We start from the raw sequence: 72,089 nt of genomic DNA, 5'->3' as shown, positions 1-72,089 counted from the left end.
CCAGTAGTTGGTACTTTTCCAACTGAACTAACTTCTGTAGAGGCGTTATAAGATCTTGGAGGAGGATGTAGTGGTGGCAACAATGCATTTGAGTTAACGGAAGCGTGAATATAAACAAGGCATAAATTCAAATCAGATAACATGTAAAAAAAGCATATCAAAGTGCATTCAAATACTACTTATTAAAAAGATAAGTAAAGTGAATATAGATGATACACTTTATATGCACAAAGAAGTATTCTGTAATTAAGGAGTAGATAAATTCACTGGATGTCCTCTCAGCTAGAGCTAATCCCATGAGACCCACTGTCTACACGTAGATATCCAAAGGTTGGAGTTTTATTGGAACATATCTGTCATTGTTTGACACTCACAACTATGAACAAGCCTATGTAAATCAGGTCATAATACTTAATAGATCAATATATTTAACTAAATATTGTGAATATCAGTTCACTGCTAAATCAACATCATCATTATCAAGTGTTATAATATTGAAGTGGGGTGCGCAAAAAAGAGCTGGATTTTAGTAAAAAATTGGTAAAAGAACGAATTGACACACTGGTACCAATCACTTGAACGAATTAGTAAAAGAAGACTGCAAATTTTAGAATCCTATTTTTCTAATTCTTGAGAAAAAAATATCTTACTGGTGTTGATCCTGATTCCTCCATAGTTGAATCAAAGAAATCAACTTAATCCTGCAAAAAAACAAAACAAGCAAAATCAAATCATTTTAGTAAACCCTAGATTAAATATAAATCATGTAAATCAAATAACCCAAGTTACATAAATATGATACCTCTTAAAAGAAATTAGATGTTCACTTGTTTATTTCGTCTGAAGAATGAAGATGATACCTTCTACTAGTAAACCCTAGCTAACACTGACAGGTTACAAACTCATATGAACAGATTTCGCCTGAAAAGAAGGAGGAGCAGGAGAAGAAGAATGAGGGGATGATTATATTCTACTAGAGTTTAGAGATCACGATTCACAATTCATGATTTGATTTTTGATTTTCGCCTGAAAAGAAGGAGGAGGAGAAGAAGAAGAATGAGGCGAAGAGATGTGAAGTGAAAATTAGGTCGACGAAATCAATGTATACTTGGGTTATAACTTAAGAAATATGAAGGGTGTGGATTGAATCTATCTGATATTAATCAACGGTCTATATTTATCGGTTATCCAATGGTTTTTGGTTCGGTTTTCAGGTCAACCCAAAACCAAACCAGTAATGTCGGTTTTTCAACTTTTTTTACCAAACCAATCCAAATCTTAATGGTCTGGTTCGGTTTCTTGCTTATTGGTCTGGTTCGGTCGGTTTCCAATGGTTAACCGACACCATGTTCAGCCCTAACCATATCAAAGGAAGAAAGAGTGGGGGAAGCTAGCTCCGACATGGGACAGACCCTACATTATACACGATATTGCGGTAAAAGCTTCATACTACTTAAGAAATATCAAAGGGGAAGTATTGCAACACCCTTGGAATGCAATGTACCTAAAGAGGTATTACCCGTAAGAGAATGGTTATCACTCAGGAGAAGAAGAGAAGGGGCAATATCCCACTATGTTCTATCTCTGATCAAAGGTATTACAAACCAAAATAACCAATGAAAGAAACTTTTTGCTAAGAAATAGTGCATGTTGATTAAATACAAAATGGGTTAGAAAAGACACCCTCCGTCAGAATTGACGATGAGGCAAGACACGGCATAACTGTGCATATGTCAATCTCGGATCCTAAGGGAAAATGAATCCCACTAAAAGGCAAATAATAAGAAATATATCCCACAAAGAGAGATACCTTGTTGAAGTAAAGCAGCAATCGCGCTGAACGCCTAGGGTTACAGGAAAATTATTACCCACGTAGGAGCCCTCGCCACCACGGTACCTTCTGGCCAAAGGATACTTGGGTAGGATGATGAATGTTCCACCAAAGGTTAAAAACACCTTAGCACCTTGTGATGACTCGAATGTGCAAATAATTAGACATAATACGTCTATATATGTATAATAACAAAAGTACTAAAATAAGTACTTCCAAAATAAAACTAACACATCTCAAAGTTGCAGAAGACGAAGGTTCAGAAAATAACGAAGCATTGTTTCAAGGAAAGGAGACAACAAAGGCCCCTCAGCTGGGGGCATAATACATCAAAGGAGTTCGGTTGAAAACAAGGTCAGCATAGCACAATCATGGGTAAGGAAGGCGAGGGAAGAAAATACCCTCAGCTTGGAGCTCAGCCTCCGCAAAAGCATTGTTAATATAGTCAATGGCAGAACGCTTGAACCGCGCCTCCATTTGGGAAGCTTGCGCCGCTAGGTCCGAAGCCGATTTCTGACGAAGCTCCCTAATCTGAGCGCTAAGATGATCATTAGCTTGATGAAGCGCCTTAGCTCTAAACTTAGCAGCAGCATCAAACTGGCGAGATATTTCCAGCTGAGATATCTGACCCTCAAGGAGGTTAATCTTGGCGTTAGCACCCACCAACTGCTCTTGGAGGCCTGCAGACATAAAGGGTATCAGCAACAAGAACAAGGAGCTAAAGATACAAAGGATGCTACGGAAAAAATAATTGTCCTCAGCTACCTTCGGCATGAATAAGGGACTCTTCCAAACTATGTTGAGCCTCAACAAGGTCTACCTCAGCCGCATCAAGGTCTTCCACAAGGGTATCCCTCTCTGTCCGAAGATCATCAACATCTATCCGGAGCGAAGCATTCTCAGAGGATAAAGCTTGGTACACATTCTCTAACTCTTCAAACCTTTTTACTAAGGATGTATGAGAGATGGAAGAAGGCACGGAGCTGGCATCAATAAGTTTGTTCTTAAGAGAACAAACCTCAAAAGTTAAAACATTATGCTCCGCAGTAACCTTAGCTAACGAACCACAAGCATCTTCAAAATCGGCATGATATTTCTTGCGAATAGTTTCTTGGGCAGAGAGACGCTTCTCGACTAAAGCAATACCCTCCTTTTGCTTTAAAATGAGACTCTCCTTCCATCAAAGGGCTTCGTCACACTCCTCACAAAGCGAAGCCATCTGCTTCACTAAGGCGGCATTATGGGCGGACTCAAGGGAAATTTGGGCCTCATAATGAACAGTTACGTTCATTAGCCTATCAGACTTCTTTTGATAATACCAAACATCAGAGGTTAACCTGTCCACTTGATCTCGGAGACATCTAAGTTCACTAGAGCTGCCGGCTGGAGAAGAAGAAACAAACCTATGGCTTTAGAAGACTCGGCAGCTAAGACAGCATCAGCAGATTTGCGACCATCTTCTGCAACTTTAGCAGTATTATTAACTCTCTCAAGAGCCAATTAACAAGCCTCCAGAGGCCTATGGGTTTTCCTCAATTCATCCTCCAACAAAGATATCTTAGCAGCAAAAGTAACATCACCCGACGAAGGTTGCTGAGCAACATCAAGAGCAGATTATTGGCGAGCACGTTCCAGCAGGACACCCAAATAATTGCACTTAGCTCTATAAACCTTGAACAAAGTATAGCTAACATCGATCTGTTTGCAAAGCTGCAAATTAAGGAGTATAAGGACAGAGGAAGGATCGAATTAAGGAGAAAAGCGGTAAGGTAAGAATCACTTACTGAGAATGCTGAGAGACGAGGGAGGAAGTTGGCGTAGATATCGATGAAAGCCTCCATCTCTTGAATGCTACCCCTACGGATCTCACCAAAGCTCTGACTGGAGCGGAGACAATCAGGTTCAAAGAACAAGTCCTTGGCAGCACGATACTGGGTAGATAACACGTCCAACTGTGAAGCTATCTCAAAGGAACTACCAAGGTGATGATGATCAACTCCGACAGAAAATGGACCCTTAGAATCCCGCAGGATAGCCTCAAGAATAGCATTATCATACCTACCTAAGCTCAAGCTCTCTGGTAACCTACCTTGGCTAGATTCAACAACAACACCCTCGTTTGTTTGCACACGATCAAGGGGCACGACTGCTGAGCCCTCACCACGATAAAGAGATGGCATGGTGGAAGAGCTAGGAACAGAAGAAGGAGCTTGGGAGCCGCCCAAATTCATGTCACCAGCAGAAAGAAGATTACCCAGTACGGTCCAATATGGTGACGAAGGTGGAGGTCCAACAGGTTTGCTAACAGGGGCAGTAGAGACAGACTGAGCACTCCCCAGTGAAGCAGGAGCAACATTGAAGGAAAAACTGGCTAGTGAAATCACAACCTTATTCTTCTGCTGAGAATCCGAGATACCAGCCCTCTCTGAAGGGGAAACAACCTTCGCAAACGAACCTCTAGATTGAAGAGAGGTAGCAGGAGACGAAGGCAGACTCTTAGAAACCACAACAGCAGCTCCGTCAGCAGCAGAAACAGTAGGCAAAGCTTTGTTAGGAGCAAAAAATGAAGGCATCTTCACAGACAGCGTAGGTGCAGAAGCTTGAACACTAACAGGCTCGACCAACTAAGTACCAATAAGAAGGTTCTCACCCTCAACAGAAGCAGCTCGGACTGGGCTATGGATCTCCTTGGAAAAATACTCCTCAATATCATCCAAATGAGGACTAAAACCAGTATCCTCGATATCCTCCATGTCTTCGTCACCTGGTCCCTCATCAGCAGCCTTCTGATCATCATCTAAAGCATCAAGATCAATCACGAACTTCAACTTACCCTTCATATGGGAATACTACAAAGAAACACATGCGTCAGCAAAGAATCGGGGGCAAGGTACCAAGGAATATACAAGCACAAAGGTATGATCCTTACCTCCACAGGCGTTTCGACCGCAACCTTCCTATTCCTAGTCCTCGTAGCCACAGAATTACCAGCAGAGCCTGGAGCACTCCCAGCAGAAGAAGCAGGGGAAGACTGTAAAAGAAAACAGTCAGAACGAAGGCGTCAAAGTAAACAAAGATATTAAAGTCGACAAAGATATAAAATCAGATAGAGATATCTAAGCAAGACGAAGACATTAACAACAAAGGTACCTCGTGAGAAGCAGCAGGATTAAAAATCTAAGGATGATACCCATCATACTTCTCAGGCAAAAAACGAGCTGAACGAGGAACTGAGGGATCCGCAGTGGTGAAACCATAAGCCCAAGGACCCACCACACAAAGAGAAGTGTGAGCCTAACGATCATCGTGATCAAGACGAATACGATCAGACTTTGGCAAAGGCAGTCTAGCAGAGTAGGGGATGGTAGTCAAACCACTCTTATCAATCTCCTCCAGCAAGCGAAGGCTATTACCTTCCCTGACCTTCCTAGCAGTAACATGGATGTGACGAAGACCAACACTCCAAGGAAGAAGATTACTCTTCTGAATAGCATCAGCATACGTAGCATTGAAGTTGGCAGGGGTATAATCCTCCCGCTTAGACCTCCCCTAAGCAAAGGGATCATAAGACTCCAGGGTTGTTTTGCCCTTGCTACGATACCAACTTTCACGAAGGGCATGCCAGTAATTACCGATGTACTGGTAAACTCCTCGAATTTGAGTCTTATTTGCCGGGTCATCCCTGGTGGATAAGACGTCATAATAGAAAGGATCATTTCTACTATACAGAGGAATAAGCATACATGCGTCCAGTTGGTCAACGCTAATCAGAAGATTGTTCTCATCATATGGAAAATCTCGAAAGAGAGACTCGGCGAGAACGTCATGGCCATTAACAAAAGAAATCTCAAACTTGTGAAGACGAAAGGACTTGGTAATCTCAGCAATAGACAAATGAGTGAAGCTATCTTTGTCGCGCAGTTGGATCCTCTGAAGCTCATAGTGAGGGGGAGGAGGCAGAAGATCCTCAACAACAAACTCTTCAGCCTCAGAGACCGCAACTTCCTCAGTAACCGTAGTCACCTCAGTACCAATAGGCCCCTCAGGGTCCTCATGAGGAGGAGATGGCGTAGAATCAGGATGATCCATTCGCGGAGGAGGATCAGTCGACGAAGACACCTTTGGTCCCTTACGCGTAGGTTTCTTTGGAAGCCCCATTATACCTAACACCATCAGGAAGAACATCTTCATCAGCAATGGCGGAAGAAGAATTACAGTTCACCCAAAAGCAAATCAGGGGCAAAAACTGGCAAGCTTTGGGCATGGGTTTCACTTAACCAACCAAAGGGGACAATTTAAACATGTCATGGGAGAAGAACAAAAACCTTTGATCACAAGATCAAAGTTGCAGGCGAAGAACTATCATACCGAAACCATCATCAAAAATCAAAATAGAACAAAACTCAAGTTCCCATACAGCGTAAACAAGCAAAAGAAAGAAGGAATTCTCACATGCAAGTATAATAAGCAACATCAATAAATCTCCTAGTCTGACAACGATACAACAGGGGCAAGCATGGAGAAAATCAAGACCAAAAACGAGTATCACTTACTTGTACGATCGACACAGTGGAGCCAAAGCACGCGGATAATCGAAGGAAAAAGGGGAGCAGTTAGCAGCAGAAGAGTATCTCAATAAAAGGGATAGAGAGCGACAATTCGAAGAAGAAGAGGAAAGGGAGTTAATAAAATTCCCTTCTCTTTGTTCCTCTCTTATAGGTGGCTGGAAAATCCAAAAAATTTAGATGTCCCAAAATTCAAGGGGAAGTTATTGCATGAAAGAACATGTAGGGACCACCCAATCGGGACGTGCAAAATTGGCGGCGTAACAGAAGTTTTCTTCCACTTCTACCAAACGGTAGAAGATGAAAGAAAAGGGGCAAACTGTGAATACCGATATTCTGTGGAGAACGTGTCACGATCTTAGTGGCTGCATACATATCTAACTGAGTAGACTTCGCTAAGCAGAGAAGCCTGAGTAACAAGGGATACCTCCACAGATCTACTTTATCTCATCCCAAGAAAGAAGGCATGAACGGTCAAGATAAGGAAGGAAAAACCCTAGTCTATATAGAGTCAGCTGGAGAGGGGACAGAGGTAGATGATGCATCCAATCAACATTAAATGCTCAAATCTCTTATCTACACGCATGAATCTAGGCACGTGGAGAGAGAAAGTGTGACAGAACCCGATTGGCGGAAGTTGGCGGTGAACGAAGGTACAACCTGTACTAAGGTTGGGTAGTTCCCGAAGGAACGTGGGCCAGCTGAGGTGGCGAAATACAACTGGAGAACTACGCGGTAGAAGAAGGTACCATTGGTACGAAAGGTATATCAACAGACGATGGACCCAAAGGAAGCAAAGATATACCTGGAGCAAGAGGGGCTATAAATACCAAGCCTCGCCAACAAACTAAAGGCATTCAATATCTAGGAGAGAAGATCTAGTCTTAAGCTTATACCTATGTAATGTTTAGAACTTAAGTATTTACTTCCACTTGAGTTCTCTCTATTACTTTGGAAGCATTTAAGATCTTTGTAACCACCACAACTTAATACAAAAACAAGCACTCATTACCCCGTGGACGTAGAAAAATGTCGAACCACGTAAATCACTTGTGTCTCATGATAACTTAGAATCTTTTACATTATACTTGTGTTCTTCGTTATTATTGTGATCTTAGATACCATTTATTACTTAGCACTATCAGTTCAACAGAGGTATCAATACTACTTAGTATCAGATCCTCAGAGTTGTATACATTACGTAGACTACGGGAAAACGAGTAGTCACATAACACCTAAAGTGTTTCCAAGCTTGCCGGTAAAAGGAAACACAATGGTAAATACGAAATTCCCTGGTGGAAGGTTCAGTCACTTGGAAAAAAGATAAGGCAAAGACGTCATGCGAAAAGACTGGTCTTTCCAAGAAGACATTGATGATGATCTAGAATCCGGAGCAAGACAAGCCGAAAAAACATGTGAATGAGAGGACATACTATCATGTCGGAAAAAATATAAGAAAACAACTCGCCGCCAAGGGGGACGGGGAGAGAAACGCTCAACACAGATGGAGACCTTCTGCAAAAAGGACTCTGAACTCTATAGGAGGGAAAGAAGAGAAAAATGAAACTCATATCCTTACCACAAAAAAGAATCCTTTTCAAAGAGAAGAAGAAGGTCAAAGACGCGGCAAACAAGACGATAAGAATCCAGGAAGAAAAGTACAAAAAAGAAGATATCTTCCCTCCCACAAAATATAAGAAACCAGGGTATAACCAACCGATGCTTCAAGTCCAACGGATAAAAGCGCGCTAAAAAGTGCAGACGCGTCGAAAAGGACGGGGCGGTTATGAAGTTTTCTTCCCATCATGCCCTCGGCATGTTGCAAAGAAAATGAGAAAAATGTGAGGGTAAGATACCCGATGGCCACGTGTCAACATCCTAAGGGGTGAATCCACAATAAGATGATGAGATAGGAGCATCGAATCATACTATAAAAAGATGAGTTTTTCTAAATCGAGACACCTGTTACAACGTTACATGAATGACGCGTGTAAGGAGTAGTCTAATCTTCTCAGACGGTCAAGTCTAAAGGGAAGAACCGCATTTAATGAAAGATAAGGGAAAAGACGTGGGAAGATCTACATCGTAATGGAGGACTCGGACGACCTATACTATAGCCCAGAAGTGATAGAGCACGAGGTTCTCCAAAGAAGGGCCACACGATCTGAAGGAGAGCGAGACAACTCGGAGGGAGAACCAAGCAGGCCATCACGAGGGATAGTACAGAACCAGTCTGAAGCAGCGAAGGCGATGTACGATAGCTCCACCAGCTCGGACGACCAAGCCTCCACGAGTCTAGTTTCCCTATAAATACCAGTTCATGTAGAAGGAGATGGACAACTTATGTATTATTAGATGGTCTTTCTATAGAGAATTCCTGAGAGAGATCTAGATAGAAAGAGAGTAAGGAATCTAAGTGAGATTTGTAGCTCTTTTAAGGATAAGACCTTATAATCAATAAAGAAAACATCTTCTTTCCCATGGACGTAGGTTTTCATGGCCGAACCACGTTATATGCTTGTGTTAATCTTTACTTTTCATGTTCTGCACATCCTGTTCATCTTGAATCTTGTATGTTTTAGTAGTTTTTAGTCTTAAATCTTACTTAGGTGTAGTCATCAGAAAAGATACAACTGCAAGTCTCACACGTAAGGATCACAGCCTACTAATGTCTAAATATTGCTACAGAGGTTTGAATAATTGCTCAGGTTTCCACATTCCACATTAATCAGTAAACATGCCCATCTCTCCTAGACGTCACCACCTGAGGTTCTGCAATGCAAACAATTCCTGTTAATGATCCAAGTGTCAAATGGAGTTTGGGAAATAATTACGTACAACAGATAATGAATAGGAGATGAACAAATTGCTCTTCAAAATCAAAAGAACACCTTTAAAAGACTAGTTACGATCCAAGTGTCAAAGATATTAATACTATACAACATATTTTATATCCAAATGACTAAAGAAGAGTCAATCAGTCTGACCAGAACATCACTGCTCTTAATACTATGTCATCATGTTCATCCAAAACAAAGGATTTCTCAATTACACATGCAAATTATTAACTAACGCCCTTAATTTATACTTTATTCGTTACCTTTTAATAGGTCGGTTTTTATAAATAAATATTTTAAAAAATAGGTCAGTTTTCTAATTGGAAAAGTCAAATGTTACTTTAATTTTTTGGGACCACTTTTCTTTTAACTTCTTTTGGTGACAAATGTTATGTTGACCATTTCACTTATTTCTTTGGCTAACAAGTATCATGGGGACCATTTCACTTCACTTCTTTTATTGACAAGTATCTAGAGGACCACTTTTAATAATTAGTTCTCTTAATTTTCTCAAAAAAAGAAACTGCCTATTAAAAAGTAACGGAGGGAGTAGATCTGGTCTACATAAACATTACAATTACACTAATCTACAAAGCCCAGACAACAAGCAATGAAAACTCAAATCCATAAACTAATAAAATTGAAAAAAGAAAAAATAAATAAATAGGAGAGTAAATTACTTTTAACCATTTTCTAGAGAGTAACCTATAAACAGCCCAAAATCAAACATCAAGAAATTTGTGCTGTTGTTCAGATTTTGTTTCGTATTGAATAGGATCAGGGCTCTAGAGACAGTGGATTTCACAAAACCAAAAACCCTGCACATCAAAGAAAAAAAAAATTAATAAAAAATAAAAAAAATTATAAGCCTATAATCAACCATATGCTAGAATGGTAAGTAATGAAAACTAAAAATCCTTTTGAAGAGTTTATCATAATGAACAGAAGCAAACCCTTCAGTTCTAAAATTGAACTAGCAGGGTTAAATTTTTTTAAGAGGAAAAATCATCGTGTGAATGAATCATCAACAACAACAACAGAATAGGGTTTCATCTTTTTCTACTTACTTCGGGCAGTTTCACTGGAATGCTGATGAGAGTATAAGTATTAATATTACTAAAATCTGTGAGAGATGGCAATATTGTTGAAGAAAGCATCAAAAAGAAAGAATTTGAAAGAAATTTTATAGATCTAGCAAAGGAAATAGTGAACAAAGAAGGTGTTTGGAGACGGCTGAACTCTGAAGATGTTATTTCAGGATACCTCATGTCTACATTTAAGAGATAGCTAAAATGATAATCCAACGGTTAGGAGATAATTGAGATTGATTTACATATCCATTAGGGTATTGTGTTTGTAGGCTTTGGGTAATTCCTATGGGTAAACTGGGCTTGCGACTATGGGAAAAGGCCGTCAGCCACTGCACATGTACCGCCCCAACAACGCAACCTTTGACGCACAACGACAAATGTTGAGCCATGCGGCCCAACATATGTTGCCAACGGCTACGTGGCCAACCGTTCTACTTCAAACGGCTAAAATTTTAAAATTTAAAATCCGATAAATTCAACTCATTTTTCAGCAGTTCATCTCACACCTTTCCACTTTCTACTGAAATTTATCTCACAAATTGAATTCAATATTCATCTAGTTTACAAAATGTTAGTAAACTTTTTGGAGGATGTGTCGAAATCTAAAAAATAAAATAAAATAAAATCGAAAGGGTGAAATAACTACCTCCAGCTCCCGCAACATAAAATGACGAATAAAATTGTTCGTATGGATTTCAAAATCCTAGATTAGTGGCAGGTCTGGACGTCACGTAATGTGTCACGGCATATAGAACGACTGACATTATATCATAGACTGAGAAGTGGTTGGTCACGTCGTTTCCGATCTGAGATAGAGTGGATAGATATCCTTCTCATAAGTTCTATTTTATAAATAACAAAAGAAAAAAGGACACCAAAAGAGTGGCCCTATTGTTAAGAAGATGGTGGTCTGTGACTAAAACGTTTCATTTCCTAGATTGTGGGATTTGTAATGTGAGCATGCGGCGATGCTTGCTTATCAGATAAGATTATGAAAATCACAAGATTTTCCTAAATACACCAACAAACACAATATTTTTGTTGGACTACTAATGTTGCAACTCGTTGCGACCATCTATGTACTATTTTACGTATCTTGAAGGTATCAAACACGGATGGTAGCTCATCAATGCCGGGACAAGCTACTAAATCCAATTCGTATTGCAAGACCAAAGACAAGCAAAGTCGAGTCCATATTAGGCTAAAGGGACTTTTGCAAGATATGCACAAGGCTTTGCATTACTGATGCTTACTTGAATCCTAAATACCACTATTTGACTTTTTATTTTCATCCAACAACAAAACAACTCAAATAATAAACATAAAAAACTAAGATCTAAAATAATTGTTCTTCACCGTCTCCATTGCCGACTACCGTCATCACTCTTAATTTGTGGTAGTAATTTGTGATTTTGTAGCAAAATTATGCCTCCAAATAAAGGTGAAAATTTTCTAGCAAAATAGATGCCCGAAAACGGTAAAATTAAACCTAATTGTATATATAAATTCATGTATGATTCTATACATAAATTCATGTTTAAATTCATGATTGTGTATATAATTTCTTCTATTGATTCACGTGCTTAGGGACCGGTTAATTGGTTCTCAAAGACTTATGACACAAATAGAAATAATTAAACATCTAATGACGTTCACTTTATAAGGATCAAAAAATATTGTAGTTATCCAATAATGAACGTTTGTAAAAGCATGTAGTCGGTTAGACACAACCCACTATTGTTTTGCATAGTCGCTCGTATCTGGACTACTATAACACCTACCAATTGTCCAAAAATTAGTGACTAGTTCAATAAAATTTAAAATAATTTATAAAAAAACAAATCAAATGTCCAATGTTTATCACTTATTTACCTCCAAATCTTATCCACTCAATATATTTTCAGTAGAACTGATATAATCTTGTTGGATGTTGGATTCATCTAAGGTTTGGATATTTTTCCCTAGATTTTCAAAAATGGAATCCTCCATTCTAATGGATAATGGATTAATCACCGATTAATTCGTTTATTTGTCGACAAATCAAATGATAAAACATAAAGAAGTATTGGGTTTTTGGTGTAAGAATTAAATAATAATTAAAGAGAATCTTAACCTAGGGTTAGTAGTTTTTTGTTTTGATGGTATTTTAATAAAAAGAGATTAATGAAGAAGACGACTGAATAAAATTTTTAATAGGAATAGCCAAATTTAACTTTACCTTTATATGAGGAAAATATGAAAAAAAAAAAGTGAAAATTAGAATTACTTTAGAAATTGTGAGACATGTGGTAAATAATAAAATTGTGGGTAGTAAATAGGTGAAACCACCAAAACCTCCTATATGTCTTATTGACATTTCAACCACTAAACTATGTGAAGGGGATGGATGTGTACCAAGTACCATGCACCTGCTTTCGCGAAAAACATCATTCGTAAAGCTTACATGAGTAAGGGACATATGGACATTGATACTTCCTTTGGGAAGCATCGCACCATAATGGTGTCGTGACATATATCATAAATGCTTCCACCAGTAAGCAACATGAATAATTGTTGCTGTCACAAGTAAAGAACTAACATCATGATGCCTTAGCATTTCGGTACTTTCTTCAGTAAGCAACACAGATAAATAGTGTCTCTTGGTAAGGAACATGCATATAGATACTGTGGTATCCTTGATGCTTCCGTAATACCTAAGTTGCCTCCCGGAGTAAGCTTTACATGATAAAAGGCTTTATTTTGCTCAATGTCGAATGTTTGAGCATACGTCATGTGAAATGTAGAGGTGTTACAACCTCTGTCTGCAAATGTTTTTATTGTCTTTAGAAAAAAGGTGCTTATCCTGAATATGACAATACAAAGAAGCTTTGGCAAACCCTCTCATAGCAACACCATCTCGATAATCTTCAAAAAATTTAAAGGGGAAATAACAATATATATTGTAAGGATCTGTTTCACCCACTGAAGATGATTGGGATATGAGTAAAGACCTTACACCAGTAAAATGTGAAGATATGTTGTCTTGAGACTCCGGGGTTGATGCAGCATGAGGGGTGGATGGTATTGAAGATCTTTCAAAACCATGGAAAAGTTTGAAAACCCTAACAAACCCAAAACTAGCGAGTAACGGCATCAAGGTAGGTATCAATCAAAAGAGCAAAGTCTGATAAAGTTGATAAAAAGGTTGAGAAAACAAATTTGTGAGAATAATCACACTGAAAATGCCGGTGAATGATTCCAGGTTTCAATTGCCGGAAAATTCACTTAGACACTCTCAAGAACTAAACAATATGTTTTCTTCTTAAAATTTAATTTTGTATTATTATTGGATAATGGATATTACAAGGAACTAGTTGGAATCCCAACAAGCTGTGTTCCAACAGTGTACTACTACATTAGTTGAACAGGTTATCGTGCTAGCTTACCAGCGGGCCTCGTGAGGAACCAACTAAGGGAGCCGAAGCGGATAGGGGAGCTGATTATGTGGCAAGGGGGGAAAGCTAACTCTACCTTCCATGTCAAATTCTACAATATTGCGCTATCGGGGACTCGAACCTGGGACCTCCTGAAGCGCATGAAACTTATGAGGAACAGGGATGACCAGCTGAGCTAGCTACACGTTCTAAAAATTTTGTTTCTTTTTTAAATTTTGCTTCTTTATTTTAAAAACATTATTTTTTCTTAAAAGAAAAGGTTAAAACATGAGGTTAAAAAAATTTATTAAAATTTTAAAAATAAATTTTTATCGTGCTGGTGTGTCAGCTAGAAAAGAAGTAGACCTGAGCATGCTTTCCAATAACTGTACGACTTTGAGACCTGCAGATATTTTGGTCTATAACTGATGTAGGACAGCTAGACCAAGTCACCCCCGTTTGAACATGATAGTCAAACCTTATTCTATTTCTAGTATTGTTCCCTAATTTATGATTTCCCTATTCTAAAACTGTTCTTTCCTTTTTCTAGTTTTACTACGTTTAGGAAATAGTGAAGCCTATATAAGAAGAGGCCTAGTCTTGTAGAATTTCTACACATTCAAGATTATTATCTTATTTTATTTATCAAAGATATTTTATTTAGTTATTGTTCTCTAGTTTTCTTATAGCTTTTGTGAATCTATTGATTTCACACTAGTTTTCACTATCTTTTGGATCCTTGATCCAGGTTATTACGCTTCCGCTACGTTAAGTGGTACCAGAGCCTCGATTGAGAGCCTCCACTAACATGGGTGATAAGAAGATTGAAGAGTTAAAGACTAGTTTGAAGAAAGACCTAGAAGCTGATGTGCAAGCAATGGGAATCAAACTAAAAACGGAGTTAGCCACTGAGTTAACCACAGTGATAGATGAACGTTTTGAAGATTTTAAAGAGTGGTTTTCTAACAAATTCATGGGACACGAAGGAAAGAAGGTAAACGAAGGAAAGAAGGTAATTGGAGAATTACCTAAAACCCAAGCTGAAATTTTCCATCTTCATACTTCTACACCTCTCAACTCCACCACTCATCTTCAAACCCCTCCAGTCACTTCCCAACCTTCTCACATCCATGATACTTCCAAAAATAAGTCATATTACCATCCATTATTCACTACCCCAACTTACTCTTCCTGTCCACCTTACACAACCCCACAATTTGAATTTTTTGAAGATTTCAGCTCTTACTCTACTCCCCATAACTTAAACAAATTTTCTACAAAGAAGCAAGCAGTTGATGTTGAAGACTATGAGCCATATTATTATCCTCTACCACCGCGCCATCAGAGGAACATGGGAAATCCACAAACCTATCTCCCCAAGGCTGATATAACTCTGTTTAATGGACTTCTACACATTTAAGATTTCTTAGATTGGCTGTGTACAATTGATCGTTTCCTTACTTATATGCGCATACCTGAAGATTAACAAGTAGAACTTGTTGCTTTCAAGCTTACAGGGCCAGCCTCCTCATGGTGGGATCATCTTCAACTAGAAAGATCCAACCAAGGAATGCGGCAAGTTCAATCCTAGCCAGCCATGAAGCAGCTATTGAAGAAGAGGTTTCTGCCTCCGGATTACATGTAGACCTTATTCATCACTTTACAAAACTGTCGTCAAGGAAACCATTCAGTACAAGAATATGTGACTGAATTTTCGCGTTTATTGTCTCGGAATCAGCTGAATGAGACGGTTGATCAAACAATTGGACGTTTCATCAACGGACTTGATTGGAATATACAAGAAAGGTTAGCTACTAAACAATATACTTCTCTTCATGTTGTCATTAATAATGCTCTAAAAATAGAATCTTTCATGGTTTCTCCACAACCATACCCAAAAACCTCATCCTTTAGCCCTAAAAAACCTCTATTTCAAAGTTTTCCCAATAGGCAACAACCATCTACATACCAATCTCGTATTTCTCCTACTACCACTACCACTACCACCCAACCATCTTCTTCCCAAACCCCACCTGCCACGAAGGCTCCGCCACCTCCACCCTAACCTAATAATGCCCAACCCATTAGGTCGAGACCTCCAAACACTTATGCCTACCCAACTGAAAACAAGTATTATAAGTGTAAGCAACCAGGGAACACATCAAATCAATGTAGAAGTAGGCATACATTAATGACCGAAGAAGAATCTGTTGTGTATGAGGAAGAAAATGAAGATGTTCATAGAAATATCGAAGATATATAAGCATATACGGAGGAAGGAGATGAAAGTGATTATGTCTCTTATGTTATTCGAAATTTATTGTCCATTCCTCGTGTTGATTATCCAACCCGTAATCGTCTATTCCGCACTCAGTGTCGTGTGCAAGACAAGATATGTGATATGATCATTGACAGTGGAAGTTGTCAAAATATTGTTTCCTCTAGTTTGGTGGAAAAGCTGCAATTATATACTCATCCACATCCAAAAACATACTCCATTGGTTGGATTGATGATAAAAACAAGAAGAATGTAGATTCTCAATGTTTCGTGTCATTTAAAATTGAAGCATATAACGAGACAGTGGTTTGTGATGTTGTGGATATTACTGCTTGCCACATATTACTTGGACGCCCATGGCTATATGATGTAGATGTCACTTATCGAGGTAAAGCTAATACGTATTCGTTCATGTACAATGGTAGCATAATCACATTGCAACCATATTACGCGAAACCTAATCCAAGTCTACAACAACAAGATACTACGATGTTGGTTTCCGCGGATATCTTAGCAGATGCACAGAATCAGGTATGATTTATGCCTTAGTTGTACAACCTTCTACTTCTGATCTTCCTAAAACTATTCCTACTCAAGTGAAGTCTTTACTAGATGAGTTTTCATGTGTTTTACCATATGATATGCCTGATTCTTTGCCACCTATGAGAAATATCCAACACCAAATAGATCTTATGCACGGTGCAAGTTTACCTAACCTTCCCCACTACCGTATGAGCCCTAAGGAGCACGATATACTTCGATGTCAAGTGGATGAATTGCTGTCTAAAGGTTTCATACAACCTAGTTTGATCCCTTGTGTTGTTCCCGCCCTCCTTGTGCCTAAAAAGGATGAAACTTGGCGTATGTGTATCGATAGTAGAGTTGTTAACAAGATCATAATCCGTTATCGTTTTCCAATTCCAAGATTAGATGATATGCTTGATATGCTCTCCGGTGCCAATATATTTTCGAAGATTGATCCTAAAAGTGGGTATCATCAAATCAAAATTCGACTTGGAGATGAATGGAAGACTGCATTTAAGACAAAGGATGGCCTCTTCGAGTGGCTTGTTATGCCATTTGGATTGTCTAATGCTCCAAGTACATTCATGAGTCTTATGAATAAAGTTCTACAACCCTTCATTGTTAAGTTTGTTGTGGTTTATTTCGATGATATCCTTATCTATTCGAAATCTGAAGAAGAACACCGTTCTCATTTGTTGGCTGTTTTCAATGCTCTCAAAGAGAATGAATTATTTATCAATCTAAAGAAGTGTCAATTTTTCACTTCTAAGGTTCTGTTTTTGGGTTACGTTGTTTCTGCTGATGGTATTCAAGTAAATGATTCTAAAATCACAGTTATTCGTGATTGGCCTACTCCTAAGACAGCCTCCGAAGCTCGAAGTTTTCATGGTCTAGCTTCCTTTTACCGTCGATTTATAAGAGATTTCGGCTCTATTGCATCCCCTTTTACTGACAGTTGGAAGGATAAAAGGTTCGTATGGACGGATGAAGCTGAATCAAGCTTTCAATTACTCAAAGAAAGGCTTACTTCTGCACTTATCCTTGCACTACCTGATTTCAACAAGCTTTTTGAAGTACATTCCGATGCTTCTATATTAGGAGTTGGTGCTGGTTTGTCACAAGAAGGTAAACCTATTGAATTTCTTAGTGAAAACTTACATAAGATCGTCAAAAGTGGTCTACTTATGAGTTAGAATTCTACGCGGTGATTCGTGCACTACAGAAATGGAGACATTATTTAATACACAAGGATTTTTTCTTGTATACTGATCACCAAGCCCTCAAGTATATTCAGAATCAATCACCATTCAACAGAATGCATGCTAGTTGGATTTCTACCTTACAAGAATATACTTTCTCTATTTAGCACAAGTCTGGTTTAAACAACAAAGTTGCTGATGCACTTAGCCGTCACAATAATCATAGTGCTCGCGAGTTGCTCCTTATTACCATCCGTGCTGAAGTGATTTCTTTTGACTCTCTTAAGGAATTATATCCTACCGATCCCGAATTTTTATTACTATGGCAGAAATGTTCTTCCAAGCAACAAGGTACGGGCAATTTTGCTTTACATAACGGGTTTCTTTTCAAAGGTAGTCGTTTATGCATTCCTTATGGTTCCATTCCTAAACACCTTATTAAGGAGTTACATAGTAGTGGTCTTTCTGGCCATTTCGGGCGAGATAAGACTATATCTTTAGTCGAAGCTCGTTATTTTTGGAATTCTCTCAAAAAGGATGTCCATGATTTTGTACGACGTTGTATGATTTGTCAACGAAGTAAGGGTCATGCACAATATACAGGATTATACATTCCTCTTCCAGTTCCAGATGCTCCTTGGGAAGATATATCAATGGATTTTGTGCTAGGTTTACCAAGAACCCAAAGAGCTCATGATTCTGTTTTTGTGGTTGTTGATCGCTTCTCAAAAATGGCACATTTTATTCCTAGCAAGAAGACTATGGATGCTGTGACTACGACAAATCTTTTCTTCCGTGAGATAGTCCGTGTACATGGTATTCCAAAGACCATTACTTCTGATCGAGACACTAAATTCTTAAGTTGGTTTTGGAAGACACTTTGGACTCGTCTCCAAACCAAACTATTGTTTAGTAGCACAGCTCACCCACAAACATATGGGCAAACTGAAGTAGTAAACCGATCATTAGGGAATCTTATTCGTTGTTTATCTGGATAAAAGCCACGACAGTGGGATTTATCTCTTGCTCAAGCTGAATTTGCCTACAATTCAGTTCCTAATCGATCCACAGGTTATGCACCTTTTCAAGTCGTTTATTCTAAGGTTCCTAACCGCACATTGTATCTTGTCTCTTTACCATCAGTACCTAGTTCCAATGTTGCAGCTGATTACATGATCGAGTCCCTACAAGTGCTACATGTAAGGTCAAGAAAAACTTGGAAGCTGCTAATGCCAAGTATAAGCTAGATGCTGATCGTCGACATCGTTTTCGGTCTTATGAAGTTGGTGATCTAGTTATGGTGTACTTAAGCAAGGATCGTTTTCCTACTGGCACCTACAACAAGACGAAGTACAAGAAGATTGGCCCCATTCGCATTCTCAAGAAGATCAACGACAATGCTTACGTTGTTGACCTCCCAGCTCATATGAATATCTCGTCCACGTTCAACGTTAAGGATATCTTTCCTTATTTTCCGGGCGATAAGGTTTCTCTTCCAACACCGAAATCGAGGACGAGTTCTTTTCAAGAAGGGGCCCGCCTGATGTAGGACATCTAGATCAAGTCACCCCCGTTTGAACATGATAGTCAAACCTTATTCTATTTCTAGTATTGTTCCCTAATTTATGGTTTCCCTATTCTAAAATTGTTCTAGAACTTAATAGTTTCCTAGTTTAGGAAATAGTGAAGCTTATATAAGAAGAGGCCTAGTCTTGTAGAATTTCTACACATTCAACATTATTATCTTATTTGAGTTATCAAAGATATTTTATTTAGTTATTGTTCTCTAGTATTCTTATAGCTTTTGTGAATCTATTGATTTCACACTAGTTTTCACTATCTTTTGGATCCTTGATCCAAGTTATTACGCTTCCGCTACGTTAATAACTGGGATAACATGCATCACACGTGCATGGATATAACGGGTGTATCTCCTTTTACTGGTGGTGGTGTACGCACTTTTTTCCCTGGCCAAGCAATCATCAATGTTGTAAATCGTAAATGCAGCAAATATCTGGAAAAGTGTGCTGCTCAAGGGCTTGGCTTCAGTGTTCTTGCTTTCACGGGAATTTGGTGGAAATACTATAAAATTTTTAAAAAGACTGCAGAATTATATGGCTAGTCATGATGCAAATGTCAGAGTAGGAGATTTCCTTTTCCATAGATTAGGGTTTGTTATTCAAAGAGGGATTGGAGCACATTTTGTTGCTTGGCTCCCTTCAAATTTTCTGCAAATTTCTCATAATTCTTTGTTACTTTTCCCATCCATTAATTACTTTTCTCATACTTCTTTGTTACTTTTCCACGGATTTCTCATACTTTTTAGTTTTTTTTTTCTTTTTTTTTTTACCTTAAAAAAAATGACAAATAGAAAACATATAAACATAGGTATTTTTTCAAAAAAACATAAAATAAATATATTTTAAAAATACAAGGGTAATTTAGAAATTATAAAAAAATATATGGATAAGCGGCTTTGAAAATTACTTGAAAATATTTGTATTTTGTTTTATTGTCATATTCCCAAATTAACCAATTGGGCGTTCAATTGCAAAGGCTATGACGGTGCTAGCATGCGCTGGTTTTTAGCAACAAGAGTGCTCTTAAGCTCAGGGAGGGTGCCTAATCAAAATTCCTTAGGAAGGAAAATCAAGCTTTGCTAATTTGCTATACAGTATACACAAAATGAAATGTGTAAATATCTCAGTCTATTATGTGGAACCATATTGAAATGTGTAAATATGTTATCATCACAGTTTTGATGTCCATTCGGGTTTCTTTTTTCCTGATGCATCGGGCATCACCGTACGTGTGCCATGCATCACCGTACATGTGCCAAATCGGTAAATGGGTATGGCAAAGTAAGTTTTCGTGCATTAAGTTCATGCAAATTAAAGTTAAATCATATCCAAAGAAAGAAGAAAGCCATATATTCGATGTTTATAAGGAAAGATTTGTAAAGATATATATGTATTTGTTTTCTTTCCTTTGGGGGAATGATAATACATTTATTGCTGTAATATTTCTTGTAAGCAATAGCTCTAATACTACCATACGTGAAACAATTTCCTTTAATACATTTATGTAAAAGAATCCTTTACTTTTAGTAATACATTTAATGTGCCTTAATGTATAGGATCTTTACTTTTAAAGCCAAATTCACATTATAAATGAAAATCTTCTCCGATCATTTTCTTACATTCAATAAAAGTTTCTTATCTTAACAATGGCTACAACAAGTTTACTTTCCAGCTCTTTTTTGATTGTTTTCTTAGCTATTGCATCCATTACCGTTACTTGCTATGCTCAAAATGAAGACAGAAAGGTTTGTTTTCATATATATTCCCTTTCGCTCTCGTTATTATTCGTCCCAGCAGTTTCATAATGATCACTATGTCTATTGCAGGTTTATATTGTGTACATGGGTGAGCTTCCAACTGAGAGTGTATATACCCCAATGTCTCACCACCAAACTATTCTTCAAGATGTTCTCGAGGGAAGGTAAGCAAGAACAAATATTCATAATCTGGTTTAGAATATCTTATACTATCTTGATCTGATCCTGCATGAATTCATATACTATTTCTGATTGATTGGTGAAACAAAATAAAGAGTTTGGTACCGATTCTAAGACGCATGTCGTTTTTGTGGCTTTGCAGTTCAGTCCAGGACACATTAGTTCACAGTTACAAAAGGAGTTTTAATGGATTTTCCGCAAAACTCACTGAAAAAGAAGTTCAAAAGCTATCTGGTAATTAATTTGTAACTTCTTTTATTCAGTTTACATGAAAGCATAGACCAATGGCGACATTAAATTATTAATGATTGTGTAGGTATGGAGGGAGTAGTATCGGTCTTTCCAAATCGAGTCTACCAACTTCAAACTACCAGGTCTTGGGACTTTATAGGCCTCCCTGAGAAAGTGAAACGAATGGCTAATGTTGAAAGTAATACCATAGTTGGTGTCATCGACAGTGGGATCTGGCCAGAGTCTGAAAGTTTCTCTGATGAAGGATTTGGTCCTCCTCCTAAGAAATGGAAGGGTGTCTGTGAGGGTGGTGACGATTTCCCCTGCAACAAGTAATTTTTGGATAATTTCATGCCTTGTTCTAATTTTCATCTACGCAATCTCAAACTATTTACACATCACTAATCTCAACATCTAATGATTTTATGCTGATTTGTTTATCTACAGCAAGCTCATTGGTGCCCGATTCCATGGAGACGTCGGAGAATCTGCTAGGGACACACAAGGCCATGGTACTCACACTTCATCAACTGCTGCTGGAAGTATTGTTAAGGGTGCTAGCTTCTATGATATCGCAAAAGGCAACGCCAGGGGAGCAGTTCCCTCGGCTAGGATCGCGGCTTACAAAGTTTGTGGCTCTGATGGTTGTCAATCAGATGCAATTTTGGCTGGATTTGATGATGCAATTGCTGATGGAGTGGACATTCTTTCAGTGTCACTGGGTGGTACTGATCCAGCTAGCTTTGACACCGACCCTGTTGCCATCGGGTCTTTCCATGCTATGAAGAAAGGGATACTCACTTCACATTCCGCCGGTAACAGTGGACCTGAACCACAGACAGTGACCAGTAACGCACCTTGGGTATTATCCGTGGCGGCAAGCAGTACTGATCGACGGGTCGTCAACAAAATTGTCTTAGGAAATGGAAAGACGCTTCAGGTAAGTTAAATGCAACCTACATATATTTGACTACCCAGGGTTCAGCGGTTTCTGGAACTGTCAGTTCACAGTGCCTTTTGATATGAAACAGGGTCTTGGTGTGAACGGTTTCAAGTTGAAGGGAACTAAATTCCCGCTTCTGTATGGGAATAATGTTTCAACCACATGTGAAACTTTCTCAGCAAGGTAAGTGACTTTCGTACTTCACGTCTAAATAACTTGAGTTTCAACAGTACAAACACTAATGGACCAAATTTCAGGAGTTGCGAGACTGGTTGTCTGGACAAAGACTTGGTTGAAGGGAAAATTGTCATTTGTGATTCAGCTAAGGCAGTAACCGAGGCTTTTACATCCGGAGCTCAAGGAACCATCCTGGTTTCAGATCCTTCATTTGCACGTTTCGATGTGTCTTCAGTTTATCCCTTGGCAGCTTCACTAATAAACACTACGAATGGTGACATTGTCAAGTCTTATTTCAAGTCTGCCCGGTAAGTATATGAATTTTGAAATGACTGACTTATGTCCATTTTGCAAGAATTATTAGTTTTAACGTCCTTTACTCTTTCCAACAGAAAGCCTGTTGCCACCATTTTACCAACCGAATCAGTAAAAGATTCTCACGCTCCTGTAGTAGTTTCGTTTTCGTCTCGGGGACCAAACTCAATCTCACCCGACATCGTCAAGGTAAAGGGAAAAGTTATATGCATCTATAGTAAAAATTCTGACTGACCTGGACAGGCCGGCGTAAACCTACGTTCGACCTTTTAGGAGATGTTCTCTAGCCGACCTGGTACTTTCTACTGGAAAAGGCTTTGGATTTGGATATGAATTAGTCTTTCATTGACATTGTTTCCATGCATTTTGTAAAACAGCCGGATGTTAGCGCACCAGGAGTGGATATATTGGCTGCATTCTCGCCTGTGGCTAATCCTTCAACCGTTGCCGGTGATACTAGGTCAGTGAAGTACAACATACTCTCTGGGACATCAATGGCATGCCCTCATGCAACGGGAGCAGCAGCTTACGTTAAAACATACCATCCTGATTGGTCTCCTTCTGCTATAAAGTCTGCTCTTATGACCACAGCTTTCGCTATGAACAATACAAAGAATTCTGAAGGTGAATTTGCTTATGGGTCTGGTCAAATTGATCCTGTGAAGGCTCTAAATCCTGGTCTAGTTTATGACGCACATGCAGATGACTACGTCAGATATTTATGTGGTTTGGGTTTCGACTCGTCTAAAGTAAAGCTCATCACAAGCAGTACTTGCCCCAGGGGATCAACTGCATCTGATTATTCTAGGAATCTAAATTATCCTTCATTTGGTGCTCATGTCGAAGCTGGCGAAACCATCAACTTAAAGTTTACAAGAACAGTGACCAATGTTGCCAAGACAGAATCAACGTACAAGGTGAAGGTTACATCGGATGATAGAATTACAGTGTCAGTTGAACCTAAGGTCCTTACTTTCGACTCACCCAACGAGAAGAAGAAGTTTGTTGTAACTGTAACTGGAGATGGATTGGGTTCAGATGAAATGGCAACTGCGTCACTGGTATGGTCTGATGAGGTTCACACTGTCAGAAGCCCAATTGTTGTCTATTCGCAGTCTATACTCTATCTAGGCTAGGAGTGAGTAAACTTCAGATTTCCATTTCCATTGTTGATATGTGAGCAAATTCTCTATTCACAGCTTGCAGGCTTTTCATCTGTGTGTTATTATTCATTGTAGTTGTAATTCCTCTATAAATATAAAGGTTTTACTAATAATTTTGTATTTTGCTGAATTCCTTGTGTAACAACTGTCTGCAAGATAGATATCAGGGGGGAAAAATATATCAAACATGGTTCAGACATTTCTATGTGCATCCCATAGACAGTGTCACATGGATGTCAAATCCACCAAGTGCTGATAAGTTACCTTGGCAAATGCTATAATGGTGCAAACATGCGTGCTACTAAGCGCAGGCAGGGTGCCTTAATCAAAATTCCTCTAGGGCTTCAATTTTTCTAGCTATGTGGTGGAAGATGGGATTCCTCATTCCTGTGTCTCTGCTGCTGCTGTAGATGACAAACTCTACTTTCTTTTAGCTCAATCTCCCTTTCTTCCTCTATTCTATTGATTCTGAGTGATGGGTTCTTACTTAATTTGATTTTCTATCAAATTTGAGCATATGGGGATGCGTGATTATCAGTTAAAACAATGGAAATCAACAGATCTTCCCAAATACACCTACAAACACAATCTTTGGAAAACCCCCTTCCTCCCAGCACAAAATTTAGTGCTACGAATTCTACAAAGAAGACAGTTCTCCAAGGAAATAATATCATAAAGTCAGCTGTAATGGTGAAAATGAAATCAATCAACTTGGAGGACCAGAGGTACTTTTAACCTAATAATCTTCTCTAATATCTACGGAGTATTAATTATGTAAATTTATAAGGTGGGTTTTCATAAAGTTATAATTTTTATGAGATTCCAAGCTTAATTTGTTTTTGAGAAATGAAGTTTTCTGTGACTTGATTTGTGGATTTGATAGATTGAATTCTGTTTATTAATCAGTTCTGTTAGCTCTAAAACTAATAGAATTAGCTAATCCTATTTCTATAGAGAATCTATTTGATTTTATTCCTGAGGATGCTCATGGCAGGCTACAAATTTTATATGCATAACTTGCAACCTATACCTAGATAGGGCCGAGGCCGGCAAATTGACTGTGTTGTAATGTTCATAGCCTATTCGAACGGATTTTTTGATTTCAATCTTATGTTAGTCCACACAAGATTGTAATATACTAGCAACTATTTCAACTTCCAAAGAGACTTTGTTAGCTGTTAAGTCATTTTCTCAGAAAACTCGTTCTGGTATGATGAAGTTAGCCATCAGGTCTTCTTAATTAGTCAATGACATGGTAAGAAGTATCATATACTAGGATAGATGGCAACGTGGGCAATATGGAATTGTTGAGGAATGTGCTGAATAATAGTTTAATTAGGAAACTACTAGAAGGTGTTGCGTTATGCAGGGAAGTTCTTAGAGCTCATAAGCAACCACAACTTCTTTCAGGTTTCGAGAATGGGATATTTAGTAGGTAAGGGACGTGAAAGTCCATAAACTTCTACATATATGATGAGTAAATTGAACTTTCCAAGCAACAGACCAGCTATTATTTTAATATGTAGTTTGCAGACTTCCATCAGAAGCAAAAGACCAGCATTTGGGATGGTTGACCTGAAAAAATGAACACGGTTGATCTGAATAAATGAACAAGCAATACATCTCACCGACTGAACTATTCAATCTTGCATCTTCTGTTATTAATTATAAATTTATTAAGGAGCTTGAAGTACGTGACTATGAACTTAGACCACTCCAAGCAAATTCAGAAACAGACATAACAAGACTAGTCAAAAATTGTAGTATAATCTAAGCCCCAATCATTTTGTCTAGTTTCAAGTGTGATTTTTCTTCCTTGTTGAGTTTTTGTTTTGGTTTGAACTTGTACTATTACGATGGCTGAAAAAAATGGCGAAGCAGCAGTAGGAATAGATTTAGGGACAACATATTCATGTGTAGCAGTATGGGAACATGGCCGTGTTGAGATTATTACCAATGATCAAGGAAATCGCACTACTCCTTCATATGTTGCTTTTACTGATTCTGAACGTTTAATTGGTGATGCTGCTAAAAATCAAGTTGCCATGAATCCTACCAACTCCATTTTCGGTAAGCTTCCTAACGCCTGTAATCAAATTATATATATCTAAACTCCATGAATATCTTTGTTACTGTACAAACTGTAAATTATATCTGGAAGAATCAAATTGTGGCTAAGTTCCTCGATTTTGCATTATGTTCCTATGGTTAGTTTCATGACCATATCGATTTGATTCATTAAACGTTGAGGATTTGTTATGCGCGAGGGGATTGAACCCATCTCAATATTACCGGGAGAGTGTTCGTCTGTACAAACCACATCCTTGGTGGTCATTTATGTATGGGTATCTTTTTTCTGTTTGCTTGATCTAGTTGTCTAGATTGACAATAGGATGAATGCCTGACTTTATATAGTATTGTGGATTAAAATCTCATGGCTTCGGTTAACTATTTTATTGTTCTCCCGATTCCTAGTTGATATTGTAAGTATTATAGATTGCTTCTGAAAATAATACTAGCATGAGCTCGTTGCTCATACAGTTAGCATCTCAGGAATTATTTTCTGAATCGTCTATTTAATGTTTTGTAGATGTGAAGCGGTTAATTGGTAGGAAAATCAATGATAGCTTTGTTCAGAGTGATATGAAGCTATGGCCCTTCAAAGTCATTCCTGGCCAAGATGAGAAACCCATGATTCAAGTCAAATACAAGGGCAGGGATGTAAAGTTTTCAGCCGAGGAAATCTCAGCCATGGTTCTCTCTAGGATGGTACAAGCTGCTGAAGCTTATATTGGTTCAAGTGTTAAGAATGTTGTTGTTACAGTCCCTGCTTACTTTAATGATTCTCAGCGCCAAGCTACTATGGATGCTGGAAAAATTGCTGGCCTTAATGTAATGCGTATCATCAATGAACCAACGGCGGCTGGACTTGCTTATGGTCTTCATAAGGAGGCAACCAGTATTGGTGCGAAGAATGTTCTTATCTTTGATCTTGGTGGTGGTACTTTTGATGTTTCGTTAATCACCATTGAGGATCGTATCTTTGAAGTCAAGGCTACAGCCGGAGATCCCCATCTTGGAGGAGAGGATTTCGATAACAGCATGATGACTGAGCTTGTTCAAGAGTTCAAGAAAAAGCACAAGAGAGACATTAGTGGAGACCCAAAGGCTCTTAGGAGGTTGAGAACAGCATGTGAGAGGGCAAAGAGGGCCCTCTCATCTACTACCCGGACAACCATTGAAATTGATTCTTTGCATCGAGGAATCGATTTTCAAACATCCATTTCTCGTGCTAGATTTGAGGAGCTGAATAAGGATTTGTTTGAGAAATGCATGGAAACTGTTGAGAAATGTCTGATGGATGCTAAGATGTTCAAGAGCAGCATTCACCAAATTGTGCTCGTTGGAGGGTCCACAAGAATTCCAAAGGTTCAGTCTCTATTGCAGGATTTGTTTGATGGGAAGGAACTCTGCAAGGGCATCAACCCTGACGAGGCTGTGGCTTATGGTGCTGCAGTGCAAGCTGCTATGCTCAGTGGTGTGGATGATGTGAAGTTGCAGGAGTTGGTGGTGGTGGATGTGACGCCTCTTTCTCTTGGTATTCATACAATTGGAGGTGTTATGAATGTGTTAATCCCAAGGAACACAACCATTCCCACCAAAAAGGAAAAGTTTTACACTACTAACGCGGACAATCAATCGGGTGTGATGATTCAGGTGTATGAGGGTGAAAGAACTAGAACTGTTGACAATAACTGTTTGGGTGTGTTTGTATTAGACGGAATTCCACCAGCACCTCGTGGTGTTCCTCAATTAACAGTAAGCTTTGATATGGATGCAGACGGCATACTGAATGTGTCTGCTGAGGATAAGAGATCAGGAAACAAAAAGATGATCACGATTACAAATAATAAAGGGAGGTTGTCAATGGATGAAATTGAGAGATTGATCCAAGAGGCGGAGAAATACAAAGCAGAAGATGAAGAACACACAAAGAAGGTGGAGGCTATGAACTCGTTAGAGAATCACACATACAGCATCAGGAACATGATTAAAAAACATGGTTGGAAGCTAACATCGAATGTTAGGATAAAGATGGAGGATGCGGTCAAGTATGCCTTTCAGCGTTTGCGTAGCAATGAAATTGGCGACATAGAAGATATCAATGGCGAGATAAGGAAGTTAAAGAATCTATGCACCCCTATCAATCCTATAATAAACGGGCAGGGTGGTGTTAGTGCAGAACCCAAAATCGAGGATGTCGAATAAAGTTTGCATCCCCACTTTTCCTGTGAGTTCTGCCTTTCCAAAACCTTCAAGTCATTAACTTACTTTCTTCTGTCACTTTTGTATCATGACAGAATTGGTTATGATTTTAGTTCATTGTAGTTGTTAAGTTTTTGCTTTTATAGTTTCTGGTCGTCTCAATTTGCTCTGCATCTCTGTAATATTAGAAAAAGGTTGAGAAATTGTTGCAGAATCTTTTACGTTAGTCAAGTGTCATCAACATGGTCATTGCAGTAACGAAAACGATGCTACCCTAATTTCAATTTTTTTTTAGCTTTGTTGTAAAGTGAGAATTGATTTCGCTGTATCATACATAGAAATCTACATTGAGAAAAGAAGCATTTGATTTGAATTAGTTCTCCAGATCAATTTTACTTGTGGACCTAACGATGCAACAATTTTATTCCTCTTGGCAGGATTTCGTGGTAACTTGGAACATGGAAAATCCAAGATCGAGACATCCTCGGCTTTGACTGAAGTTGCATCTGGAAGGGAGAAACAAAAAGATGAGGAAGAGCTTGATGAAGAGATGGGTTTCAGTGTTTTGAGTCAGATGATGAATATTGATGCCTTGGTTATACTTGGCTATTATAGCACTTCAAATTTTCAGCGTTTTTGTTTGATAGGAAATCACGCTTGGTTATGTTTGCTTTTTGTTCATTGTTCAATTGGAAACCTTTTCTACAGAATTTGTATCTTTCTGTTTAATCAGTTTAACGGAGTTTTCCGGCCAGCAAATTGGAAACTTATTGAATCTCATAGTTCTTGATAATGGTCTATGATGATGGCCTTATAATGGAGAATGCAATTGAACCAAATCATGGACAGACTAAAGAATTAAACACTCTTTATTTGCAATGGGGTTGCAACTTATAAGATGGAAATCAATCACAATACTGGTAATTCCTATCAAACAAAAACACTAGAAAAATGAATTAATTCAAAACCATGAGGTAATCAAGATAGTCATTGTAAAGGCAATAACAACAAGAAGATGAAAACCGTTAAGTTGCCCGGTGGATCCACTCGAACCACCAGCACCCATTATAGCGCTGCCGCTAGCAGCACCAGCATTCCCTATTTGTTTGACGGAGTGAGTAAGAGTTTTGTCGCAGTCATTGTCTTTTTTTTCATGGAGATGAAAATCATAAGCCGAAACTACCGTGGGATATGTTGGTGGCAACGATGTGAGAATAAGGTTAAGGATTATGCCGAAGAAGATGAGATAAGAAAGAAGAATTTTTACTTGTCGGTGCTTCATGGTAGGCTTCATTTGAACTGTAACTTCTTATTTAGCTGCACATTTAAGAGTTAATGTCAAAAACGGCATCCATGATATATATATATATATATATATATATATATATATATATATATAAATGAATGAATTAGTCGACATGCTTCCATGTCTTTTTGGCTGAACAATTCTTAAGGAGAAAGTGGGCGGCAATACCTGTATATATATGTTTCCATGTCTTTCTGGCTGACCAATTCTTAAGAAGAAAGTGCGCATAAGAAAAACTGAAATTCAGGGATAAAAGCAGAATTTGCATTGTCATTGTGGTTTCAGGCTTTCAGACTCTGAATTGGCATGGAACTGAAAACATGACATTTTTTCATCATCCGGATTAGGATATACCAAGTAAAATGACAAAAGCTAAAATGACGGATAAAATAAAGAAAAAAGGTTAGTATTTATATCGGATATATATAGGTCAAATAATAAGGTTAAAAAAACATTCTGTGTTTTGTTTTTCTTATTCTTTATTATATATAAGCAAAACAAAACATTTTTCAAAAAATAAAATAAAAATTAACTAAAATTAAACATAGTACTTATCCATTACAAAACAATACAATCATGAATAAGAGTTCTTCATTTACTTCAAAATGATCATATTTTGTTTTATTATATTACCGAAGAGTGTGTCTCTCTCAGTTCATAGATCTTGGACAATATTTTAGGTAAAATAAATTTCTTTTTAGTGGGAAAAAAGAAGAAACAAAAGAAAACAAAGTAATAAGGACCACAATACAAATTAAATAATGAACTTTAACAATTTGAAAAAAAAAAGTGAAAATTGGTATACGAAAATGAAATTCCTCTATATATATGTTAGCCAAAAGTGATAATTAATTAAACTATGTAGGAGTTAAATATTGCACACGTTAATAACTACGTGAAGTAAAGAATACAACCTAAGCGAAGGGCGTCGCACACAACAAAGTTGAGATGACGCACCAGATGATGTCAGCAAAGTCACGAGTAAAGTGTGAAGAATCATGCGAAGAAATATGTTATGCGAAGATGAGCGATTGTATATGAGCGAATATGTCGCATAGAGATCCCGAAAATAATGGGATTTTTAGCTGTCATCCACTATGTAAAATCCTATATAAAGGAGAGAGTTATTGTTTCCAAAAAGATTCTAGGACAAGTCTTGGAAAGGAAATAGGAAGAGAGAGAAAGTGAGCTTAGGTTTCAAGTAGAATTGTTGTAATACTTGAATCATTCTTGTAAACATTCTTAATCTTTAGTTAATAAAACAAGAATTCATGATGATCACATAGAGGTTGAATCAGTTATAGTGGAGTGTAGTATAAGAATTTATTTTATAGATCGTTAATTAGGATCGTTGAACTTCATGATAATCACATAATCAAATACACAAAGATTAGTTTATACGGAATACCTGATAGCGTTAATCCATCTCACGCCGATCATCTTTGGAGCAGCGGTAATACCTTGTGGAGTTCTTAGTTTCTCCTTCTTGACCTCATACGTTATGAATAGTTAAATTCTCGAACCCAATACCGATGGCTATTGTGTTCCTCTTATAGGCAGAAGGAGGACCAAGTTCCTAGGGTTTAGTTAATAGCATTAGATCTCGACCGTCCATCAAAGAAGAGATATTAGGAATAATAATCCCATAAAGGAAACCGAACATAAGTATAGCAATAATCTATTACCAAGATTATTACATGGGCCCAAGGGAATATTTCTAGTCATACAAAATATTCTTACATTCTCCCACTGGTCCATGTGATAATCGACTTAATGGTTAATCATAGAAAACATAAGTGCGCATAATTGCTAAACAAAATTTAATGGTTAAACATAATACCTTGATCAAGCAAACTACTCATGCGGGTCCTGGCGGTTGCACATTGTCCTGTTATCAACATGTTCCCTTCCATGTACCACAACACAAATAGCTTACTTAACTAGGCCTTAAATTGGGATATCATAATGGTCCAGTAATGTCTTCAAAAGAAAGACAATTCCTGTTAACATTCATCCATTCACATAAGTGTATACTAAACATGGATACAGAAATAATTCAGAATGACATTAATAAGAGCTCAATAAGTGTTCATAAATAAGCACATAAATTAGCTGAATTCAATAAACAATTACTCCCACATACCTAATGATTTTAATATTTTCTTAATAGGTCTTAAAAGGTAATTGTTCAATAAGTGCATCTCCAAATGCAATTGTGCTTACGTGATACATGAACAAGTATTGTTTCTGAATTGGTTAATTCACGCATATATACTCAAGGTTCATGTGTTTTGTTTCTTTTGTATCATATCGTGCTTTAATGTTGCGAAGCTAAGACGATAATTTTCAGCAATGTAGAGACAAACCTTAAGTCTCTAAGTATAGCAGTAATAAATATTCAAACTCAATTGTGGGACTACTGTTAATGGGTTTTTCCTTTAGAAAATCCATACATCCACAAAAATTGAAGTCTGGAAACCCAATCAACTTTTGTTGGGTTTGCTAACTAATTATAAGACATAAGTTAAAATAGTATCTCAAAATTCTTGATAGCTTTCCTGTAATTTGTTCTTCGATTCTTTAGGCATTTAGTTAACATATCAACAACTTGTTATAAGTTTCGTATCATAATTAAGACGTAATGAAGATTAAATTTATATCTTCTATCCAACATGAAATAAAATTTGTTAAATATGTTATTATCTCAAAATTCCTTGAACATTCGATATATGCCTTATATGAGAGCTTTAGTAATCCATATGATATTACTATCACATGGTAAGCTTCATTAATATCATTTGTTTCAAAAAATATAGAGATATGCATAAAGTCAAGATCACTACTTGTAGGTAGTATGTCTTAACATACAAGACCAAGAGTATGAATTTCTCCCATTGATCTTGAGGTATATGCATAAATCTGTAATAATTTCATCCAAAACTTGAAACATTTATAGTTTTGTTGAATTTCATATACCATTATGGGAGGATGCTTAAATTTCATATTTTGATTTCTAAAATTTGTAGACTAAAATTTATCATTAATAAAGGCTATTTTCACATTTAATTAATGCAACTCTTAGGTCATACTGAGCTACTAATAATACTTATGATAATTCTGAATAAGTCTTTCTTTGACATGAGAGAAAAACTTATTTATAATCAATGCATCGTTTCAGAGTAAAATATTTGGCAATAAGTCTTGCTTTATACCGTTTAAAATTGCTATTACAGTCGTATTAGGTCAGAAAGACCCACTTTCATATACAACTGATTTGTGTCTTTCGAGCAATTAAACAATATCCGAGACTTGACTTTCAACCAATGATTTTTTCTCAAATAGCATCAATCCATTAATCAAAATTATTACACATAATATTTGTGAACCTAAAACCGAGTCTTTCCCATTCCATATCAAAATGTAATAAATTATTGTAAGAAAATCATTGAAACAACATGAATAACTTTCTTTCAATCTATGTTGAGACCTTCTTAATGCAGGTTCATGTTGTTATCAAAAAATTTCTTTATTGGCAGTAGTTATATTATGGAGTATTGGATCACTAATTTGTGGTCTTTTATTATCTAACATTCTGATAATGAGAAGATTCACAATATAATAAAGGGATCATTATCATGATTTCTTCAACAGATATTTGCACGTACTCCCACTGATTATGCTATCATTAACGAATTTACATTTTCGGTTTCAATAAGTCTCATACTACGGTTAGAATGTTAAAGAATACCATTTGGATTATTTAAGAAAACCAATGAACTAATAATAGTTTCCAAATCCAATTTTCGTTCTTTGGAATGTAATCCCTCACATCCAACTGAACATCCATAATTTAAAGGTGATTTAAACTAGGTTTCCATCCATTCTAGTCCAAAGTGTGTCTTTGAAACTGCTTTAATCGGAAATCTATTTAAATTACACAGTTGTTGAAAGAACATACATTCACTGATATGTGGTCATTATGCATAACTCATCATGCTTCTAACCATTTTTATAAAAGTATGATTTTGCCTTTTGTTATACACCATTATGCCAAGGATAATTTGGCCTTGTGTATTGAAAAACAATTCCAAATTTTTGAAGATACTATGCAAAAGATTTAGGATATTATCCTGTTTTGTAATACCTTTCACAATATTCACCACCTTTGTTAGACTTTATGATTTTCACTTTATCTATAATTGCCTCCCAAATTCAATAATGAATGTTCAAGAAAACATCCTGGATTGGGATTCATAATGCAATCGATAGACTTACACAGTAACGGGAAAAATTTCCGGGTGATAAACAATTCTATCTTCCAAAAATTGGCCATTAAAAGTCTACAAAATAATCATAATCAACAATTAATAAGAACAAAAGCTGAAATTTATAATAGAGATAAATGACAATTAAGCTTACAGTAGTTACATACCTTCAATAAGATTCTCCTGTGAGTAAAACCTTATCAAGGAACAATGTGAGACATGAAAAACATCAGTACATATTTTACATTCTCATAATTCAACATTACGTTTGTTAAATACTACAACTAGAATTACCTGTGGGCAACTCACGTCCTAAAATGTATTAACAAACTCGAATAATTCTAAATATGTTCATCCTAATATAATGTGAATTGTAGTCACCTGTGGGTGGCTATTATTTCACATGTATATGAAACATTCGGGTAACCTTAATGCTTGTTTAAACGTGTGAACCAAAACTACTTGTGAGCAGCATTGTTCTAATCGTTAAATCAAACTAAAAAAGACTCAAAATACACAATAGTTACAAGATAAGAGTTTAGTATCACTGTGGTGATAACTAAACTATCTAGCGAATATGTACAATTGAAAATATCACACTAACTTTTCTTGTGATATTGCGCAGTCCCACTCAATAATATGGACATACTTGATCTGATCATAAAATTATTCGATTATAAACAATTATGAGTAATCACAAAAACTAATCCAAAAAGCATGTCATATAGAAAATATGAAAACATTAACCCCTTAATAGGAAAAATATCCAAACATGGTGAACATTTCTTAACCCAAAATTGAGCATTAAGCAAGTCTATAAGTATGTTTCTATAATGAATTTCATTGAAGAAAAATTCTTTGATGCATCACTAGTTTAATTTGATGCAAGTTTGAAAAATCATGATGAATAACACATATAATGTGGATTAAAATGAAGGGTGTCAGAATAGGCAATGAACATCATATATTTTCACAAATATGAAGGAATTTATCCAAAAATAAACCTTAATTTCTATAGAATATGTAACAAGTTTTGGATAAAACAACATAATAAAAATATTCATATAAATTTAATGTAAATTTTCTTTTATGCTTTTTATAAGAAATGATGAAAACTTAAGCATAATTTACTTAATCATGATCTATACTGTTATGTCTAGTAAATGCAGTCTAAATTGACACTCAAGGTAGAAAATGTGGAGAAATGATACTAGACACTCATTAAGACGAAAAAGTGATTCAGATCAATAATGTATAACCAAAAATCGTATCCTTAAGTGTCTTCTTAAACATGTGAACTCGAATCACCTGTGCGTAATTGGCGTTCTAATATATTTAAGCAAAACAATATAGTAAGCACTTGACAATATAATGATTATGGCCAAAGAAATTGTTTGAAATCACTGTGGTGATCGCCAAACAATCTTAACAATAATGCCATTATCATAATAATTCGATAGTCGCTAAACCTCACCTTTACGGTTTGGCGAATTCCTGCTTACAATGACAACATGATTATTGCTTAAGAGAAAAACACTCCAGTATACTGTGGTGATACTAAAGAGTCTCGACATAATGATTTTGCGGACAATAATCTCGTTTAATAACAAAAAATAACGTCGGGAGAAAAATCCTACCATGATGCACATACACATAAACCATATCATATACACGCTCAAATCTAATAGTGTGAAAAATGGTTTCATTATAAAATCATTCGATAAAAATCAACTTAAATTGTGCATTAATGTTATCGATAAAGCGGAAGCATATTGGTCGGTTCATATATTTCTGTAAGTAAGACCCCTACATAATTTCTTAGGCTTCATAGAATTTAGTTTTCGCTACAAACTGTTCCATTTATAATTTTGATTCTATAATGATCAAATTTAAACCATACTAAGTTTGAACCAGAAAACCATTAGAACGATTCTTTCATTCTTTTTTTTTTCTTTTTTTTTTTTAATATTGATATCCAATTCAGTGAAAGTCAAAATGAATGGTACACAGTAAGATTCAAAGGTCTATTTTACTATTAACTTGCATGTAAAGTTAGACCCCAAACAAATTGGACAGTATTTAGTATCATAATGAAAACAAGCCAGGTAACCTTAGAAAAAATAACAAACACGTTCATTTTTAAGTTGCAGACTTGCAGTTGAAAAATGCATATACATGATTATTGGGCTAGGCCCAATAGATAGTAGGTCAGTTGATTTTAATTTGTGCTTTTGACATGTACATAACCAGTACAGACACAAAGAGATTTCTCATTTCTTACGAGGTGATTTCTCAATTCTTACAAGGATAAGACCCTACTCGGATCTGCTTAATCGTTGGATGGGATAAGTTGAGGCAGCTAAGAAGAATCGGTTACATTTTCAATCAATATGGAGAAAATTTAACGCAAGGAGGCCGTCACTTATTTGTATTTTAAATACCCAACTTAATGTGTAATAGTGGGTGCGTTTATGTGCGGACCCATTAATGTTTTTACTTTTAAAACTTTATCACACAATAAACCACACAGGCCCGGAACGTTAGGTTAACTTTATCAACTTCGAATTTGATATTTTTCAAAAATTAACAACAAGAAAATTAAACCCTAATCGGACATTCGCTCATCAAGCCTAGGCATACAACGCACTATTGGAATCAAAGTTAAAGAATCTTCTTTTGAGTGTTCGTGATTGAGAGAACATGATTATGCACTTATATTTTAAAGACATTCCATCAATATGCATATTTTCTCTATATGTTTAATTTCGATTTAAGTTTCAAGAACCGACAATCATAACAACATCTTGACCCTAAAATATATAGAACTGGATGTGAATGTAGTCGCAGAAAAAAAACAACAAGTCATTGTATATTATCAATGGACGATCATGAGTTCTAAACACAAGCTCTAGATACCAACTATAAGAATTTATTTTATAGATCGTTAATTAGGATCGTTGAACTTCATGATAATCACATAATCAAATATACAAAGATTAGTTTATACGGAATACCTGATAGCGTTAATCCATCTCACGCCGATCATCTTTGGAACAGCGGTAATACCTTGTGGAGTTCTTAGTTTCTCCTTCTTGACCTCATACGTTATGAATAGTTAAATTCTCGAACCCAATACCGATGGATATTGTGTTCCTCTTATAGGAAGAAGGAGGACCAAGTTCCTAGGGTTTAGTTAATAGCATTAGATCTCGACCGTCCATCAAAGAAGAGATATTAGGAATAATAATCCCATAAAGGAAACCGAACATAAGTATATCAATAATCTATTACCAAAATTATTACATGGGCCCAAGGGAATATTTCTAGTCATACAAAATATTCTTACATGTAGTTGTAAGATTTCTTACAACTACATTTTTGGCGCTAAGAAACAGCTCTGGATGCTAATTCCTGATAGTATATCATAGATTTTAAGGGAAAAAGTGAGATCTAAAAATTTAGAAATGTCAATGATCGAGTTTGTTGTTGAACAAGGAATGACAACTAGAAGAAGTAACAGACTTGCTGAACGAAGACGAATTACAAATCTTGAGCAACAAGAGGAAGGAATGGAAGAACATCAAAGAACAGAAATTCCAATTGGATCTCAGCGAGAACAAGGACAGAATAATGATATAGATTATGATAGAGTGAGTGTCCATACTGCGATGACGAATTCCATAGAGGAAGGACAGAGAATTGGGAACGAAGAACCAGTTACAACGAGTGAAGGAAATATGACGATTGTAGAGCTTACGCAAAGATTACTGATTTAAAGAAAGAGAGAAGAAGAAGAGCGTGCGAATCTAATCCATCAAAATGATGATTTACGAGAAGAGAATCTTAGACTACAAGAACAAATATCAAGGAGTGATACACGTTCAAAGTCAATATCCAGTAGGAGTTCTTCCCGACAGAGCCAATCTAATCGAAGAAATGATAGGCGAAGGCAACATATGGAAGTCATTGAAGAAAACTCGCAAGAAGATGAAAATTTAGAATATCAAAGGGAAAGGAGACGTGTAATTGACTTAGCATCTAATCGATATGAACACCCACGCGAACTTCTTCGTCGTGCAAATACTAATTGTGAAAGGGAAGAAGAGGATCCAAGGTAAGGACAAATGATATTACATGGTAGAGAAATGTTGAGAGATGAATATGAGCGCGAACGAGAGATTGCATGTGCGAGAGGTAGACAGAGAAGAAGGGAAGAATTAGAAGAAAGAGAGTTACAAAGCGGATTACATCATATTGATAATCGAGTAAAGGGACGCGAGCGTCATCGCATAGATGATATAGATCAAGGTCGAATTACTCCACAAGAAAGAGAAATATCAAGACATCAATATGATCGCACAGGAAATGAAGAAATACTTGATAGAGTACAAATCGAAGCAAATACTGAAAGGCGTAGGCGAAGAAGAGAGGAAACTGAACAACAGGAGATACAAGAGGCAATACGCCAAGAAAATCATGAGAATAGATTGAGACAAGCAAGATTAAATATACCCATGCGAGAGGATTTGGATAAATCATTAAGCGAAGAAATTCTTAAGGAGGTGGCAGAATTAAGAGAAATGATGACTACTAAGAGAAATGATGGAAGAAGACAACTAGAGGAAGTAGTGGAGGATGCTGGAAAAACTCCATCTACTAAAGAAATTCAAAGAGCATCGCTACCATCTAAGTGCAGTTTACCGGCATTTACAAGTATATTTGATGGAAGCGCATGTGTGATAAAACATGTAAAAGCCTATTCTAGATGTTTATTGTAGTGGGAAAATTATGATGCAGTAATGTGCAAATATTTTGCTGCAAGTCTAGCTGGAGAAGCTTTGAAATGGTTTGAAGGCCTACCTGTATAATCCATTGGTTTATTTCATCATCTATAAAATGTCTTTTTGGGGAAACACATAAGTAATAATCTATCAAGACCAGGGATTGAGACTGCATTCGGACTTCGCAAAAGAACAAATGAGAGTTTGCGTCATCTAACGACTCGTTGGAGAACAATGTGTAGTGAAATGTGAAGACGGGTGGATGAGCGACATCTTATTCTTGCATTCATTAATGTTCTCTTTGCAATAGATTTATTATATACCTAAATCTTCATAATAAAGGATACAATAACAATGTCGGAGATGCGCGAATTTCAAGAAGAATACATAGCACTTGAGGAAAAGCAAAGAGATATGGAATCTTACCCAGTTGCAATATCTTATTTGAAAGGTGGAAATACAAGTTTACTTCCGAGGATGAAAAATGTTGTTGCGAGTACATCGCAGGGAACTCAATGAAGGAATAATGCAGAGATGGAACAAAAGTTAGTGGCTATGGGCAGTGCAGATCAAGCAGAGTTTAATAAAGAGTAAAGAGAAAAGCAACTTCAAAATTATGTAGGTGCTGATACAGTTCAACTAGGAAGCTCTGCAGGACAGCAAACACATTATAACAAGAAAGTTGGAAGAATAGTGTGGGAACAGATAAATTTTCCGAAGTTGAACACTACAATGGATAAAGTATGGGAAGCTGCTCTCCTAATGGATGATATTCCAGAACCACATAATGTATGCGAAGAGCCACCACCAGGAAGGAGGAGTAAAGAATTTTGTGTCTATCATAGATTCCATGGTCACACAACAAGCAACTGTAGAAATGTGAGGAAGATTATATTGCGAATGATTGAGCAAGGAAAGTTGGACCATTTCTTACTAAAACAGCCAAGGAATTTACCACCACCACATCCACCTCCACCTCAAGGAAATACATATGCAAAGGAGAAGGAAATGAGTACATTTGTTATTGAAGTGGGTGCGAAGGCAAAGAATTTATATTGTAACTAGATCATACACTCGTTCAGAAACATAGAAGATTTTCATGATAATGTCTTAAGTCGAGTATATGCGAGAGATGCTGAAGGAAGGGAAATTCTTAACCTGGCAAAAATATCACCCTTGAAAGAATGGCAAAAGCAGAAAATCTCGTTCAGCGCAGATGAAACACCAGGAGGAGGAGAATCACATGAATGTCCATTGGTGGTGCGGTTGGGAATTAATCTGAAGCCATCGGAAGAAGATGAGGAAGAAAATGAGAGAAACACCTGGGTGATAAATAGAATACTTATAGATACTGGAAGTTCTGTAGATATTCTGTTTTATCATACATATAAAACCATGGGTGGAAGAGATGATGAGTTAGTCCCTTCAACATACAAAATCTATGGCTTTAATGGTTCTGCAAATAAACCAAAGGGAGAAGTGACTATGCGAATTCTTTTACAAAATTTACCAACAGATATCACATTCTGTGTAGTGGATGTCGAGTCGCCCTATAATGCTCTCTTTGGAAGACCATGGCTACATGGAATATTAGCTGTTGCATCAACATTTCATCAATGCATCAAGTTTCCTCTACCTCAGGGTGTTGTCATTATAAGAGGGGATACAATTGAAAGTAAAAATTGCCAAGAAATTGATGTTGAAAAATGCGAAGCAAGAGAATTCAAGCGAAGAAATTTCAAAAAATATGCAGCAGATAGTCGAAGAGCAGAGAGATTAATGGTTGATGTTTGATGCGGTGTACAAAGTTGGGGAAACAATGATGTGAGGTGCTGGAATAGATTCTTATGCAAATAAAATTGTAATCAAGATTAGCAACACAATTTTTATGGAAAGAAAAAGCGTAGAGGCAAAATATCAAAAGGTGGAGGGCACAGTGACTTTCGCACAATACCTATTGAATGGTTATGCGAATGAATATTCTGAAAAACATATGCGAATTTAAGAAAATTCAATAAAAAGCATTTATGTACGAGTTAAAAGATTGGAATGAGAATCTTTAGTTTCATATGGTAAATCCATAATAAGAAAACAAAAAGAGAAATATTTATAATAAGACCTTTATAAAAGGCTACAGAAAATGATATTTAGTATCAGATTGGCTAGGAATCCGAATGTGGCATGCACCCTAGTTCGCTCATATGCAAGAGGCAATATAGTAAGACCTATCGCACATCATAATCAGAAAAACCTATAAGGCATGACTCAAGGGAAGGCTACACTGACCCCGGAACTTGAGTTGTGGAGATTTGGGGTGAGAATGAAACGATAATGCCCATCCGGGAGAGATACCTTAAAATTTCAGTCTAAGATAGAAATCTTAGATTGAGAGCCTAAGGTGAGAAAGGCTCTCCTAAGGAGTGCAGAAACTCGATCAGGACGCCGAGGTACACGGTTGAGTCAAGAGTGCCCGGGACGTCTGGAGCGTACCTTTCCACTCTTGACAAGTCCTGACTATGATGCACTCGGTCCGAAGATACCCCACTTAGGGTGCGATCTTGCTGCCATAAACCCTATAGGTAGCGTATGCGAGATTGCGAAATCAACTGGTTGTTGAAAAGCTGGATGGGAAGAGCCATAATCTTAACACGATAGAGGTAAGCTTCCTTGAAGGGGCATCCAGGGGGAAGATAAGGACGACACCCTCCATTAGGGAGATGAATTGTGTCAAAAGTCGTAAATATCACAAGGATTTTACTCATGGGAGTATTAAGACTTGTGATATTTATGCGACATACCTGAAGAGGAAATAATACAAGTGAAAAAGATAAGACGAGATCAATGGGTCGATGTACTAAAATACAAAGACTTCCTGCGATTTCGTCGCATATAAACAGAGGGAACATAAAACCTTTACATAGGAAGGGAAAAATAAGACCTCATAGAAATTATTCATAACATTTAAAATATGCTCGCACTAAAAGAAGTTCATGATAAAGGATACCAATCATATTTGGTTTATCAAAATCTGCCAAATAACAAGAGGCAAGAATGGGAATGCAAAAGAAGTGCTATTTTCCCCATTTTGATAGTCTTATATGCATATGAAGAAGTCATAAATTTGAAGCGAAGAAAAGAAGAATCATATTAAAAAGATAACTGAATTTACAAGAATTTACAAGAGTTTACAAGAATTATCACAACAAGAAGAAGCAATCAATTTTCATCTCCCTCATTTCGCTTAGTCTCAAAATCACTAATTTCTTCTTCAGAATCTTCTTCAGAATCTTCTTCTCCATCAGTAACTTGGATATCAGGAATGGGTACATTTTCAGGAATCGCTGGAAAGTTGTATTTTGACAAAGGAATACCATTCTCAAGACAAACTCTTTTAACATCAGCCTCTCGAGAACGATTAGCATCATTACTATTGTTTTGGACTAAATTAAACCAATTTTCCTTCAACTGCTGATACTTTGAGTTACGAGCAAATGATTCTTCTTCTTTAGCATCCAAGCGAGTTTCTAGCTCTGCAACTCTCTTTTGATATACCTTCTCTTTCTCTGCGAAGCATCAACAAAAGAGTTAAGATAACAGACAATTATCCCCAAAGAATATAAATGAAGATCAAAGAACAACAAATGACCTTCATAATTGGAAATAATATCCGCGACCAGTGTAGAATGTTCAGTGTGAAGGCTAACATTTACACCTAGATTATTTCTAGCATCGTTCAGAATTCTAGCAGCACAGTTAAACTCAGCTTCACTTTCTATAAGGAGTTGAGATCGAATTAAATTTCTTTCCTCAATAAGAATGTCCCTCTCACGGCAAGCTGAATCACGTTCTATCTTAACCTCAATAAGGGATTCTTGAAATTTTTCTAGTGTTTTCGCACCCCTAAGAGTGATATCATCTTTTTAAACAATAAGTTTGTTCTTCTTCTCCTCCAATACCTGAATTGTTTCTCTCTCCTCATAAAAACGTCGTTTAAAACTATTGGCAGTGGATAATGCACTTTTATGGCGTTCTCTAAGAGTAGTATATTTTGATCTTAACTCTTCTAATCTGAGGTTTTCAAATCCTCGAGTAGGATAATTATTTAAAGAGTAGTTGAGATGCTCTAAAAGAATTTCAGCATCGGGAAGATTAGCCGCTTCATCTGAAAGGTCATACAGGTCTGCGAAGATAATTAAGTTAGAAGTGCGAACGATCGCATAAAAGAAAAGGAGTATGAGAATATAAGTTGCATACCAATGAGTTCTTTGTTTCTTTCTCGAGTTTGGAGAATCAATTGAGAATTAGTTAAATTCTCATTTCTAAGTTTCGTATTCTCGCTTGTAAGATTCGCATTCGCATCCGAAAGAATAGATTTCTCATGTTTTAGTGTGGCATTCTCATCTTGCAACTTGCGAAGCTTTCTTTCATTGTCTAAAGAAATCGCATAAGATATGCGAGCACTCTGTGAAATGTAAAAGAAGCATTATAAGAAAGAGAAGAAATAATAAGGAAAAGATAAAAGACAAATTTTGCAGAATATTACCAAGTCGTTCATCGCAAATTGAAAATCTGGGTTTATCGCAGAGGCAGCAACACGAAGAGATCGATCTCCCAAATCTGAAGTAGTACAGATCTTTGAGATCATCTTTAAGGCACGATCCGTTTCATCATCCCCAAGAGTAGCAAGAGCATCTCCAGAAAAAAGATCAGACAACTTCTTTCGATACGAATCAATCGATACCTCTTCCTCAAAAACAAAAGTATCTCTATCTGAAGATTCTGAACTTGAAGAAGAATTATACCTCGCACGCTTTCTAGAGATATCATCTTTTAACGAGGTTTTCTTGGATTCATATTTTGATGCGCGTTTCTTAGGAGTGTTCTTGCTTTTGCCTAAATTTTTGTCGTTCAAAGGATTCACCTATGCGAATAATCAAGATAAGAAACAGAGGAAACAATATTGTTAAAAATAAAAAGTGTGTTTCTTACTTCCTTATTTCGCGAAGATGATATTTTGCGCGAAGTACTGACCTTTTTGGCATCCTGCGAAAGAGAATAAATAAGATATAAGAAAGAAAGTTACGAGAATTTACAAATCGAGTTAAGAGGATCACACACCGCTACTTTCTTTTCCTCATTTTAAAATAATTTAAATTCCCAAGGCTGGTAAAGAGGAAAATTTTCGGGCAGAGGATTGTCAGAACCATCCGCAGCTTTACCAGATACAAAGGATCTTTCCAAGATGACAGGGCAATTAAGCCAACTAGAATCATTGGATCTGCGAGCAGCACGATTAGAGTTTGAATTCCAATCAACGTCTCGCATAATTTTTTCATCTTCAGAGATACCATCTATTCTCCTTATGCGAACAACCCACTTAGTCACTTTACTTTTCATAATAAAGATGTAATAATTCTTAAAGAAATTATCAAGAGTATACTCATCAAGATCTATAATTTTATCACGATGATCCTCTTTTCGCACTTCATCAGGATAAGAATTTACAAGACCATCTGCGCGATGAGCATACTCTAATGGTATCCTGATAGCATCACCACTCAACTGAAATATTCCTCGTGCAAATCTTTCATCAGCGAGAATTCTATAGAAGAGAGGAATCTCAAGGTTATACAATGGAATTGGTAAAAATTGAAGTTGACCTAATGTAACGATGATTTTTTGATTATTCCATTGATCAGATTTGATTAGATCAAGGTTAAGTTTGGATGCGAAATTACATGAAGATGGAAGAGAGAGTTCATAACCCCTCTGATTGAAGTCAGTTTTCACTCTATTAAATTTGATTTCCATCTTTTTACCAGCAGGAGCCATTGAAGAATGGGAATGAAGAGTATAAAATTGCAGAGAAGGTGAAGAAGAATGAAATAAATAAAGGGAGAAAGGTATAAGAGAATATATAGGAAAGAGAGACCCGTTTTTCAAGATTTATTCTCATTAATGCGAAGAAATGAACGGATAAAAACGTACGGTTAAAAAAGGACGTGTCGAAAGATGAGTGGTTAAAAGGACACGCGTACATGAGGTGAGCTTAAGATAGGGAAAATTGTCGGCAGAGTAAAATGAAAAAATACAAGCATGTGCGATTTGCAGGAGGAGAATTTCTCATATCGCTCACTCTGAAGAATAAGCAACATGAGAAGAGGCAAATGTAGGAGTTAAATATCACACACGTTAATAACTACGCGAAGTAAAGAATACAACCTAAGCGAAGGGCGTCGCACACAGCAAAGTTGAGATGACGCACCATATGATGTCAGCAAAGTCACGAGTAAAGTGTGAAGAATCATGCAAAGAAATATGCTATGCGGAGATGAGCGATTGTATATGAGCGAATATGTCGTATAGAGATCCCGAAAATAATGAGATTCTTAGCTGTCATCCACTATGTAAAATCCTATATAAAGGAGAGAGTCATTGTTTCCAAAAAGATTCTAGGACAAGTCTTGGAAAGGAAATAGGAAGAGAGAGAAAGTGATCTTAGATTTCAAGTAGAATTGTTATAATACTTGAATCATTCTTGTAAATATTCTTAATCTTTAGTTAATAAAATAAGAATTCATGATGATCACATAGAGGTTGAATCAGTTACAGTGGAGTGTAGTTGTAAGAAATATGTAATATAGTTACACTTCCAATTAGCATACGATATTGAGGCCCTTAATCTCATTGGTGCTGTTTTTAGCACAAAAATGTACAATCATGTGCTGCACGCGCATCTTTCTATGATACCGGCCTTAACCAATAGATGAATGATTTGTGTAGATGAAAAAGTTATTACCGTGCCAAGAAGTAAAAGGGAAAGCTTTTAATGCCCATCTATCCACCAGAGACCATTCAACTCAGTTGAAAACAATTCAGAATTTCAACTTTGCTAATAGGCGTACCATTTTCTTTTAAAGCATAGCACTCAAAGTGTGAGAAATGATTTGTCTTATCAAGATTTTGATACACCCCCGAGTGAACTTGCACACCCCTATCAGACTTAGTCTTATGGGGTGCTAGTCTAGCAGCTAGATTAGCAGTCAGGACTACCTCCTAAGTCTTACGGGAGTGCTAATCTAGCAGCTAGATTAGCAGTCCACGTCAGCCCAGCGGTGAACCATTCAGCGCTCAGCGCTAAATGGTTCAGCGCTTTAAATCTCAGCTGTCAGATCAAAAATAAATCTCTCAGCGCTGAACCATTCCGCGAAAAGGTGGTTTTTCAAGCGTTGAATCATTCAGCGTAACTATCCAGCATGCTACTTCACATTCTAGCAACTGGTAGGAGAGAGAACTAGTGTTAACTTTTTTTCCACACTTTTTTTTTGAATTGCAACACTTAAGTGCTAATCTAGCACCTCCAATCTAGCAACGTGCGTGATAATCCTTGTTAAAATAGACAAAGTCACAACACGTCAAAGTAGCAGGAGTGTATGACTTGCCATGCCTTTATGATGACTCTCAGATATATAGGCCTGAACTGAACCCTGAACCCTCTGGTGAAAGAGACTCGAGAATGTTTATAATAAAGGGTATATTAATTATATGTCCTTCCTTTTCAAACCCAACAAATATATCCTTATTCAACAATAAATATGTCCCTAATTTTTTATAACCTTATTCATTTAATATTACATTACCTTAATACCCTCATCCATGTAATATTTTTCTTTATTTCAAAATTGAACAGATTTCCTCTACCACTTCACTACCACCACCAACATTCAACTACCATTCCACCACCACCGTTCAACAACCACCACCTACCAACCGCCATCACCACTCCTTCACCACCGTTACACTACTAACAGTCCTCCACCACCACTAGTCCGTCGCCGTCACCGCCGCCGCCGCCACCGTCGCCGCCGCCGCTGATTCAGATATTTTTGTATCAACAACAGTAGTTGATCCATTTCAGTTGGAAGAACAATGGATGTTTATCCATTTCAGTTGGATCAACAGTGGATGTTTATCCATGATGATGGATCAACAATAAGTGGATCAACAATGGATGTTTATCCATTGCAGTTGGATCAACAGTAGAAGTTTATCCATTGCAGTTGGATCAACAATGGATGTTTATCCATGATGATGGAAAAATGCTACCATTTCATCAGCTGCAGTTTCAGATCCACCAACAAAACCATCAACCACCATTAATAATCCATAGAAACAACCATCGTCACCGTTGCCGCCGCCATCTTCGGTTCAGATAATTTTGTATCAACAACAGTAGTTTATCCATTGCAGTTGGATCAACAGTATGAGTTTATCCATTTTAGTTGGATCAACAATCGATGTTTATCCATGCTGATGGAAAAATGCTACCATTTCACCAGCTGCAGTTTCAGATCCACCAACAAAACCATCAACCATTAATGGAAGTTTATCCATGCTTTAACTACCTCTTATTGGATCAACTGTGGTATTTTACACAGATTTATTGGATCAATTGTGATGGTTTACTCAAAAACATCACTGAAATGGATAAACTTCTATTGTTTATCCTATTTTTATTTGGATAAACTGTTATTTTTATCCCTTAAATTGGATAAACTTCTACTGTTGATTCATTTTATTTGTATCAACAATGATTGTTTACTCAAACACATATATCACTGCCTGACTCAACCCAGATAACCACCATATTTCATTCAGCAACAGGCTTCAATCTTTGTAATAGCAACTCATACCAACACCGCCACCATCAGCTCAACACCAAACCCATTTTAACACCATAGTCTTCTTATTTCAATCAACAACAGAATTATTTCCTTTTCTTATATGAGTTCAGCGAATCAACCTCAGATCAAATCCAACCCCATCGTTTTCTTCGAATCAGCACCATCTTCTTTTAAAACTTAGTTTTTGATTCAAATCTCCATCTCGTCAGATCTGATTTTTGAAAATTAATCTTCTAAATCATGAACCAATTGACAGCGACGAAGGTAGTGATAGTTTCAGAGCTGGTGACGATGAAGATGGTGGTGGTGGGATTAATTTGGTTTGGTTTTATTTTCAATCGCAGATCTCTCCGTCAAAATCAAATCTAATAAAATCAAATCTAATTGATTCATGAATCTGTTATAAAGCTGGAGATGTAGATGGTGACTAAGGAGGTGGTGGTGGTGGTAATAGTGGTGTTGGTTGTGGTGGAGACGGAGATGGTAGTGGCGGAGGCAGCGATAAAGATGTTGTGTTCGTGTTTTCTGAGAAGTAAAGAAAGAGTTGAATATATAATCCATAAAGGTTAAATACGGAAACCATAAAAATAATTGTTTTAGATAAAATTTCAATTATGCCATCAGGGACATTTATAAAGTGTGTTAGGGATATTTGTGAATGACCATCAAAAGCAAGGACAATAGTTCAATTTCCACTATAATAACAAAACAAATTACTCTCTCCGACCCTGCACCACACCACTTCACTACTCTTCTTCTCTCTTCTGCAATCTTCAAGAGAGACATTTTGAGTTTCTAGCTGTATCATCAGTCAAATGCCGAAAACCAAACAAAAGAAAGACAGAAGGGCGTTCAGATCATCTCTAGAACAATTAGTAGAGATCTCTGAAAACATTGGAAGAATGATTAAAGACAAACCAAAACACTTAGAAGCCATCAAAAAATTTCCATTCTGGAATTTTTACAGACCATTTCATCAAGGTAGACTTAAACAAGCAGGTATGAGGAAAAGACAACTTGGTCTTGAGCATATCTTGAACACATTCGATCAAGAAAAAGGAGTTTTTCGGTTTGGAGGAGTTGAATTCAAGTCTACAGCAGAACTACTTGCTGTCATATTTGGGTTACAAAGGAGGATGAAATCAGCCAGTGAAGAAGAAGAAGAAGAAGAAGAAGAAGAAGAAGATTTTACTAGTATCAGTATAGCACAGATAATCTTCTGCAAAACATATTTAAAAGGAGAGAAAGTGATGAAAATAAAAGATATTATAGATTCACTTTATGCAGCGGCAGAGGATGTGACTAAACCCCATGATTTTGTCAAGTTGCTTGTTTTGTATCTCTGTGTTGCAATCTTCTTTCCTGATCAGAGTGGAGGTAAACTACCCAGTGTCTATCTCAAGTATGTTTTTGTGCTGGACCAAGTGTCTTGGCCTGATTTGATCCATTCATACTTGATGGAAGCTTTAATGGATACCCAAAAACCATACAAAACACTCAGGGGTTGTACTGTTTACATATTGGTAAGTCATTTTTGTTGATTTTGCTGAGGATCTAGGATATCCCCAAATAATATGACTAATTGACATTGATTGCTTATCTTGTGTTTCCTTTTTCAGTATTGGTTTGCTGCAATTACACACTTGATTAGCAAATATGAGGGTGAAAAAGGAGAAAGCAAACCTCGATTTGTAAGGTGGAACACTAGGGTGCTTTCTCAAAAGATCGGGGACAGCGGAATGACCACTCTCAAACAAAATGTAAGTAGTACTCTAGATATTGTGATTTTTGAATGTCATGTTTGAAATTGTATGCTTAGAGACTGAAATTTTGATGCTAGCTAGCTAATGATGTGAGATAAAGGATTTGGTTTTCTGTTCTTGGGTGTTTGATTCAACTAATTTTAAGAATGTATATGATTATTTGAATTCCAAGTAGTGTACGTGTGTTTCGTACCCAGCTGCTATACTGCTTTTTCATGAATGCGGATTGCAATGTCTGAAACTTGACTTAACAACTGTGCATAGATTAGCAACATCATTGTCATTTTTTAAGAGCATACGAAGAGCAATGGCACCTTAACTCATACTCAAATGTTGTATGTTCTTTTTGGTTACTGTTTTCTAGTATGATAAGAGTTTTGTCAAGTTAGGCGCTGGATTGGTTGTTGCATTGATAAATTTTCCTGCTGAGGATTCCGTTGGATCAAAAATTAGTGGCAACAATTGCTGGCAATGCATAAATCATATTGTAGGATTCTTGGTGTTGTCAGACAATTTGTAAGTTGTAACAGAGTTACACTCATGGATTTTTATAGATTGCACCTAGTTAAAGTTGTTTATGCTCTAAATGCATTAGGTGCAATCTCATAGAGCATTATAGGTGAGTAAGAGTGCAAAGATTAGATATACCTTTAAGGAAGATGGGGCAAACGAGATACCGGTGAACCCATGTACTTACTCTTGTCACCTGCAAGTTACGTATACACTCATGCAGCTAACAAACTCAAAGAAGCGAACTTATCTGTAATCTAAAAGATACAGTGTGATATAATTCACAACTTATACTTTTAACTCTTAGATACTGTGCTAGATGACTCCTGTTTCCCAAGGTTGCGAGATCCAAGTGCAGGTAGACCCAAGAAGCTGGTCTCCTAAAAACATGCATATGATTTTGCAACTCTTCTAAGAACCCCTGGTGTTTCTGACAAAGGCTCTTTTTTGCTTGCTTTTGAGTCATGCAGCAAAATAAAAATGCCAAGTGTTAACTTTGTATGTGGGTTTTTCTTGGCATGCATAATTCATGGCTGTGTGTTGATTCTAAAGTTTTTTTATTCTATTTACAGCTTACCGGATCTTTCATTGACCCTGTGGATGAGGCTGAACAGAGCCTAATGACGCCAATTGAAATACGTCAAGCAGATTCAGATATCATTGTTGAGAAGATGGTCAAGGAAAGAGATACAGATGGAGATTCAGAGTTATCTCCAGACAGAAATTCTAAGGTTCTGGTAGCATATTATACTTTATATAATTGTGTAGTCTCTCGCTATTACCCAAATGGAGTAAGTTTTTAGACATCTGATTCTTGTTCTACATTTTGCAGGTTGTCCAGCAGTCTAAAAAGAGAAAGATAATTATAAAAGAGCCTCGCCCTTGTGATGGAAAGCGAATTTGTAATTATGCACCTGAACATCTGCCTTCATCAGAACCTATGGCGGAAGAGAATGACTGTGACGTACTACACAATAGTGTGAAGGTCTTGCATGTCAATGCTGTACACACATGGAATTTGTCATCATGTTCTGAAGTGCACACAACGGGAGTTGAATTGCTTGAAGGGGATAAGCTTGAGGAACCTGTGGACGCTACAATGAATGCATCCTCTTCTAAGTTCCAAGCTCTTGACTCCACCTTACCTATTCCGATTTCTGTAGATGTCAGTCCTTCCTTCGCAGGGTCTACAAACGCTTCGGTTCAAGAGAGAGTGGAGGGGTTTGAATTGATGGACATCAACAACATCCCAGAAAATAATGGGAATGACACACTCCACACCAGTGCGAATGTCAAGGACACACACATGAGGAATACGTCATCTTGCTCTGAAGAGGAAACTAGGGGCATTGAACCGCTTGAGGTGGTTGAGCTTGTTGAGGAATCCATGGACGCCTCAAGGGATGCATCCTCTTCGTCTAACTGCTTGGTAACTGTATCCAGTTCTGTAGAATTAATTCCTTCCCTGACAGAGTCGACAAGTGGTTCCATTGCAGATAGAGTTGAAGGATTCGAATTTGAGGGCAATTTCAAGATCCCAAAAGACTATGCAAATTTGTATAAGAAGATCTCTGATGAGTATGGGCATATGGCAACTAAAAAAGTCATATCCAATGAGGCTATGTTGCTCGCTTGTGTTACCAGTTTATTAGAGATCATCTCGGCAATGGAAACTATGCCTGGTGCGGAACTGAGTGTAGGTTTGCTGGAGAAATGGGAAAGACTCATCACAGATGCCGAGACCTTGAAGTTCAATATTGACTGGTTACGCTAAGGATTCAATCGACTTAAGAACCGTTGGAAGTCTTCATTCAAGATAGATACAGAAGTGGAAAGTGATAAAAACGTATTGGATGGAATGCAGTTGAAATATGTTGCGCTTTGTACTAGAAAAGAAAATCTTAATACTGAACTCTCAGAGGTAGAAATTCTGATAAGGAAAGCCGAAGCGATGATTTCATCCAGGGGAGAAGCTATTCAAGGAAAGCTTAGTCAGAAAAACAAATTTGAGTGTGAACCTTTCTGGGAATAGTGCTTGGACAGAATTTATAAATTGCAATACCAGAGACTTGTAGAATGTGGCATCAGTTATTCAGATATTCTGGGTTATTTGCAAAAGCTATCATATACATTTGAGGTGTAAATTGGACGGGCGAGCACGTTTATGGCACAACACATCATGTTAAAATTCGGGCACAGCACGTGACCGGCCCAGCACGGGCACAACACGTTTGTTTAATGTGTTGTGCTGTGATGTGCCAAACAAATAGGCACAGCGGCACAGCACTGCACGCGAAGAAAGCACGCCACGTCATGCGTAAAATACTACACAATACATCGCATTTGATGCATATTTCACAAAAAAAAATCATTGTTTTAGGCTTTTAGCCAATTTCTGACATTTTATTTTCGTTATGTTAATTTATTTCTGTAATAATACATGTACTAACTAAAATTTCTCAAAAATATTTATTTTGGAGAACATAAAATAAGTGTGCTTGGCATAGCACGACACGCCGTTTAGCACAACACGTCTGATTTCTGACACAGCTCGGGACAACACGTTTATTTTTCTGGCACAGCACGGTACGCCATTTAGCACAACACAGCACAGCACGCTAAGCACGTGACTTCGTGGGCTGGGTTGTGCCGGAGGCACGTTTGACACCTCACATTATGTTCACTGCGAATTCGATATTTAGCGTTAACGATGTTCAGTTGCTATCTAAAGGTTTTTGAGCCTTGTAAATTGGCGTATCAGTAGTTCGGTACATTTTTTGTCAGATGAAAGCTATTGGGACGGTTGACCTGAAAAAATGAACACGCGGTACACACCAGTTGCCAAAGCTTTCTGACGCCTTTACATCAAATGGAAGTTGTTTGTTAGTACATGACATACTGGCAAGGCCTAAACGGCTAAGCCACCCACCCCAAATGGACAACAAGCATGGTCCATTCCAAAAACAAATGTTGCCAAGCTGCCAACTCTATGACTAAATGACGCAGTTTACAAAACCAGGTGGATTGATAAAAAAAAGATCTTATGAATGAAGCATAAATCACATAACTATATCAACAAATTTCGATACTCTCTGCCAGGAAAAAAAATAAAAAAATAATACTTTCACTTTTGAGGAAAAAAAATAAAAAAATAATACTTTCACTTTTCAGTTTAGATTATTTTTAGGCACAAATAACTAAAATTCCACTTCTCCTCGGACCGAGTTAGGCAGGGCACATGGGGGCTCTTAGCTGATATGAAGAACCCATGGTCCGCCTGCTTACTAAACCGGCCAGGCCAGACCTAGCGTGTCATGAACTCCACTAGGCCAAGCCTGAGCCTGAGCGTAGTCTACTTTAATTTTGGCCACGCCAGACTGGGCTCAATCTAGCCTACATTTTTCATATCACAAAAAATATGCTTGTAAAGGTCCATCCCAAGAAAAGTGATACCTTTACTTTTCAGTTTGGGGTATTTTTATGAACGCGCGATGGGGATAGTTAAATCAATTGGGGATAGAGGAAAATGACAAAAATGGGATTAAAATATCAAGTCCGGGTCATCCTTAACTAATTCTTAATCTACCCTTCATTAATCAGGTTTAGCAGTTAATTATAATTAGAAAATTTATAAGATTATTTGATAAACGGTTAGTGTGTATTATTATTTGGGTGTGAGGTGAGAGTAGACGGAAAAAAATTGAGAGAATTTTTTTTTTTTGGTGAAAATGGTGGATGATAGTGAAGAGAGAATTGCAGCTGAATCTTTAATTCAACTACAACAAGGAGCATATTCTGCTAATGACAACAATTCACAATTGCAATTATTTGCGGAACCAACACCCTCATATCATGATTTTTTTGAGCATGGAGAGTTTCATGAAAAACCAACCCAAGAAAGTAAACAAGTTCAACATACAATCACTCCCAATACTCAGGCAGGTGTTAGTGTGTTGAAAATTTGATTTTTTTTCTTCTTTGAATTCACCATTTTTGCTGCTGAAAAAGCTCGGTGCCGGCATAGACGTAGTATGAATACAATGTCGGCAGCACCCATACCAGCATGGTATTCATACTACAGTCATGCAGGCCAATAATATCCTCCATTTTGAAATGCTTGTCGGTAATGTACTCAACAAAAAAAACCATGTCAGTACAAACGTTACTTTTTACCTACCACATAATATTCTACGCACTATGCCATCGGTATGGTTCAATACTAACGTTAGCAATGCCGGTACCCACAAAAAAAAGCATACATGAAGTAGTGACTTTGAGAGTTAAATTATATCGGTGTGGCTTATTAATTATCAACCACGCCGGCACCATTTACCGGTGTTGATTCTTAGTTACTGAGCATGCCGGTACACTAGTTACGACGTTGATTTCCAATGAAATTATTATGCCAGAAGCGTTTCAAATTTGGTCTTTAGTTTCGGCTCAGTTCTAATATGTTGGAAATGTGGTCGAGCATGCCGGAACTGTCGTCCGGCATAGTTCTTTTTTATTTTTTTGGAACTAATTTAATTTTCTTTTCATTCGTTCCTTAGATTGTGGCATATATTGATCCAACAAATGCAAGACCGCTTGGTCAGGATACGTCGGAATACTATAAAATTCTTCCAGTATATTACCAAAGGATATTTTTCACCTAGTATTTTGAAATTTACTTAGGGACTGCTTATAATGAACCTTATAATCTCTCGTGTTGTCCTTATGTAGGTGTATACACATAATTCATCACTCTCCACGTGTCAGAAGATTTACACGTGAAGGACACACAGCTTGAGACATCAAGGCATAATTCCATATCTCAACACTGGTAGCTCAAGGAATAAGTCCTAAAACTATGTTTTAACCTAAACCTGCAAGTATACAGGATCTAAAGTAGTGAGTGAGCAAATAAGGGGAAGTCCACAGGGACAAGGAGGGAGCTGGTGTTGTATTCTAAATCTTTCTAGTGACTAAAAGCACTAGGGCATTTGAATTCACCCAATAATCCTAAACTAAGGCAATACCTATTCAAATTGTGTTCTTGTTCCTTTCCAGATAAAGCTACAATGAATGATCTATCAGTTAATCTCCCTAACTCACCCCTAGTATAAGCTGTCTTCTTACAGCACAACCTATCACAGGCTCATTTGGTTTAATTAGCTACCTGTCATTCCTAAAACAATGAAGCACATTTCTTCTTCCAGAGAGGTCTCAAATGGAAGACTTATCAACCAACTTCACTAACTCACCCCTAGTATAAGTTGTCTTCTTACAGCACAACCTATCACAGGCTCATTTGGTTTAATTAGCTTCCTGTCATTCCTAAAGCAATGAAGCACAATCAAGAACAACAACATGAACATGAATTATCTTAACATATGATTATGAGTTTCATCAAAGCCCTAGTTATTAAATTATAACATGATGAACACTACTGAAAATAAACTACTACAACTTGGTGCACCGGCTACTCCGGGCATACCCTCTCACACACACCCACAGTCCCCATTTATACCCAATTACATAATTAGGGTTTATACCAAAAAAATCCCCAATTTGAAAACAGTGAAATTAGGTTTTTCAAATTACCTAATTTGATGGCACAATCTCTCCCCCATGCGTCGACCCATTCTTCCTCTGACTCTCCTGCTCCATTCCCATGTGTCAATTGCTACTCTAGACTCGCCTAATCGATTGATTTTTCTTCTAGGGTTTCAGAGAACCATGAGAAGAAATATCAATCAAATAGGGGGCTAGAAAGAGGGGTGATGATGGGTTTTGATTTTATGGAAAAGGTAGAGTGGTTTGGTGGTGTTTGGTGATGAAGCGGCAGTGGCAGAGGTGGTGTTCTGGTGGTGGCAGGACATGGTGTCTCTGCAGAGGGGGTGAGGTCGATGGAGAGGAAGGAGGAGATGTTTGGTTGAGGTTAAATGATTCGGTTGCTAGGGTGTTAGGCGGGATATCAAGGTTCGATGTCCAGCGAAGGTAAGCCGCTGGATGCGAAGATGGTAAGTGGATCTAACGGTGAGATAGGAGCATATAGGAGCGACCGTAGGATAAAGGAATACAACAAAACGAACGGTACTTGATGGAGTTAGGTACTGTAGTGTAAGGCGGAGATATCAAACTTCGATGCACAGCAAGGGAGCGACCGTCGGATGCTTCTGAGAACTGATCTGACGGCTGAAGACGCAAGCGGGTATGGATTTGGGTTTTAGGCTTTTGGGTATAGAATATGGGTTTGGGAAATGAGTTTGGGCTTGGAAAACCTTGAGCCCACTTCTTCTTTAAGAGCAACTTTCTTCTTCAAGCCCATTTCTATCCTTTTTTTGGTCTTCCGCACATCACTCTTCGCGGCTTCCTTGCGTAATTCCTCCTGGATTTTCACTACTTTTATGCTCTTTTTGCTCCGCAACTCATCCAATCTTTATTTATTACCTAAAAATGCAAAATTAAGTAAGAAAAATATTTATTCTTGAAAACAATGAAAATACAGAATATGGGATAAAATGTAGAATTAATGCACAAAAGATGAGTTAAATGCCAAGAAAAATATATAGAAATATGCACTTTTTAGCACTCATCAAATACCCCCAAACCTGACCTTTACTTGTCCAAGTAAAACAAAACTAAGGAAATCCTACTATACCACTGTCGCTGGTCTCTCGAATGCATTTAGCGTATGCACTAAGCCTTTTAAACCACTAAGTGTCCCTAGTGGACGAGTTGAAGTCTCGTGAAGGTTTGCTTAGAACGTACCTACAAAGTTCTAGGTCAAAATATAAGCTCAGATTCCATCAAATGTGACATGTGCAAAACAGTTTAAGCTCACAGCAAAATGGAGATGTCAATCTAGCTATCGAAGGCACAATCCTAGCACTGATAACAAAAAAAGACATGTGATAAGAGTGTAAAGTGTATCTACACATGTGTAAAGAAAGATCTGAAGTTATGACTACTAATCACCAAGAGATAGTTTCTCAGGCTAAGAACTGAGGTCGAAATCTAGCTAGCTGTCCGGACTTTACGAGAATTGTGAATGAGTTGGAGGTATTTCACAATTACTCGCGTTGTACATCAATGGCATACACCCTCCTTGCTTATTACAATGAAACAACAAAATGACTTTACATGACTCTTATTTACATTGACTATTCTCTTTTATTTTTGGAACAAGAGATGATGGAATTGAAAATACTTGATTTTTTTGTATTTTTCTGATATTTTTCTTTTTTTTTTTTTTTTTTTTTTTTAAGGAAACACTTTTGATACATACAAAAGGAAACAAAAGATTACATGACACTTTGCAAGAGGTAGCCCTTTTTGATGCACCCAGTTAAATTCGATGGTTGTCTTTCTTAATGTAACCTCCACCTTCTATCCCAACCAACCAAAGAACAAGCTAGTCAAGTTTCGTTCAGTATTCTAAAGTGATTGGCAATCGTAACTTCCTATCAAACACCTTGAAGATCGAGGCCATACATGTATTGGTAGATCGTGCGCGTGCAAATTTCTTATCACTATGTGAATTGTGCTAGAATCAGGGTGCCTAAATATCTAGACTAAGACTCCTAATAAAAATACATATTTGCACAAGAGTCAACATTTCAAGGTAAATGAGCTCCATTTTTATGATTTTTTAATTTTTAATTAATTTTTTTTTTTTTTTTGGAATTTTTCAATTTTTTAAAAAAGAAGGAGTTCGTTTTCAATTATAGCATATTATCATGGTATCTACTCTATACCCCCAAACCTAAACTAAACATTGTCCTCAATGTTTCAAAATATGGAAAGAATTAAAATGCAACATATGGAAAGGGACATGCTGAGTAGAGTAAAAGGAGAGAATACCCGATTTCGGCGAAAGCAGAATTAAAACTCCGTTATTCAAGGCAAAATCCAACATATTTCAGCCGAGATCATATTGGATTAGCAAATATATACAAAGGAAAAAAAGGGTTTTTAAGAATTTTATCTACTGGATTATATACAAAAAATTCACCATACACCAAAAGTCTAAAGAGTTGAGGATCAACCCAAAAGACAAAGTGTAGAGGTTTCAAAGCTTCTAATAATAGGAAAGAAACGCAAGTGAAACTGTGAAACAAAATGAGCTACCCCCAAACCTGGATTTTACAGAAGATATAATTTTGAAAACAAAATCGCGCAGTTTTGGGGGTTCATCATGCAAGGTCTAGCTCGAAATGAACTGTGCTAGGGACGGGCAAACATGCAATTCCAACTGTGGTTCCTCAAAGTATTATACTTAGAAGCAAAATAGTCCAAAGGACTTGGGAAGCACACAGTTCCAAACCTAGGTTGGGCATTCTCAGAAAAATTGGTTTTACAATATTGGTACAAACCAAATCTAGGTTGGGTGGAAGGCCATCAGATTGTGACTCGTGTAGGAGGATAGGCACATCATTACTAATCACATCAACATCTCCTAAGTCTTCTACAAGTGTCACAACATGCTCACAATCATCAACAAATTGGCAAGATCACAATCAGAGTCATCAACATTAACAGATTCATTCTCATGCATTGGCAAATCAGGAGAAATATCACAATGTGACCTAGGTAGAGAATCAGACACATCACTATTTTCATGCATATTAGTGTCTACAGAAGATTCAACTATTCCTATGTCATGCTCATCTTCACAGAATAATTGTACGAATCCCATGTCAATATCAAAATCATATGAATTACAATGAGTATTAGAAAAAACAACATTCATGAAGGTCGAGGGCGAGAAGCCATATGTTATTGAACCAACAGGTTCCACAATATTTTCATGTTCTTCTAACATATCATAATCATCATAATCATCATGGTAGCATGCATATTGGTCCTCATTAAAAGTGGTGGTGTCATTAGTCGATTCATGTTCCTCTAAATTAGGTTCATATTCAACATCATTTACATGGGGACTAGACACTTCATTAGGGACAACATACATTTCCTCATGAATTTCCTCCTTTTGTAGGTGAAGCAAAATCTGATCTAAATATGCCTGAATTCGTGATGTAGATCTATCGAAGTTTTGCTCACTGAGTCTGAAAGCTTCTGTGGTGGAGTCTAAATTCATGGGAGTACAAAATTCTTCATGTTCAAATTGTGGTGATTGGTACATGTGTGCATGGTCATTAGGGTTTATAAAAGATTGATCGCAACCCTCAAAGGATTGATTATGGTCCCAATGACTACCATTCTCACAATTTATGGGCATTTCATACCTTGGATTTTCTCTAGATTGCCTAAAATTATGCAAAATATGACAATTCTCAACAGGGTGGTCTAAACTACCACATGCGGGACATGCATAGATTTTAGGTTGCCTAAGAAAATTAGATGTGACAGATTCCTCATGTGATTGCATTTCTAAAGCTGCGATTCGAGCTTCTAATTGATCCACAAGAGATGATTGTGTGAGTGAGGTATTAGCAAAATGTTCATTTTCACGTTGTGGCGAATGATGCATGTGTGAATAGTCATTAGGGTTCATGTATTGAGGCTCGGGACTTTGAAAATGTCCATAATAATTCCTATGACTATTGACATCATGGTCTATGGGAGGTTCATAACGTGAAGTTTGTCCATACGCAAGTTCTCTAAGGGATTCGTTGTATTCCCCAACTGTAGAAAAAGATCTAGACATGATTGGGCTCAAAGGCTAAGTAAAGAGTTTACAAAGCTCAAAATTTGGTTTTTAAGGGATTGGACTTTTTGGAAAAATTTGGTTTTGTTGGGAAAAATTTGGTTTTGGCGGGAGACATTTGGTTTTAATGGGAAAAAGAAAAATTTTGGTTTTTAATGTGGGAGCAGAATAAAATTTGGTTTTTGAATTTGGGAGCAAGTAATTTTTTTTTTTTTTTTTTTATCCTATCATAAATTAGCACAACCCATAAAAGAAAATAAAAACAACAATAATAATTACAAACCCATAAAAGAAAGAAAAAGAAGAAAAAGAAAAATTATTACAAGCCCAAATAAAAAAATAAAGAAAAACAAAAATTATTACAAGCCCACAAATTAAAAATGGAAGCCCACAGGTTGGGTTCTCTTAATGGATTTAGGCTTACCTTTGAAGCACAGCCCAGCTGTTCAGTTAGGTTGCAAAAGCCCAGTTGGGCTTTGGATCATCCTAAGCTTTGGCTTTTCTGAGGCCCAGTTGGGCTTGGGTTCACCTTCTGCAGCTTACAGCCCAGTTGGGCTTTGGTTCACTTTCTTCACCTTCTGCAGCTTACAACCCAGTTGGGCTTTGGTTCACTTTCTTCACCTTCTGCAGCTTACAGCCCAGTTGGGCTTTGGTTCACTTTCTTCACCTTCTGCAGCTTACAGCCCAGTTGGGCTTGGTTCAATTTCTTCTCCTCCTGCAGCTTACAGCCCAGTTGGGCTTTATCTTGCACCAGCTTCAGCAGGCAGCAACAGCAGCTTAGGGGAGGCTGGCAGGTTGCAGGGAAAGCACAAGAGAGGAGCTGCAGGCAAGCAGCACAAAGCAACAGCAACAGGAGAAGCAGGGCAGTTGAGGTAGCTTGGAAAGAAAGCTGCAGCAGCACAGCAGCTTGGCAAAAGCAAGAGCAATAACAAGAGAAAGAATCAAGACAATGCACTAAAGAGGTAAGACAATGCCTAACAGGAAGTGCAAGAACAGGGACTATGCTTACACTAAGCTAAGCTAGAAGATGCAACTAAGTAAGCAAGAACAGCAAAGATGCTTGGTAGTGCAAAACAGTATGCAAGAACAGTTAAATGCTTACACTAAATACACAGAAGCAAGTGAGACTAAGATGCAGTTACACAGTGATGCTTATGCAAATGGATGCAGTGCAAGAAGATATGCAAGAATATAAGATGACAAGTATGCCAAGATGTTGTAAGATGCAATGCAGATGGCACAAGCCTCAGATGACAAATAAGAAAGTTACAGGACAGAATCAATGAGCTGTAAGATGAGAGAAAACACAAGAAAAATTAACAGATATGCTAAAGATACTCACATGACTTATGCTGCAGGTGACTTAAACTAAATGTGAGATAAAACAATGATGCAATTGACTGAAAAGCTAAATCTACAACTAACAGTACAGCTAACACATATATACAAGTATTATGCAAATGATGCGGCACTACACAGTTGCAGTAGTATGCTACAAAATAAATTAAACTATGAAAACTATATGATATGGCAGGTGGTACTAATATGCAAATGGCAGAAGTTACACTAAGTCACAAAGTGCAGAAACTAAAAATCCAAAAATTACAGCTAGAGATACAAAAGTAAGTTACACTAAGTTACACTAGCAATGACTGAAAAGGAAAAACTAAACAAAATATGAACAGGGTAAAGGAAAGAAAAAGAAAGCAACAATGGCACCGCTACCGAGTCCCCGGCAGCGGCGCCAAAAACTTGGTAGCTCAAGGAATAAGTCCTAAAACTATGTTTTAACCTAAACCTGCAAGTATACAGGATCTAAAGTAGTGAGTGAGCAAATAAGGGGAAGTCCACAGGGACAAGGAGGGAGCTGGTGTTGTATTCTAAATCTTTCTAGTGACTAAAAGCACTAGGGCATTTGAATTCACCCAATAATCCTAAACTAAGGCAATACCTATTCAAATTGTGTTCTTGTTCCTTTCCAGATAAAGCTACAATGAATGATCTATCAGTTAATCTCCCTAACTCACCCCTAGTATAAGCTGTCTTCTTACAGCACAACCTATCACAGGATCATTTGGTTTAATTAGCTACCTGTCATTCCTAAAACAATGAAGCACATTTCTTCTTCCAGAGAGGTCTCAAATGGAAGACTTATCAACCAACTTCACTAACTCACCCCTAGTATAAGTTGTCTTCTTACAGCACAACCTATCACAGGCTCATTTGGTTTAATTAGCTTCCTGTCATTCCTAAAGCAATGAAGCACAATCAAGAACAACAACATGAACATGAATTATCTTAACATATGATTATGAGTTTCATCAAAGCCCTAGTTATCAAATTATAACATGATGAACACTACTGAAAATAAACTACTACAACTTGGTGCACCGGCTACTCCGGGCATACCCTCTCACACACACCCACAGTCCCCATTTATACCCAATTACATAATTAGGGTTTATACCAAAAAAATCCCCAATTTGAAAACAGTGAAATTAGGTTTTTCAAATTACCTAATTTGATGGCACAATCTCTCCCCCATGCGTCGACCCATTCTTCCTCTGACTCTCCTGCTCCATTCCCATGTGTCAATTGCTACTCTAGACTCGCCTAATCGATTGATTTTTCTTCTAGGGTTTCAGAGAACCATGAGAAGAAATATCAATCAAATAGGGGGCTAGAAAGAGGGGTGATGATGGGTTTTGATTTTATGGAAAAGGTAGAGTGGTTTGGTGGTGTTTGGTGATGAAGCGGCAGTGGCAGAGGTGGTGTTCTGGTGGTGGCAGGACATGGTGTCTCTGCAGAGGGGGTGAGGTCGATGGAGAGGAAGGAGGAGATGTTTGGTTGAGGTTAAATGATTCGGTTGCTAGGGTGTTAGGCGGGATATCAAGGTTCGATGTCCAGCGAAGGTAAGCCGCTGGATGCGAAGATGGTAAGTGGATCTAACGGTGAGATAGGAGCATATAGGAGCGACCGTAGGATAAAGGAATACAACAAAACGAACGGTACTTGATGGAGTTAGGTACTGTAGTGTAAGGCGGAGATATCAAACTTCGATGCACAGCAAGGGAGCGACCGTCGGATGCTTCTGAGAACTGATCTGACGGCTGAAGACGCAAGCGGGTATGGATTTGGGTTTTAGGCTTTTGGGTATAAAATATGGGTTTGGGAAATGAGTTTGGGCTTGGAAAACCTTGAGCCCACTTCTTCTTTAAGAGCAACTTTCTTCTTCAAGCCCATTTCTATCCTTTTTTTGGTCTTCCGCACATCACTCTTCGCGGCTTCCTTGCGTAATTCCTCCTGGCTTTTCACTACTTTTCTGCTCTTTTTGCTCCGCAACTCATCCAATCTTTATTTATTACCTAAAAATGCAAAATTAAGTAAGAAAAATATTTATTCTTGAAAACAATGAAAATACAGAATATGGGATAAAATGTAGAATTAATGCACAAAAGATGAGTTAAATGCCAAGAAAAATATATAGAAATATGCACTTTTTAGCACTCATCAAACACCCAAGAGGCGTCTGTCATTTACATATGATCATCAGCGAACTCATCTGATGGCTAAGAATCAAGCGGCACTGAAAGAACGAGCCACCGCGAAGTACTGAAGAATACCCAGAGATCTGCTTTATCCCATCTCGAGGAGGATGCAAGATCAATGGTGAGGATTGGTCTCACTGACGAGGATGCGACAGGGGCATCAGACATCTGTCTGGCGCGTGCAGGCAGCCCAACCACCCGCATTAAACACTCTAAACATAGAGTACGTGTCAACTAACCTGTGGAGGAGAAAGAGATGATCCGTCGTTACCTTACGAGACCGCTGGAGGCACCGGCTGAGAACGAAGATACCAGCGGGATCAGCACGAAAAACAAGAAGATAAGGTTACAGATGTCCCAGATAGTGGACCCCATGTCTTATCCCTATAAATACCCCTCTCCACTGAGAGAGAAGGGATCGACCAGTTTTTAGTGAGATAGAGAAGATATTAGGACAGAGAAATAGGAAGAGTAAGTATGAGCTCTATTTCCCACTTATCTTCGTTATTCAGACAGAGTCATTTGACTATCTTTGTAACTATTGAATGCATAGTGAAACACAAACCCCCATGGATGTAGGCCTTAGTGTTGAACCACGTAAATCATCGTCTCATTTACATTCAACACTTTTATTTCTGTCTTTATTGTTATACTTTGATTCACTATACTTCTCGAACGTATGAATAACTAAATTACTCCCCCATGACTAGACAAGGACGATCCGGAAGGCTCTGAGTCGATGAATCATTGTTTTAATATAGTTTTACTTATGATTACTTTCTTTTATACGTACATCAGTAAATGCGAACATTGTTTGTGAACACATGGATACTCTCATTATTTTTGTGTTCACAATTTGGCGCTAGAAGCCAGGTTAACTCTTTGACATCACCCGCTGAAGATAGGTCCGTGAGACTCAGACAGAACACTAAGAAGACGAAAGGGAGAGACGAAGAAGAGTGATAAGGAAGAAAACGAACCTTTGGAAGACGACGCCTTGCTACGAGCCTTCTCCAAATCACTACGAACAAGTACAAGCTCAATACGAAGCTTCTCCTCGTCAGTACCAAGTCGTTCTTTCCCTTTCTGCCGATTCTTCAAATCCAAAATCTCTTTGTCCTTGGCAACGATGAGCACCTCAGCAGCGGTCAACTCACCTTCTCTGTGACGAAGCTTTGCCTCCAACTTAAGAGCCTTTGCCTTGAAGAATCGGTACAAGGTATGATTACAGTGTTCGCTTCTCATCATCTGCATTAATAATAGAAGCCATAACTGTAAGTAAAAAAAAAATCCACAACGCTAGATCATTTGGGTCAGAGGGATTTTCGACGCTTTACCTCAAGAATCCGCTGCTGAGGGAAACTATATTGGTACCCATCGGCAATTGCCATCATATCAGTAACAGAAGACGGGGGATCGACTAAAAGACTAGTGGAAGTAGCTCCCAAATCCTTCTCCCAGATCTCTACAACCTCATCATGGGACGTTAATTGCATCTTCTGACGAGTGAAAGCATCAGAACTCTTTTCACCAGGGATCACTGGAGCAGGGTTAGGCACGAACATCATATTCTTGCTCATCATCCAGTCAAGTGTAGAATCATCACCATCGTGCATCATGGCCCTATCAAAACCCTCCGAAGATGCCTCAGCGGTATCCTCACCAACAGCAGCGTTCTTTCTAGCATCAGAATTTCTCTTAGCCTGGGCCTCCTTGTTAGTAAGGGCATCGATATCTTCACCAACAGACCCCTTTTCCATCTCAGTTACCTTTTCTCCACCAGTCTCGCCAAGAACGTCCCACTCATCGTTTGGAGGAATCAAGGAGAAGTCTGAAGCCATCCCCATAGCAGCACCAAGGTCATCATGCCCACCAGAGGAATAGATCTTGCCAAAAGAGAATTCTTGACCCAACCCAGTAGGGATCGTTGATTGAATATCAACATCTTCGTTCCTCTAATTCGGAGGGGGATATAATATATGTTCGTCAGCGAGAATATCTCCTTGACCGCCATGGGAAATCTCTTCTTCAGTAGCTCCACCGCCAATATCTCCTTGACCGCCAGGGGAAATCTCTTTCTCGCCATCTTCGTGATTATGAGGAGAATTCTCTGTACGCTCCTCATCATCAGTAGCTTCCTCTTCCTCCTCGACAAGTTCATCGTTCACTGGGCTGGTAACCTCATCGGGAACTTCAGTCTCCTCAACATCAGCGGTGGAAGATTGGACCGGACCTATCTTTTTCTTCTTCGTTATCTAAAGACATAGTATGGTTTTATCACGAAGACAATTATCCTAACCAATGAATTACAAACGAGGGCAATTTTTTCCATACTTTGATCAAATCAAACTAAGAAGAAAATGGGCAAATATATACATTACAATCTCTCAAAAAGTCATACCTTGACATTAGAAACATCCTTCGAAGGGAGGGTAGCGTCGGAACTTTCCTCTTCGTCTACATCAGTAGCATCGAAGGCGTACTCAAAATTCATACCATCAAAATTCAGCTGCCAATGGCAGAAGTTACCATAACGAGCTGGAGCACTACCACGAGGCTGACTACCAGCAACAGGGAGCCACCCATGCTGACTAGGTACCCAACCATAAGCCCAAAGACCGACGACCTCAATAACGGTGGTGTGCCACTCATATTCATGATCACGCTTGAGCCGCTCACGAGCAGGGAAAAATTTTCGCTGAGAAGTTCCTCCAGTATCAGGGACGTATCGGAGCTTCGAGTCACTCACCTCACTCAGAAAACGAACCTCACCTTGAGAAGCAGTAATAGTACGAAGACCAACGCCCCATGTCTTACGATTCCTACTATTAACGTATTCACCGAAGGAAGCATTAAAGTTTTCAGGAGTATACCAACTTCTGTCATCCGGGATGGGAACGTAGCAGGTCATCATTGTCTCCCCTTTACTCCGGAGGTAACACTTCTTAAGCGATCGAAGGTAATTCCCAGTCAGCTGTACCACCGAGCGACAGTGAGTATATGGAGTAGATCCCTCATGATGAGCCAAGACGTCATAATAAAAGGAGTCACCCGACTTATACAAGGGCAACATAAGTCCATCCTCGAAGGCCCCCACGGTTGTCAGCAGAAGAAAGTCATCGTACTTATAATTCTTAATCAATTCATAAGTGAGATCATTATCGGGAGCGTAAAACTTAACGTCGCAAGCTTCGATCTCATGCTTTACCTTGAACGCCTCGAGATCCATGTGTTTAAAAGTAACCTTCTTCTTACCAACTATGACGCTTCGTATAACTGGGGCAGCATCAGATTCATCGGCTTTATCCAACGACGGCCTCTTCGGGGGACTCATATCCGAAGATTTCCTCTTAGTCGGCGGATTTCTCGATGGGTCATCCTTCGGCGAAGCACCTTTGGAAGATTTTCCCTTCACCGGAGCAGTAGATGGTGGGACCGTAGACTTCTGAGAAGACTTCGTAGTAGGGGTAACAGAACAAAGAGGTAGTACATCTAGCAGCTCATCACGTTAAGGAGAAAAATACGGCGTATTCGTCGGTTCAACACGTTGAGAAGCTCGAGGACGGTTAAAAGCGTATCGCGAACCCTGAGGACCCTTCGGAGGATCCTCCCTCTTCATAGTCGGAACCCTAGGACTTGACGATGATGAAGTTTTATGAGAACGAAGGTCTGGCTGAGAAGGTTTAGTTAGACCACCTTTTGGCGGTGATATATCAGGACTTCTAGGCGGAGGATATCTGTAGGGCTCGATGGTGGAGTTTGATAAGGAATCCGATGACGGTCAGACATTACTGCAAAAGGCGTAGAGGTATTGCGATGATCAGATAAAGAGAACGATGAAGTTCATGAAACAAGATATTGTAGACTTCTACAGTTCATCAGAAACTCAGACATAAGTAACTCAATAAAATTCAGAAACCCTAAAAATCCACAAAAATGAGGAACCCTAATTCAGTCGTGACCATCAGAGACATGTTTTAATGATCAACGAGAAATCCATAGGTTTCGTGATAAAGAACAGGGGCAAGTATATATACTTTTATATATTTATTCTTCATCACGAAACGCAGGTACAGTAGCAGAAAAAGAAGATCAATCAAAAGTGAATAATAGTTGGAAGAACTTCATACCTGAATCATAAGTATTGAGAAGAGGATGAAGATGGTCCGCAAGCACCTGATGAGTAGCGACAACAGTGGAGCTCCAAGAATCTTACAACACCAGCAGAAGTTAATAACTAAAGAACAAAACAAAAGAATGAAGAGTTATGAACTGACAAGAGAATGAAGAAGGAATAAAATTAATTTCAACGAAACCCTCTCTCCTATTTATAGCACCAATGATGATAAAACCGTCCCATGATTCAAGAAAGAAGTTATTGCAAGGAGTGGGAAACGTGCCCTAAAATCTAGAGGAAGTTATCATGGAGAGATGAAGAAGGTGAGAAGAAAGTTTTCTTCTGACTTTGACTAACATCCAAATCAGAAGAAAAGGGGAAAATTGTATACACATAACTCATCACTCGCCATGTGTCAGAAGATTTACAAGTGGAGGACACACAGCTTGGGACATCAAGGCATGATGCCACGTCTCAACACCCAAGAGGCGTCTGTCATTTACACATGATCATCAGCGAACTCATCCGATGGCTAAGAATCAAGGGGCACTGAAATAACGAGCCACCGCGAAGTACTGAAGAATACCCAGAGATCTGCTTTATCCCATCTCGAGGAGGATGCAAGATCAATGGAGAGGATTGGTCTCACTGACGAGGATGCGACAGGGGCATCAGACATCTGTCTGGCGCGTGCAGGCAGCCCAACCACCCGCATTAAACACTCTAAACATAGAGTACGTGTTAACTAACCTGTGGAGGAGAAAGAGGTGATCCATCGTTACCTTACGAGACCGCTGGAGGCACCGGTTGAGAACGAAGATACCAGCGGGATCAGCACGAAAAACAAGAAGATAAGGCTACAGTTGTCCTAGATAGTGGACCCCATGTCCTATCCCTATAAATACCCCTCTCCACTGAGAGAGAAGGGGTCGACCAGTTTTTAGTGAGATAGAGAAGATATTAGGAGTGAGAAATAGGAAGAGTAAGTATGAGCTATATTTCCCCCTTAGCTTCGTTATTCACACAGAGTCATTTGACTATCTTTGTAACTATTGAATGCATAGTGAAACACAAACCCCCATGGATGTAGGCCTTAGTGTTGAACCACGTAAATCATCGTCTCATTTACATTCATCACTTTTATTTCTGTCTTTATTATTATGCTTTGATTCACTATACTTCTCGAACGTATGAATAACAAAATTACTCGCCCATGACTAGACAAGAACGAGCCTGAAGGCTCTGATTCGATGAGTCATCGTTTTAATATAGTTTTACTCATGATTTACTCTCCTTTATACATACATGAGTAAATGCGAACATTGTTTGTGAACACATGGATACCCTCGTTATTTCTGTGTTCACAGTAGGGAATAACATCTAAAAAGGAAGGAATCGATTGGGCTAAAATAAGGTTATTAAGAACATGTGTGTGCTAGTGAGGAATACCCAAGGTTCATATTTTCGGTTCAAGATGGTTTGCGAGAGAAGTGGGTCGTACAAGGAGAAGAATAGACACAGGAGAAAGGGTTATGTATATCCAAAGAAGACTAATAGGGTATACAAGACACATACGAGGAAGGATAATTTCCCCTTTAACCTTGTATTCAATTTAAAGAACAAGGAATGGGAATGGGCGGTGTGGTTTAGCCGCCATAACCATAATGACCCGAAATTTTTGTTGGCTACTGATTAGTTGCGAAGCTAAAACCTCATGAAATAGAGGATCTGAATATATTGACCAAAGCGTGTATTAGACCAAGACAAACTCTCAAATGCTTCAAGGAAAAGGATTCGACGAACTTTTCTTCTCTGAGTACAATTTATAGCGCACAAGAAACTATTAGAAGGGTGGAATGGGAAGTGTTATAGCACTTCTAGGTCGAACTCGCAAGTGTTGCTATCTCAAGCTTGTTTGTCAAGTTTAGGTGATCAAAACTATAAGTCCTGATTTCTAGTCTACTTATAATTATGTCACAGATTAAGATAGAATGTGTAGTTGAGATTTAGAATTCACGGCGTTCGTCGATTGAAGACGAAGAGCTAATGATGGGAGCTTGGAGGAACTTCATCAACAAAAGGTATGTGGAGACTAAAACTTATCTATCACTCATAAGTCTATTATATTTTATCTCCTATTGAGACTAAGTCGTATAACTATATCGACTTTGATATTATACACATTTGACATTTGGTATGTTGGAAACTAAATAATAATTCAAAAGATGATCATGTGAAAATTTCCTTGAAACATGTTACATGATTTGTGTGAGACATTCATTAGATGTCGACTCGGAATGTTTCGTATTGATCATTTGATCACTTGAAAATTAGTTAAAAGCTAATGGTATGTGTGAGACATCCATTGTCGTCTTCTAAGGATGTTTCAGTGATTGAAATGAGAGTTTAGAACGATTAACCATTATCTGGATACAACACAGTATGCATACCAGTATGCAAACTGTTGTGGTATGATTCAGGTCTGGAAACCTTATTTGTATACCAGTATGCGAACGGATTTAACTGTTAAATTCCGGGAACCTTGTTTGCATACCAGTATGTGAATGGTTCTACCTGAGTTAGGTCCGGGACGAAAATATGCATACTCCGTTTACTAACTGCTGGAAACGACCGAAGTCCGGAACTATAATTTGCATACTCGTTTGCAAACTTAGTTGATTAAGTTCTAAACGCGGGTCAAGTATGTTTTCATACTCATGAACAAATATATTAATAAATAAAGGAATTCATCTTTACAAACCGTGGCTTAATCTTCATGAATTGATTCTCATGAATCAATCTGATTTTGCTTCAATTGTTTCTTATATATTTCTATGATATATATAAAATTGAACAACTCTATGAGTAACACAATTAGACTCATTTAATTATCTTTCATGTTTGATTGATTATCATATTTGATCTAAAATAGTTAGATGAATGTGGTTAATAAAAAGTATCCATATGACTAACTTCAGTTAACTATTGTTGAGAGGTACGCTTACCCATATCTAAATGAAGGTATATTTCATTTGTGTGTAACAAGCTATGACCATCTAACGGTGGAGATATATTGCTTTGGTTTTAAGCAAATTTAGCTTGAATATTAAATCAGGTTTTCTTCTAACGGTGAATATCAATTGCTTTGTTTCTAAGATATCAAACCCTGATTTGAAGACTATATAAGGGAGGACTCTAGCAACTGGAAAACCTAATCCCGACACTTTCTTGTGTCCTAGTTGCGACTAGAGTCGATTCTCTTTTAAACTAGGTATTTCCATAAACCATTATAGGTTAACGACTTGAAGACTTCACTTGGTATTCGTGAAGCCAGATCCAACTATTTTCTATGTAGTTGTGTATTCTCATCTTACTTTTTTTATCGTATTGAGTACTATCTTCTCTAAGATTTGCTCGAAATTTATCTCTGATATGTAAGATATAAAAAGTAATCACAAAGCTCTTCATCTCATTCTTTGTGATTCCAAAATAACTTCTTCTGCTAGCATATAGTTAAGTTAATGTGAGGTGATTGATATTTCTAGTCTGTTCTTCGGGAATATAAGACCGGATTATCAATTGGTTCCTGTTCACCCTGATTTATCAAAAGACGGAACAAAACTTCATGGTTGTTTCTGTGGGAGACAGATTTATCTATCAGAATATACTTTTCTCCAATAGACAGATTAATTTATAAGTCTTTGAATTTGGGTCGTAGCAACTCTTAGTTGTGGGTTGATCGAATTTTATATAGTGGTAAAGGTTGTCGTTCACTCGGACTTTGTTGAAATTGATTTTAGGCTTAAATAAATGAAAATAAATAAAAATAAGAAAATATATACACAAAATAGTAGTAGGATGAAGAGATGACTGGGACTCGGGATTCCACCAATTTTCACGTTCATGCGGTTCAACTATTAATTCCGGACAATTAAAGATCATAAAATAACAAATATTGACTCTAAATCTTTGCCAAGGTAGATTTTATAAAGAATTATATGTAAATCACAAGCATGACGCATCAAAAGTACCTAAGACTAAGCATGCGACATCAAACGAAATCATAAATAATCAAGAAAAATCATAAATCAATTATAATAGTGCAAACAGTCATAAAGGAATTAAATAGAATTACCACATGGGTGAAAAACAGCTTCCTCCGTTGTCCCAGTGTTGGGTTTAGTTCATCATGTTGGAAACACACATTTAATTTAATTTAATTTCTTAAAGGTGTTTACAAAGATGGATTTTTATTAAAACAGAGATTTGCAACACTAAGAAGGCGTCACAAAGAAACTATAATCCAGCACTGTTGCAGAAAAACTGTTGCAAAGGGAAGAAAAGTGACAGTCAATCAATGACTGTCGTTGACTGTCAACTGTTCTTCTCCTTCTTCTCTTTCACCTTCTGCTGATGAAACTCACTCTGCAGCTTTGTTCTTAGCTCTACGATGTACCCAAACTCTCCATAACCCTTCTACGGTCCCCTACCATTGTTTATATACTCAACAGGAAATAGAATCCTCCCTCATAACTCCGAATATTCTCAAAAATCATCTCATGCAGTCACGGGAAATAATTCCCAAAATTAACACCTTCACGCGTCTGTCAACAACCTAAACCATCCAAACACGCTTCCAACTCATCAAATATTGAGTCAACACGCTCATGCCTCAATAAATCTTCCCGGAATAACAAGAAATCCCGAGAAAACTTCACCATATATTATAGTTCCCTGATTTCTTCAAACCTTCATTGCAACCCAACTTCCTCGATCCTGATGGACTTACCAGTCATGTTTGGGTGTAACAGGCCCAATACAATAGATTGGAGCGATCGAATCTCCCTGGACAACTTCGAAATCCATAAACAGCAGCCTCGGGTTTTCACATAAAACTGCTCTTCCCCTGTTTTGTCTCCACACAATCAACCAGCCAAACTGGATCAATTCCAACGACCCTACCACGACTATTAATCTAAATAAAGTCTTCCCATGAAGTTTCAGCCATTAAGTCTCCTTGAATCTCCTCCACAATCCGAACCCTAATCTGCATGTTAAGCTGCATAAGTTCCCCGCCAAAAACATAATTTGAAATGAAGAAGAAGGTCA

The 72,089-nt window shown here is 37.7% G+C and overlaps 3 protein-coding genes across 4 annotated transcripts; all 3 read left to right on the top strand.

The window, feature by feature from the left end:
• Positions 1-20,951: 20,951 nt before the first annotated feature.
• Positions 20,952-24,205, top strand: LOC113317497 (subtilisin-like protease SBT4.13). The gene is made up of 9 exons (XM_026565618.1): positions 20,952-21,064; positions 21,146-21,240; positions 21,399-21,490; positions 21,573-21,819; positions 21,935-22,427; positions 22,519-22,613; positions 22,688-22,915; positions 23,000-23,111; positions 23,300-24,205. Exons 1-9 carry the CDS (start codon positions 20,966-20,968, stop codon positions 24,056-24,058), a joined length of 2,220 nt encoding a protein of 739 aa, XP_026421403.1. The 5' UTR covers positions 20,952-20,965; the 3' UTR covers positions 24,059-24,205.
• Positions 24,206-24,417: 212 nt separating this feature from the next.
• Positions 24,418-29,061, top strand: LOC113318603 (heat shock cognate 70 kDa protein 2-like). 2 transcript variants are annotated; one of them, XM_026566785.1, is made up of 3 exons: positions 24,418-24,810; positions 26,676-28,376; positions 28,789-29,061. In XM_026566785.1, the coding sequence occupies exon 2, from the start codon at positions 26,729-26,731 to the stop codon at positions 28,352-28,354; it is 1,626 nt and encodes a 541-aa protein (XP_026422570.1). In that variant the 5' UTR covers positions 24,418-24,810; positions 26,676-26,728; the 3' UTR covers positions 28,355-28,376; positions 28,789-29,061. The 2 variants fall into 2 exon arrangements, with proteins under 2 accessions (XP_026422570.1, XP_026422569.1); XM_026566784.1 differs by having other exon boundaries at positions 24,418-26,155.
• Positions 29,062-48,159: 19,098 nt separating this feature from the next.
• Positions 48,160-49,670, top strand: LOC113316424. The gene is made up of 3 exons (XM_026564606.1): positions 48,160-48,910; positions 49,007-49,147; positions 49,515-49,670. Exons 1-3 carry the CDS (start codon positions 48,203-48,205, stop codon positions 49,668-49,670), a joined length of 1,005 nt encoding a protein of 334 aa, XP_026420391.1. The 5' UTR covers positions 48,160-48,202.
• The last annotated feature ends 22,419 nt before the right edge of the window (positions 49,671-72,089 follow it).

This window comes from Papaver somniferum, chromosome 10, assembly GCF_003573695.1.
Source record: "Papaver somniferum cultivar HN1 chromosome 10, ASM357369v1, whole genome shotgun sequence".
Classification (NCBI taxonomy): Eukaryota; Viridiplantae; Streptophyta; class Magnoliopsida; order Ranunculales; family Papaveraceae; genus Papaver; species Papaver somniferum.
Note: the sequence above shows the minus strand (reverse complement) of the source record. Positions and strands in the feature narration are given on the sequence as shown.

Bases quoted from the DNA above. Each gene is read 5' to 3' on its own strand.
- LOC113317497 (XM_026565618.1), top strand. From the start codon at position 20,966: ATGGCTACAACAAGTTTACTTTCCAGCTCTTTTTTGATTGTTTTCTTA. The intron at 22,428-22,518 runs GTAAGTTAAATG...GATATGAAACAG, and splicing joins GAAATGGAAAGACGCTTCAG to GGTCTTGGTGTGAACGGTTT. The intron at 23,112-23,299 runs GTAAAGGGAAAA...TTTGTAAAACAG, and splicing joins TCTCACCCGACATCGTCAAG to CCGGATGTTAGCGCACCAGG.
- LOC113318603 (XM_026566784.1), top strand. From the start codon at position 25,942: ATGGCTGAAAAAAATGGCGAAGCAGCAGTAGGAATAGATTTAGGGACA. The intron at 26,156-26,675 runs GTAAGCTTCCTA...AATGTTTTGTAG, and splicing joins TCCTACCAACTCCATTTTCG to ATGTGAAGCGGTTAATTGGT.
- LOC113316424 (XM_026564606.1), top strand. From the start codon at position 48,203: ATGCCGAAAACCAAACAAAAGAAAGACAGAAGGGCGTTCAGATCATCT. The intron at 48,911-49,006 runs GTAAGTCATTTT...TTCCTTTTTCAG, and splicing joins GTTGTACTGTTTACATATTG to TATTGGTTTGCTGCAATTAC. The intron at 49,148-49,514 runs GTAAGTAGTACT...ACTGTTTTCTAG, and splicing joins TGACCACTCTCAAACAAAAT to TATGATAAGAGTTTTGTCAA.